Source organism: Ylistrum balloti, unplaced genomic scaffold (assembly GCF_031769215.1).
Source record: "Ylistrum balloti isolate Yb309-2 unplaced genomic scaffold, AGI_CSIRO_Ybal_v1 Utg369712, whole genome shotgun sequence".
Taxonomy (NCBI): domain Eukaryota; kingdom Metazoa; phylum Mollusca; class Bivalvia; order Pectinida; family Pectinidae; genus Ylistrum; species Ylistrum balloti.
This window is the reverse complement of record NW_026781937.1, coordinates 541,455-602,402: the sequence shown is the minus strand read 5'-3', so window position 1 is coordinate 602,402 and position 60,948 is coordinate 541,455. Positions and strand designations below refer to the sequence as shown.

The 60,948-nt window shown below is 36.1% G+C and overlaps 3 protein-coding genes across 3 annotated transcripts; all 3 read left to right on the top strand.

Moving 5' to 3' along the window:
• Nucleotides 1-4,068: 4,068 nt before the first annotated feature.
• Nucleotides 4,069-16,810, top strand: LOC132565308 (large ribosomal subunit protein uL10-like). The gene is made up of 8 exons (XM_060229946.1): nt 4,069-4,164; nt 6,010-6,109; nt 12,886-12,961; nt 13,503-13,590; nt 13,764-13,910; nt 14,630-14,815; nt 15,503-15,643; nt 16,453-16,810. The coding sequence occupies exons 1-8, from the start codon at nt 4,111-4,113 to the stop codon at nt 16,603-16,605; spliced, it is 945 nt and encodes a 314-aa protein (XP_060085929.1). The 5' UTR covers nt 4,069-4,110; the 3' UTR covers nt 16,606-16,810.
• A 5,638-nt stretch (nt 16,811-22,448) lies between these two features.
• On the top strand, nt 22,449-24,095 carry LOC132565302 (uncharacterized). Its single transcript, XM_060229941.1, has one exon. It carries the CDS (start codon nt 22,449-22,451, stop codon nt 24,093-24,095), a length of 1,647 nt encoding a protein of 548 aa, XP_060085924.1.
• Nucleotides 24,096-38,125: 14,030 nt separating this feature from the next.
• LOC132565301 (zinc finger MYM-type protein 1-like) lies at nt 38,126-39,376 on the top strand. The gene has a single exon (XM_060229940.1). It carries the CDS (start codon nt 38,126-38,128, stop codon nt 39,374-39,376), a length of 1,251 nt encoding a protein of 416 aa, XP_060085923.1.
• The last annotated feature ends 21,572 nt before the right edge of the window (nt 39,377-60,948 follow it).

The window sequence follows — 60,948 nt, the reverse complement described above, 5'->3', positions numbered from 1 at the left end:
TTTTCACAGTTGTATGGGGCACGGCTGTCCTGAATTCTATCCTGACAGACGGTTGAAAATATATAGAACTCATCAGTCTATGCGCGAACTTAACTAGACTACAGCAAAAAAAAAAAGATATATACGCTCACAAGGCATGAAATACATGGAGATATGGGAGCACCAATTTATTAATCTTCTTTGAGAGAAATCGGAAGCATACGCCTTTGTGACAACTCGTGACGTACTGGGAAGATTGGACCCTCGTGATGATTCTAGCTGTGTCAGGTACTCGTTAGTGATTGTAGCTGTGTCAGGTACTCGTTAGTGATTGTAACTGCCAGGTACTCGTTAGTGATTGTAGTTGTCAGGTACTCGTTAGTGATTGTAGCTGTGTCAGGTAATCGTTAGTGATTGTAGCTGTGGCAGGTACTCGTTAGTGATTGTAGCTGTCAGGTACTCGTTAGTGATTGTAGCTGTGTCAGGTACTCGTTAGTGATTGTAACTGTCAGGTACTCGTTAGTGATTGTAGCTGTGGCAGGTTCTTGTTAGTGATTGTTGCTGTCAGGTACTCGTTAGTGATTGTAGCTGTGTCAGGTACTCGTTAGTGATTGTAGCTGTGTCAGGTACTCGTTAGTGATTGTAGCTGTGTCAGGTACTCGTTAGTGATTGTAACTGTGTCAGGTACTCGTTAGTGATTGTAGCTGTGGCAGGTTCTTGTTAGTGATTGTTGCTGTCAGGTACTCGTTAGTGATTGTAGCTGTGTCAGGTACTCGTTAGTGATTGTAGCTGTCAGGTACTCGTTAGTGATTGTAGCTGTGTCAGGTACTCGTTAGTGATTGTAGCTGTCAGGTACTCGTTAGTGATTGTAGCTGTGTCAGATACTCGTTAGTGATTGTAGCTGTCAGATACTCGTTAGTGATTGTAGCTGTCAGGTACTCGTTAGTGATTGTAGCTGTGTCAGGTACTCGTTAGTGATTGTAGCTATCAGGTACTCGTTAGTAATTGTAGCTGTGTCAGGTACTCGTTAGTGATTGTTGCTGTCAGGTACTCGTTAGTGATTCTAGCTGTGTCAGGTTCTCGTTAGTGATTGTAGCTGTGTCAGGTACTCGTTAGTGATTGTAGCTGTCAGGTACTCGTTAGTGATTGTAGCTGTGTCAGGTACTCGTTAGTGATTGTAGCTGTGTCAGGTACTCGTTAGTGATTGTAGCTGTGTCAGGTACTCGTTAGTGATTGTAGCTGTCTGGTACTCGTTAGTGATTGTAGCTGTGGCAGGTACTCGTTAGTAATTGTAGCTGTCAGGTACTCGTTAATGATTGTAGCTGTGTCAGGTACTCGTTAGTGATTGTAGCTGTGTCAGGTACTCGTTAGTGATTGTAGCTGTGTCAGGTACTCGTTAGTGATTGTAGCTGTGTCAGGTACTCGTTAGTGATTGTAGCTGTGTCAGGTACTCGTTAGTGATTGTAACTATCAGGTACCTTTTAGTAATTGTAACTGTCAGGTACTCGTTAGTGATTGTAGCTGTGGCAGCTTCTCGTAACTCTGATACTGCATGAACATCCTTTACATTCGCCATATCTGGATGACCCCCATATCTGGCTAACGCCATAAATCGAAAATGACAAAATAGTCGCATTAATGTTGCTTCTGCCGCATGTCAGACCTTTGGTGATTTTGTGACCCTAGGTGATCTGGTGACCTTTAGGAACTGGTTCGAGGACGTCATAAGTTGTTGATAATGTGTCACAAACAACACATTAAATAAACCTTCTGGGGCCGAGATTTCCACGCAGCCACTCCTCGACTTATAGATATTTAAATTTGCAAATAAGAGAGTGGATGCTGTTAACGTCGGCAATATTTTACAACAGAATTATGTCAACTCTGACATCCACCCATAACTCCTATGCTTAAATACCCCTTTACATTTGATTGCTTTGTTAAACCTTAAATCATAATGTTTGCTCAAGAAATGGTATTAATAGTATATGTTTTTTAAAAGAAAACCAAAGAGCTTTTGGCAAATCTGAAGGATATTTCTTCTAAATAAAGCTATGTTTTCTCTACAGGTTCTGAAATCAAATTATATACCCGACTGTAACAATTACATTCCACACAAACTTGTATATGTTGACATTTTTTCACACAGCATCGGTTCTGACGCGTATCTTATATACCTACATAGGGTTGACATTTCTTCACTCGGCCTCGTTTCTGAGCCAAATATATACGAGTACCCTTTTACCTACATATGGTTGACAATTTTTTTACTCAGTACCGGTTCTGACCAAAGTATTCACGAATATCCCAAATACCTATTATGGTTGTCTTTAAATAAGAACGCTCTGACGTCATCAATTTGCTTTTCCTGTTTTTCCAAATGCCCGTACCCAAATCGGATCATAGCCGGAATATTTAATTATTTTAAGATTCGGTACCATCTTGTCTACATAGTATTCATCACAGTGCTAATACGTTTCACACTGTTCATTTGTCTGATGAAGGTGGCAGTGTTGTCGTCGAAACATTACACTCCAATATTCTACTATGTGTGTTATAAAAACCTTTATTATATTAACAATATCAGCCGAAATATGTAATGTTATGTTTTAAAGGAAAAAATTGAGCTGTAATACAATAACATACATTTTTGTATGAAAAGTGATTCGACTTACGTTTGCACGTGAAGGTGTCATCTACTTGAAACTGATTGGACATTCCGAAATTTGATAGCATGATGTGATATTCAAGACATGGCACGTCAGTGGCCATTTTGAATTTTGACAAGTTTTATAGCTTTAAAAAAACAATTTAAAACTCGGCAACATGGAGAATTTATAGCACCAGGAGGAAACTCGTTTTTTATTCCAGATAGTTTCAGAGAGAGAGAGAGAGAGAGAGAGAGAGAGAGAGAGAGAGAGAGAGAGAGAGAGAGAGAGAGAGAGAGAGAGTGAGTAATTTCGACGTTGGTGACGCTAAAGATCTTTTTGTAATCATGCCTGCAGTGTAATAGGAAGGAGAAATGACAAACACCCTGCCTGCCACTGCCGGGATGCGAACAAGCGACCCTTGAACGGTCTCTAGCCGGACACTCAACCGCTCGACCAAATATAACATTCTCCCTATACGAGACTAGTTAGGCGACCTGTACTCTCAACTTCTGCAACAGCATTCCTCCAAGCACACAATACTAATAAGTTTATTAGAAAATTACAGCATGAAGTTACCAAAATTGATACCGTATCACGTTACCAATAAGCGCCAGCAACACTTGCACCTAAAGCTGACTCATGTCGATTAAGACTAATGTAGAATGAATATCACAGATTCTCTCATATTTTGATTTTGAAGACTGAAACCAAACTGCCGCGGTCTCCGTTTTGCGTTTCGTTTGTATTATTGAATTCCGAAAATTGCAATATCTTAACAGACTCCACGTGACGAGCCTCTTTCTCGCATTGGTGAAATAGGTGAGCACGTTTTCCTAGAGCAGCGAGAAATTCTCGCAGTTTGATTATGTCCTCCAACTAAAATCATATTCGGACACATTTTATCTTTCGTTCACGTTATGACATTCATATTTATTTGAAGCGGGCATATATTAAGTCCTATTGATTCGGCTAAAGTGACATGATGGTCCCTCACATTGACCCACGTGGGCCAGTCATGTTCAATACTTACCCTGTCTCTCCTTACTGGGTTAGGTCTGGTATAACCTACCAGTCACCTAGTAATGATTTAGATAACCAGTGAATGACAACATAATTCGAAACTTAATCTAGTGCCAAAAATGACGAAAACTTTTGCGTGTTGGAGATAGGCCTAACATTACGCCGAACGACAGCACTGTTGCTAGCTCAGAAACCATGTAATTGTCTATATCCTCATCATACCAGACAAATGAAAAGTTCAAATCAATTGAACACGTGTCCTTGTGGGAAGATAAGTTTGCATAGTTGAATTTTTTTTTAAAAAAAAGTCATGCATCAGGTGGTGCATATATACACACCTTTTATAAAAAATGAATAAGATATAAGAACATAAATGATGGTTATTTGAATAACAAATGCATTTTTTTTTTACAGTCTTATCTTTAAACAGCAGACTAGCTATCCCTGAACCACAATCAAGATGGTCAAGGAAGATAAGGCAACATGGAAGTCCAACTACTTCCTGAAAATCGCGGTAAGTATTGTCAGAAAGTTGAGTCTCGGTGATCAAAAAATGAATAGCTGTTTTTAAATAGTTACATTATGGGAATCAATTATTTTTTATTGCAAGGCATGGACTTTCTTGTTGATGCAAAGTTTTTATAGAAATATTGTAAATGTATGCCTAGTTTACACAGTTGATGAGATGAAAGTTTGGCAAGTAATCTCATATTTTGGTGTACCAATTAGAAAAATGTCCGAGAGAAAAATCATCTGTTCTGAGACAATGGTTAAAATCTGTTGAGGTTAAATGTTTTTGATAGTGATTACAGTCCATGGAAGCATAATCATCAGTATGTTGTTGGTCACTTCTTCCTGAGGCATTTTGTTGAACAATGGTGGTACATCCTATATGTGGACGTGTTAAAAAAATTTTCTAAAAGATTTCTCTATTCCCTCGCAGCAACTGCGGAGAGTATATAGTGTTCTGTTCTTCTGTACATAGGTGCATTCAATTTTTGTCATCACTCTACGAATTTCATTTCTGAACAGATTTTGATCAAGCATCACATATTTACTAAATATCACAATACCTTGAATATGTTTCAGTTTGCCTAGGTCTATGATGAAGTCACCGTTATTTTGTATAGAAAATATTTGTCATGGCTCTGACAACTTATTTCTCAATCCATTTTGATGAAAATTCTCATATTGGTCAAGTATCATAATACCTTGAATCTAGTATTTATCGAAATTATTTTGACAGTTGAAATTTTGTTAAGTTTCATATTACAACTGCTATTTAAGCTTTTTGTATTTTTTTAAGAGATGTGTTCTTTTTAGGCAGTAAGGGCTGGTGATGTTCAGATTCAATTTCGTTTGCCATAGCTGTCAAATATTCTGGCTGCTGTGATGACAACTCTTAATATCTGAAGCCTTTCACTGACTAACATTTAAACAAAAAAAAAGAAGCAAATTATACCATATCTTGTGGGTCTGTATTTGTAAGAACACAATTTTTTTTATTATTATTTTCTCAGTGAAAATGTATTCATTAAATATATTTCATCAATAAAAGATTAATGTAGTTGAGAATTATTTTTAGATTAAGCATTAAGATTAAGATTAAACTAAGGCCAGTTTAAATAGAAAAACAATAAAGTTGAAAATTTCATGTTTGAGATAAATTTATAAAGCCTCACAATATTAAGACTTTTTTATACCAGATAATATACAAATAGATGCCAATGATGAAAATCGTCCGTTCTGAGACCACAGACAAAATCTGTTGAGCCAAGTTCTGGTTCCGGTGAGTCTGTAAACGCAGTGATCTCTAATGCTAGCCAGTACTGAGGCATAGTCACATTCAAATCATAAAAAAGGCAAAATGAGGAGAGTCAGGAATAAATTGGACGTTCTTTTGGTAATAGTATTGTATGTTCTTTCAAGAAGAAAATCTGATGTTCTTTCGGATATAACATTGGATGTTTCTTTGTAATGAAGTAAAAAAAAGTTGACATTTTGTAGTTTATAGGTAATTATTTAAGATTGAGTCACTTTCAGTATTAGAAAAAAACTGATAAAACACTAATTCAAAGCATACATTTAGACGTCTTGCACAGATAAAAGTTATTAACGGAACTGCTTTTGTGCAATACACCAGTTGGATGTGGAAATACTGCAAAATGCATATGGATTGCAAATAAAACCATGCCTTATGTACATTGCTCATCAGGGAGAGTGTTACCCTTCCCCCTCATACCCCATCTAAGAAGAAGATAATTTTAGTTTGTGTCTGCTTTGAATAAGTTGCAGGTGTAACCATTAAAATTTTACCAAGTTCTATAGTAATTTCATGCGTTTTCTTCTGTGATTCCAGCAATTGTTGGATGAATATCCAAAATGCTTCATCGTTAACGCAGACAATGTGGGATCCAAACAGATGCAGCAGATTCGCCAGGCCCTCCGTAACAAAGCAGGTAAAAAAATTCAAGATATAATGAGGAAAATTTCTCTTTGAAAGTTTTCGGTTATCAAAATTCTTATCATTTGAGGAAGAAATGATGCATGATATTCTTATATGAGGCTAAACATGATTGTTAACATTTCATGAAACTGTGAGGAGAGGCTATTGTCCTCTTCTACACATCTTAGTGGAGATACTCATCACAGAGGTCAAATGTGTTACAATCTTCAAACATCTTATTAACCAGAAGGCCCAAGTTATTGATATTGATTCTGTAACATACCTGGGTGAAAGGTGGCTACCTACAAAATTTCTTCTTTCAACAAGCAATACGTCCTGGGACATGGTATTTGTGTTGTATTGTAACAAAATACGCATTCAGATTTGCAGAAATTGACGTTATGAACGAACAAATTCTGATTTGTAAACCGTAGAGCAAGTGAGTAATTCAGGCATGATGGGCCTTTATCAAACGTAGGTCTTGATAGTTGGATGGCTGTTGGACTTGTGTCCTCTTGTGTACACCCTGTGTTCTTTGAGATAAACCAGTCTTGAAAATCCGAGAATCCTGCGCAATAAACCAGGGAGTTCTTGCAAGGAATAAAAGACAATTGTGTTATATTTTTGAATATTCTGATTGCTTAAGGAAGCGAATCAGATATATGGTACCTGTGATGATGAAAATCTCTATATTGCGAGTTCCCTGAGCCCAGTTTTGGAGCCAGAAATGGTCGAACCCACCAATACTGCAGGGACAGAGATCAAAAACATGCCGCAAGGCTGTCTGAACAGGGACCGGTTCATTCAATATATATAGCTGTATCGCTAAGTTTGCAGATTCTAACGCTATATTTAGACCTGTTAAAAACAACAATTTGGTTCTCTTCTCAGTTGAAGTTTATGGATTATCAATTTTAAAATTGATGAGTAAAACAATATAGTACACTTATATAGTGTCAGATGACAGTTGAAAATGATTAATTCAAATACAGTTATCTTAAACTAGTGTAACTCTTAAGACCCAGTTTTATTTCAAACTGCCTAACAAAACATTCAAACTTGCTTGAATTGAATACTCGAATATTTCAAAGTTTTCACAATATCTCACCATGTTTGAGATCATTAGGGTTGACTTATATACCGTAAAAACCCATGTAATGTCCGCACTTTTTTTCACCGAAAATCAGTCCAAAAAAGGGGGTGCGGACATTACAGAGATATAGAGGAAATGACACTTTTTTCCTTCCGACAATTCATATCATATCTCCTTGAATTGTGTTCTTAAAAGCCAAGCATACCTGATATTATCGTTCTATGGTTTTTTCTATGATGTTTCCTCAACCAAACATGATTATTTATGATTATTTATTATAGTTTCCATAGTTAATTCCTTCCAATTTCTCGTTACAGGTTCGTATTGTGTCGTCCTTCGTAATAGGAAGCCATTTTGTTTGACTTTGTCACATGAATAAAGTTAGAGTTATTCCCCTTTCCCCATTGAAAAAGCATACCCATGAGCATATACAAAATAACACAACATTTTCATTCTACATTTTATTTACAAAATAACAATAAATAACATGTACAAGAATATTACATAAAATAAATAATCAGACGTTTTATTGATTATGGATCGTTTATCAGAAAGTCTTAATACATAGCAGGCCGGTTTAATAGCGTTTCTCGAAACCCCAGAAGTCGTCGTCGTCACCGTGGAAGAACTCCTCGGCGTTGAAGTTGTCTTTCTCTGTCTGGTCGTTGTAATAAATGGCGTTCTCGTCGTCTGATGGTGTGTCAGTTGGGTCAGTGGCGCCGTGGGTCATGGGCGGGTCATGTTACTGTATAGTTATCGTTAATTGGCTAATCACACGCTGTCACTCACTCACACTCAAGGTGAGGAGACGACCCAAGCTGTTTATAACACTGCTGGGCTAACCCTTATCAAAACACCAATTATCGAAATGAGGACTTGTCGTACTGGTAAGCTTACTGTACCATTATGGAGAATAACTGTTGTTATAAACAATTAAGTGAATTCTTGAATGGTACCTGTAAGTTATACACAATGCGACATGCTCTCGGCCATTACGACATTAGCGTACGTGAAATGAAATCGGCAGCTTCAATTTGCATTTTTTACCCGCGGACATTACATGGAAGGTGGGTTTTTTCCCCAGATTTTTGTGTCAAAAAAGGGGTGCGGACATTACACAGATGCGGACATTACGTGGGTTTTTACGGTATTTCACATTAAAAAAAAGTTGCTTTTCGTCTCTTATGATAAAAGGGACAAAAGACAATATTATTTCTGTCTAAGATCAGCTTTTCATAATGTACTCGTGTGTTTGGGACCTAGTCTTGAGTGAAATTGAGCCCCATAAGGTAGAAATATGCTTGCTGTTTCTCTTTGTAAGAGGTGACTAAATGTTGGACACCCTATGTAGATCAGGGTAGTTACTCTGATCATGTTATATCAGACTCATCAAAAATGGGGCCTTCTGTATTCTGCTTCATGTCCATAGGAGACGACTCATTAAGAGTGTGTCCCTTGCAGAATCATGTATCTTCGTTTGGCCATGCCATTCAGCTTTGTTCCACATCACTTGTCTAAGGGAATATTTAAGAGACCAAAATAGATCTGCTGCCTCTGTTACAAGGCTTGATGTTTTACTTCTTTTCCTATCTTTTTTCATTCTCTCTGTTCTGTGCTATAAATCCACTTGGGTCTGCATGGGTGGAAGGGGAGGGTATAGTAATCACTTGGTGTGTCCATGATAACGTTTGGAGATATCTCATGAACCCATAGGTTGATTTAGACTATATTCATACCAAAGCATCGCTCAAATGAGGTCTACTTCATGGAAGATTTTGAAACTATTCAGATTTATAAAATTTTGAGTTATTGGAAAGATGTTGGTCTATATTTTAGAATATGACTTACAATTTTAATCTTTTGCGATACTATAACCATTTAAGATTTTTAGCATTTGTCTTTTACCTTTTTAACAAATAAGAACAAATACTGTTATCAAATTTAAGAAGTTAACTAAATAACAAGATGTATATATGGTAGTAATTTCAATCACTTAACGATACAATATATATTTATTAGAATTACAATAGACCAATATCTAGCACCCCTACTCAGTGTAAACAATACCTATAAATAATCTTTTCATAAGCTCTGTTACATGAACTTATCCTTTGCAATAAACCACTTGTACTAGAACAAGAACGGGTTCAAAAGTACAAATTTTAGATATCTTAGATATCCACAGGACACAATGGCAATGTAATACTTTAATCAAAATGTTTGTCAACAGCTCTCCTGCCAAGCAGTAAATCAATTACACATACAGTAGGTTACAGAAGTTACCTCCCCTTACATACTCTTTTCAATATTTCCTTAAATATTGCTATATCTATCAAGTGTGTTGGACAATTGATGTTGAATTATACACATGGTTTACAAATTACCACAACACTTTCACAGTCCAGTTCAGTGTCAATATATTCTCAGGAGATTTCATAACACTGCAACAGCACAATTTAAGTAATATCATGTAAGAATTGAAATTTGGTATGATTATTCAGTCATACTGATTTTGTCTAACATTTCATAGCACTAGTTTACAATTGACTTTAGCTACATATTTGGTCTTCCAAGTTCTCTGTAGGAAATTTTGCACAAGGTAAAGAATATATATAAAACATACCTTGATAACTGGTAACTTCCCTTGCTGTTTTGGATGAAGCAAAATGAATGATGAATTAAATATTAATTTAATCAACCATTTTTTCTGCACCGTAGCAAAGGTCTGAACAGTTTCATACATGGATTCAAATGATGCAATGTTATGTGGAATTTCTTTATTTTGTGTTTTACTTCAGAATTTAAGTACATTTAGATTGATTTTTTTTCTAGTGTTTCTCATGAGTAAAAATGATACTTTTGATATCAGCATCTGTTATAAGAATTTACATTGTGTATCTCATTCTGGTCATGAGTGTTGTGATTTAGACAAAGTCCCTTCAGATTTCAAAAGAGGGATTAAAGAAAGAGAAAATTTTATATATCCTTTATAATGTACTGTACATGCAGACATGTTTCTTGAAGATTTGATTCCTGTGATGATGAAGATCTGTATATTGTGAGTTCCCTGAGCCCAGTTTTGGAGCCAGAAATGGTCGAACCCACCAATACTGCAGGGACAGAGATCAAAAACATGCTGAAAGGCTGTCTGAACAGGCAATGGAAAAAAATTTCCATTGTGATTTTAGAACATAGCATAACTAGTTGTTTTTTTTTTAACAAGCGACTTGCAAAATATCTTCCATGAAATTACAGTGTGTTTACACTTAACTGTGACTAATTCCTAAATTGATGGACAAAATTCAAATCCCACATTTTCCCAAAATTTCCAGTCATCAGAAGCAATGCATTTGGACCCAATGCAATCCCTGATCCAATTTCAATGAAATTTTGTAGAAACCTTCTGTAGCCAATGGTGAACTGGGAATGAAAGTTATATGGTCCCCATCTTTCAGAGGACTCGGGTACAGGGCCAAAAACAGGTCAATTTTTTCTTTTAATTTCTGAAATTTGCTCAATACCCAAGTATGGTATATGAATACTTAACCAAAATTGTAAATTTCACAACTCAAAGGGTCTCCTATTTCTGCTTGGGTAATGGGTTAAAATTTTCTATGGTCCATTATAGGAAAAATTAATTTTGGAGCTTGATTGATTTATTTTCGTTTTGAAGTATTTCAAACATCATTGGAATCATCAGTAAAGGATGTCAATTTAGTGGAATGTACATATTGATTCAGGATGACCCCAGCGGCTGATGGATGGGGCCAAAAGAGGTCAAATTGACTCAAATATCAAAAATCATCTTCTCAATACCCAGATATGGTAGAGTCTATTAAATACTATTCATGGCTGGAAGAGGTTCCAAAGGATATAACTTTTTTGAGTGTAACCTCCTTCAATTCAAATACGACATGGGATGGTAGTTTCCATTTCTATTACATTTACGATGTAGATCAAGTTATTTTGCTTTTGAAGTTTACAAGATTATTTCTGTGACATGTTACAAGAACAACAGCAGCATTGTAACTTGGGTGACTGTTGGTCCTCATATATTATTACATCAATAATCACAGAATCTCTTGTCATACATTCAACAATTTGCATTTTAGCAAAAATCTTTTTAAGCAATTACCCATAAAACTGAACAATTTAGAATTTTCCTGTGTGCAAGATTTAAAATTTGGTATGATTATTCAGTCACACTGATTTTGTCTAGCATTTCATAGCTATAGTATACCTGTGATGATGAAAATCTCTATATTGCGAGTTCCCTGAGCCCAGTTTTGGAGCCAGAAATGGTCGAACCCACCAATACTGCAGGGACAGAGATCAAAAACATGCTGAAAGGCTGTCTGAACAGGCAATGGAAAAAAATTTCCATTGTGATTTTAGAACATAGCATAACTAGTTGTTTTTTAACAAGCAACTTTCAAAATATCTTCCATGAAATTACAGTGTGTTTACACTTAACTGTGACTAATTCCTAAATTGATTGACAAAATTCAAATCCCACATTTTCCCAAAATTTCCAGTTATCAGAAGCAAGGCATTTAGACCCAATGCAATCCCTGATCCAATTTCAATGAAATTTTGTAGAAACCTTCTGTAGCCAATGGTGAACTGGGAATGAAAGTTATATGGTCCCCACCTTTCAGAGGACTTGGGTACAGGGCCAAAAACAGGTCAATTTTTTCTTTTAATTTCTGAAATTTGCTCAATACCCAAGTATGGTATATGAATACTTAACCAAAATTGTAAATTTCACAACTCAAAGGGTCTCCTATTTCTGCTTGGGTAATGGGTTAAAATTTTCTATGGTCCATTATAGGAAAAATTAATTTTGGAGCTTGATTGATTTATTTTCGTTTTGAAGTATTTCAAACGTCATTGGAATCATCAGTAAAGGATGTCAATTTAGTGGAATGTACATATTGATTCAGGATGACCCCAGCGGCTGATGGATGGGGCCAAAAGAGGTCAAATTGACTCAAATATCAAAAATCATCTTCTCAATACCCAGATATGGTAGAGTCTATTAAATACTATTCATGGCTGGAAGAGGTTCCAAAGGATATAACTTTTTTGAGTGTAACCTCCTTCAATTCAAATACGACATGGGATGGTAGTTTCCATTTCTATTACATTTACGATGTAGTTCAAGTTGTTTCACTTTTGAGTTTACAAGATTATTTCTGTGACATGATACAAGAACAACAGCAGCATTGTAACTCAGGTGACTGTTGGTCCTCATATATTATTACATCAATAATCACAGAATCTCTTGTCATACATTCAACAATATGCATTTTAGCAAAAATCTTTTTAAGCAATTACCCATAAAACTGAACAATTTAGAATTTTCCTGTGTGCAAGATTTAAAATTTGGTATGATTATTCAGTCACACTGATTTTGTCTAGCATTTCATAGCTATAGTATACCTGTGATGATGAAAATCTCTATATTGCGAGTTCCCTGAGCCCAGTTTTGGAGCCAGAAATGGTCGAACCCACCAATACTGCAGGGACAGAGATCAAAAACATGCCACAAGGCTGTCTGAACAGGTGCATTGAAGTGAAAGTCATGTTAAATGAAGGATTGAGGTATCAATATATAGTTTTATCCCTAGCTGTGTGTTTAGGTTGGACAAGTGATTTGAAACTTAATATATTTCATTTTTTTGTTTATTTTACAGTTATTCTCATGGGCAAGAACACAATGATGAGGAAAGCAATTAGAGGGCAATTAGACAAAAACCCAGAATTAGAAAGGTAATACCAGTTGAGAATTTGTTTCATTTATGAAGCATTTTCATTGGATATCCTTCAAATCAAAGAGAAGTTCCATGAAATTAACTGTAGTTAAGAGAACATTTGTTCCGTTTGTTTGTCAGTGTAATGATGACTACCTAAGTTAATCAAGTAAAGTCACATTGATGTGTAATTTTAGTTTACTGACTATGCTCAGACTTTGGGATGATTCAGTTTAAATTCTTAGGTTGTAGATCTCCATGCTTCAGTTTAAATTCTTAGGTTGTAGATCTCCATGCTTCAGTTTACATTCTTAGGTTGTAGATCTCCATGCTTCAGTTTAAATTCTTAGGTTGTAGATCTCCATGCTTCAGTTTACATTCTTAGGTTGTAGATCTCCATGCTTCAGTTTACATTCTTAGATTGTAGATCTCCATGCTTCAGTTTACATTCTTAGATTGTAGATCTCCATGCTTCAGTTTAAATTCTTAGGTTGTAGATCTCCATGCTTCAGTTTACATTCTTAGATACTTTAATATCCATGCTTTGGTTTTATTTGCAGATTACTGAACTCCATTCGATTTAATGTTGGTATGGTCTTCCTCAAGGGAGATTTGGTTGAAGTTCGAGATATTCTTCTGGCTAACAAGGTATATACATTGATCATCCGGACGGGTTTTTGGTCTAAATGACATGGAGTTGAGTTTAAGTCTATGATGTGAATAACATCAAATTTGGAAGTGATTCCTTTAAATTTTGATATATATGTGTGTTTCATGGTGCTGTTATTGAGACGCTAAAGTGAAAACTTTATATATTCCAGAAACAAGCTCCTGCTCGTGCTGGGGCTTTAGCTCCAGTCGATGTCAATGTGCCAGCTCAAGCTACCACTCTTGGTCCAGAAAAGACATCTTTCTTCCAGGCTCTGCAAATTCCAACCAAGATTACCAAGGGGTGCATTGAAATCCTTGTATGTTATATGAAGTCTCTTACAGCTCTTTTATCATAAGTATATTTTCTGTATGTTTTCTTGGATTTATCATTTTAGTCTCTTGAGACAAAATGGGAGAAAGTGTACTGCATGTTTTTGGCAGTATAATCACAATATTTCGTTGTAAAATACAAAACTCGTGAGGACATCCTTCTTTTAATTCATGAAGATTTTAATGAGTAAAATCAGTGGAAAGTTGTTTTCAACTTTCCTGGTTCAAATGAGTTTTTACAATTCTGCAGTCACATTTTTTAGAAATGATTGGATGATATCAAAATTTAGTCTGAAGCATCCTTTGGTGAAATGTGAGTTGAGTTTGTATATATAATGTGTGTCTGTCCCTTGGGGGCCGGTGGCTCAAGGTCCAGAAGGGGAATTTAGCAAATTCTTGAAAATCCTTCTTTTGTAGTAGGAAAGTTTTTGAATTTTATCAACCAACTCAATTTATAAATTAAAATATTTTGATGTGAAAATTGAAATATCTAGGTAAATGACCCTTTAGACGTCTTGATATGCATACTTTCAACATTCTGAGTTTACATTATTGCTTATACATGATACCAGTAGAGTGCAAATATTGATTGATTGGTCTGGAGAAAATTTTGATCAATTGAAATTGATATCACACTATTGTTGACATTGAGAAATAATCCCCCTAACTTGCACATCAATTTATGGTATATTTTATTTCACTCCAGAATGAGGTGAATTTGATCAAAGAAGGTGGTCGAGTAGGGTCCTCCGAGTCAACACTCCTGAACATGTTGAACATCTCGCCCTTTTCATACGGTCTGATCATCGAACAGGTGTATGACTCTGGAACTCTCTTCAGTCCTAATATCCTTGACATCACTGATGAGGACATTCGTGCAAAATTCATGATGGTAATATACTCAATTTGTATGAACCTCTTATGTGGTCACCCAACACAGCTGACTTTGAGGGTGCAGTACTAAGATTTGGTGTTACACATGTAATTATGATTAAATGTCTAGAATGGCTTCAATAACCATTAAGGCCCTTCAGCTTCTTGTTTAAAGACTAATGCTCCAGAATGAATTCATGAATATTAACATAATTTGAGAACATTAGAGCGTTCCTTAACTGCAGATACTTTACAAGGGGCATATGAATGAAGTGTTTGACAACTTGTAAGAAGACAACATTAGTGTTATTTGTTAAGAAGAATGTTGCATGCTTTTTAAAAACTGTCCCTTCGAATAGGGCTGTGGAGTAGGGAAGGGAGACATTAAGCATTAGGAAGGCGTGTCATTAGGTCAGTAAGGAATATGGTGCCACAGAAGACAAACTTGTCATTCTTATTCAACATTTCAGGGTTAGTTATAGAAGTCAATTCAGATATAATAACAAAGCAGATTCTATTTTAAAATATGAGTTCCAAAGCTTTGTATTGTAGTGCCAATTTTTTTTTTTCTGTTATTCTAGAAACCAGTCATTTTTGGAGACAAAACAATACTACATTAAGTTTGATTGCACAATGTTTTAAATTTGGATCAAGTGCCAGATGCAGAATATTTTGTTAACTAATTTGGAAATTTTCTGTTTAATAGGGAGTGACGAATATTGCAGCATTGTCTCTGGTAATTGGCTACCCCACTGCAGCTTCTGCCCCGCACAGTCTTGTGAATGGATTCAAGCGTCTGCTGGCCGTTGCTGTGGAAACCGATTATACCTTCGCAGAAGCTGAGAGGGTAAGAATATACAGACCAGAATAAATATTAGTATTGATTTTGATGTTTATACAAGTAAGGGCACATAGAACTATCTGTTTATTCATTTACCAAAGATATATTCTTACTAACATCATGGTAATTTCCTATTGGTCAAACTGAAGAAGATTCAATTTCTAGTCCCTGTCGGTCAGTTTTTACCAGTTTTCCCATGAATGAGTTACATGACATTTTAATGAAATTATCATATATATGACACCATTGCTTTAAAATGGATCCTGCGTTTCTATCTTTTATCTTCTTGGGATCAATGGTTACTCTGAAAATAATACATGTCTCTAAATATCCACTAGTCTGACATCTGGGGCTTGTGTCTTCATATCCTTTGTAATTTAAGTAATTTTTCACAATTTCCATTTATGTTTATTTTTATTGAGCTAGTATAGATGCCTTTGCTTAGGACTGTAATATTTATTATTGTGTATAAGTGGTCAACAGTGTTTATTAAGTTATTACCATACATAGTGAATTGGATGCTTTATGTAGCTGGAGTATTATTGCAAGAAGCAAAATTGAGGTTTGGATTAGTAAAAAGAACATTAGGGCTAGTGAAAAAAAAATTGACTTCGAGCCCTTGGCTTGGGAAGCAATATTTACACCCCTACTTAATCATGAAAACAAAGGTTCTAGACACACTAAAGGGACAGTCTAATCATTTTTACCATCATTCATATTTCTGAGTCATTTAACATTTTAAGTTCATCATTGTGTCATCCCCATTCTCCACCAGAAAATCTAAGATTTTACAAGTTGTCTGTTTCTAACCACAGACCAAGGAATTCCTGGCTGACCCCTCCAAGTTCGCTGTTGCTGCCCCAGTTGCTGAAGCCGCACCTGCAGCTGCTGATACAAAGAAGGAAGCAGCTAAAGTGGAATCCGAGGAGGAATCTGATGACGACATGGGATTCGGGCTCTTTGACTAAAATTAGTAGTCAAACTCTCATGTAAATGCTAATCCAGATGCTGGCATTCAACAAACAAAAGATCCCTTTCAGATTTTAATATTTGTCTGGTGTTAAAAATCGGTGAACTTGAAATGAAAGATTGAAATATCCACGCCGGAGTGTCTTAGAGGCTTCAATATGGCGAAGGATTTCACCATAACATCTATTAAAAAGATCAACAAGATTTTCATTTGTTTGTTATTTATTAATGGCTATTGAAAAGTGTTAGATATCACTATTTTTATTAGCTCAACTGGCATGAAGGGGCCAAGTAAGCTTATGCCATGGTACAGGGTCTGTTCATCTGCCGTCGACTTTTTTAATTAGCATGTGTCTCCAAATAATTATAGTTGGCTTAAAGTTACCTTTGAAAAGGCCAAACAAGATTTGTAGCACACTTCTTGTAAACCAAAAGTCCAGACAGCAGGATATCTGGTTGAAACGTGTTTCTAGGTCAAAGCCGAACAAATTTTGATGAAAAGGGAAAAAGTGAAATTTACCTTTATTCCAGGTGGTAACTGCCACGGTTTAGAATCGAGTGTTAGAAGCTGTAGTTTCTTGTCGGAATTGTTTAAACTTGATTGGATGTGCCCACTTTAAATGACGATGATTCAATGTTGATGTTTTTGAAAAGCTTGAGTGAACAGAAAACGGGCTACAAAGAATTCATCTTTGTAGGAGAACTTGAACAATATTTAACATAAACCGCTGAAAATGACAGAAAGACTTCTAAAAAGAATAATAATATCAATGCAACTATTGATTTAAAGACCCAAGCGACCGCTGTCTGATCATTGCAGACCGTACCGAAGGAAGGGTCGAGTTCGACCAGCGCCAGTTAAACCATTAACAAAATGGAGACAATGTGATCGGTGCTTTCTCTGTCTGATGTCCCTAGGACTCGGGTCGAGTTCGACCAGCGCCAGTTAAACCAGTAAACAAAATGGAGACGAGGTGATCGGGGCTTCCTCTGTCTGATGTCCCTAGGACTCGAAATCAGTCTGATTTTGCATTACTGGGGCCTACTCTTGGACCGTCTACAAACATACAAACCACTTCCAACACGGCAGGCTCCGCCTTCAGTCCTGCTTGTTTACAGACTTATTTACAAACATACAGGACAGGAAAACTAGGATTTACAAAATTCGCTGAAAATCTTAAAGAAATGGTCTCTTAGCATAACATTGATGCGGTGACTTTGCATGTCTATTCGTGCGCTGACAATTGCTATCGCCTGTAATCTTTACAACAGAGTCTTAACTTTAGATAGGTCTATTTGTGTGCTGGTATACCCATTCCGGTTGTTGAGCAAACCAAAGTCTTAGGTGTAATATTCTATATGAAATTGCCGTTCCTTCCACATATAAAATACCTTGAAGCCAAATGCCTTAAGGCACTGAATATTCTAAAGGTGGTGTTCCACACTGATTGTGGAGCTGACAGAAAAGTTTTGCTAAGACTTTATAGGGCTCTCATTAGATCAAAATTAGATTTTACTGTTTGTCTTTTACCTTTTAGTTTGGTCAATGTTATGTCCTTTTGGATCGCTGTGTGTTGTTACCGGTTGATGGCCCTAATGACTTTTTATGTGTTGACGTGCCGTTAAGAATGTCATAATAGCAATAATGTTTATTGTGTGTATTAATCAATTTTCTTAATGCATCGGACTTGCATGTAATAGATATGTGTTCACACTTGTATGTGTAACTTGTGTTACCATAAAGGACAGTAGTTACAAACTTTAGTTGGACAGCCATTTAGTATTTTTTTTTTTTTTATAAATGTGTATGAAGTGTAATTCAATACGACAGTATTGATGTAGATACAGGATTGATAAGGTTTGTTTTCATGTATCCAGACTTGTAGAAATTCAGGTGAGGTTTAGCTACATACTGTTTGTTGTTCCTTGTATCTTAACTCACTGGTGATCGAGTTTACACTCCGCGAGAGTTTGTCAACATGACTAACGAAGCAGTTACTGTTTAATATTACCACAATGGCAGTAAATGTTTGAAATGCATTTTCTAGTTTCCATTCAAAGTTTCACGTGTATACATATACATAGTGTATATTCTTTGAGGTATGATACAACAGTAAATATTTTTCATGTCTTGTTTAGTTTGTTCGTAAACACTTTCTTTGACATCTTTATTTCAAGAAAGTGTATTTTTAAGTATGTTATATCTATTATAAAATCTGATGACTACACTCTTTTTCTTTTTTTCCCTCAAAAAAGACTTTGTGCTTCACAAGTACCTAACGTATAGTACATACGAGTGTAAATCCTCTGCATATATGTATCTGGATTAACAATCCACATCGGAAAGATAAGCCTATTCGTCCCTTGAATGTTTTCAATGTTATTTATCAGCTATTCGTAAAATTAAAAATTAAGATACAGCGACACCTTAACTATCATGTATCGTGCATCCTCGCCACCTCGCCAGGTGTTCTTTTTTCCATAAGTTGTAATGTGATGACTTGTATGTATCTTTATGTCTGGTTGATATTTGGCCGGATGAATGATAAAGATTTATTTTGATGTTATCGATAGCCCAAGTTTTACGCTCGATATAGCTCCCTGTACCCCTGGAATATTTCCTGTCGACACAAGCAAAGTAGTTTGATTTGTCTAGAGCAGGTTTCAAAAGGGAAAAAAAAGATGACTGCGATTATGTCTAAATAGGAAAAAGTATTAATTTATTTTTTTAAGTGAACATTTCTACATTTTGCGGGCGTGAAAAGCGATTATTTCATGAGGCAAAACAATATCTCTGGGAGAATTCAGAACGCCCAAAGTTAGACGAGCAAACTAATCCGGCATACCGTTTTTACTGAACCAGGGTCACAGTAATATACATAACCCGGGGCACAGTAATATACATAACAGGGTCACAGTAATATACATAACCCGGGGCACGGTTATATACATAACCCGTGTCACAGTAATATACATAACCCGGGTCACAGTAATATACATAATCCGGGTCACCGTACTATACATAACCCTGGTCACGGTAATATACATAACCCTGGTCACGGTAATATACATAACCCGTGTCACAGTAATATACATAACTCGGGTCACAGTAATATACATAACCCGGGTCACAGTAATATACATAACCCTGGTCACAGTAATATACATAAACAGGGTCACAGTAATATACATAACCCGGGGCACGGTTATATACATAACCTGGGTCATAGTAATATACATAACCCGGGTCACCGTAATAAACATAACCCGCGTTACAGTAATATACATAACCCGGGTCACCGTAATATACATAACCCGCGTCACAGTAATATACATAACCCGGGTCACGGTAATATACATATCCCGGATCACAGTAATATACATAACACTGGTCACAGTAATATACATAACCCGGGTCACAGTAATATACATAATCCGGGTCACCGTACTATACATAACCCTGGTCACGGTAATATACATAACCCTGGTCACGGTAATATACATAACCCGTGTCACAGTAATATACATAACTCGGGTCACAGTAATATACATAACCCGGGTCACAGTAATATACATAACCCTGGTCACAGTAATATACATAAACAGGGTCACAGTAATATACATAACCCGGGGCACGGTTATATACATAACCTGGGTCATAGTAATATACATAACCCGGGTCACCGTAATAAACATAACCCGCGTTACAGTAATATACATAACCCGGGTCACCGTAATATACATAACCCGCGTCACAGTAATATACATAACCCAGGTCACGGTAATATACATATCCCGGATCACAGTAATATACATAACACTGGTCACAGTAATATACCTAACCCGGGTCACAGTAATATACATATCCCGTGTCACCGTAATATGCGTAACTCGGGTCACAGTAATATCGTTGAAGTTGCCAAACATTCTAGCGATATATTACATAAAAGCAAAAAGATACGTATGTCTTTCCTATTTTCGAATTATATATTCAGGGATAAATTCTGACATGTATATCGACCATCTGAAATACATTTTAAACTCTTTGTCTTTTACGAGAGTAAGTAAGAGTATGATCCTTAAGATTTCTTTAGAGCTCCCACAACAATGCTGGTAGATGAAACCCATCATTATAACGGACCATTTAAAGCCAACGTACGGATTTTATTTTCTAATTATCTACGCTTAGCCATGGAATTTTAAACTATCCTTAGTTTATAATCTTCTTTTCTAAATTCTTCAAAGGTTATATCGATAGGAAAAGACGTAAACAGAAAAAAGTTTACAATCAACGTAAACAAACGTATACTTATCATTATATATTTCGTTTTGTTAGTAGTCTAGTTATTAAAGATTTTATATTCATACTGAATTAGCGCATGCGCGGAGTGTTTTAAATGCAGGAAGAATTGGAGAAAAAACATGTATAGAATGTAAGTACATAATTATCATTTGTACATTTATAGGAGAGACAAAAAGCGTAATCATACGTTTTTTTTCAAATGCGGGATTTTAATTTCAAAAGAACTTTAATTTGATTATATATTTAGAGTAAGTGTTTCATGATAATTAGGTAGTATCGTTGTGGCTATATCTTTAGATATATCTAGCGACACCATTGCGATGCCAACATTCACTCCGATACATGAGAAGATGTCGTGCTAATTCTAGTTACCAATGGAATTTGTCTGCTTCGACAAAAACTCTTCTAGTCTTGATCAATTTGTTATCAATTCTCATCTTGTTTAAATATCTACCTGGCTTTTAATATTAACTTTATTTTTAAATGTTGAAGTGATGCAAAATACTAAATATATTGAATTATTCATCAATCATTTATGTATAAGTGAAAGATTGGCGTGATTCCCTTGTGTAATATTGTGTCCAAGTGTCGAGAGATCCTTAAACAGAAATTATTTCCCTTGTATTATATGAGATTGTAACAAGTCATAGATTTTAATGGAGTCAGTTGGTTTATCAATTTCAATGCATTTCATTTTTGTCATTTATCTTTCTAGATACATCCCTAAATCTTGATAAAAAGATAATGAATAGATCCTCGTAACGGATAAGTTTGTAATCAGAGAGCGAGGTGTCAACAAGTTATTGTTATTTCATGTAAAAAACACGTGTGCTACACTTGACATTTGTATCATCCTAAACTCTACAAAGTGTAATAAAAATCCCGCACAACCTATTGCCCTTATGTACTGAAATACACGTGTGTTACACGTGACATTTGTATCATCCTAAACTCTACAAAGTGTAATAAAAATCCCGCACAACCTATTGTCCTTATGTACTGAAATACACGTGTGTTACACGTGACATTTGTATCATCCTAAATTCTATAGTAGTATAAAATCCCGCACAACCTATTGTCCTAATGTACTGAAATACACGTGTGTTACACGTGACATTTGTATCATCCTAAAATCTTTAAAGTATAAAAATCCCGCAGAACCTATTGTCCTAATGTACTGAAATACACGTGTGCTGCCAGTGACATCTGTACAATCCTAAATTCTTTAAAGTATAAAAATCCCGCAGAACCTATTGTCCTAATGTACTGAAATACACGTGTGCTACCAGTGACATCTGTACAATCCTAAATTCTACAAAGAGTTATTAAATCCTGCGAAACCTAATGTCCTAATGTATTGCTTTCAGATTAGCTCACGCCACCATTAATCTAAACTTAGCAACGACTGTACTGGGGACAAACAAAAGTGATGACATCATGACCTCTATGATGTATGATGGTACGAACTAAGAAGAGACATCTCAACGAGTATTTGAAGTTTACAGAAATGCAACGTCACTAAACAAAAATGATGACGTCATGAGCTCACAGGACAAGTTAGAAGATATAAATGCCGACACTGTCAATATTTTACTTCCTGCTATTGTGATTATTTTTATGCTGATGTTTACTGGAATAATTGGCAATCTGCTGGTGATCTATTTTTACTCCATGACATTGAAACCCACAGCTTCATACATATTCATCACAACGTTAGCGACCTTTGACCTCATCTCCTGTCTTATTTCTATGCCATTGGAAATTGTGGACCTTTTACATTTTTTTACGTTTGAAAGTTCCGGAGCATGTCGCGTTCTTCGTTTCATTAATTACTTTGCACATATAGCTTCGGGAGCAACCCTAATTGCTATAGCTGTTGATAGATTTCAAAAACTTTGCAAGCCATTTGAAAGACAAATTTCAAATCGAATGTCAAAGACCATATTGATCCTAGTGATTATGTTTGCCATTTTGTCTGCTTGGCCCAGTGTTGTGTTTAATAGAGTCGAAGCCGTAAACATTACTCTTTCCGGTGAGAATTTCGTCGGCTACGATTGTTCAACAATACGAGACGAGGCTTATTTAGATTATATCAAAGCCTATAATGCTTATTTGTTTTTCCTGTTTTGTTCTGCTATCGTCGTCCTCCTCGTTTTGTATGTGATGGTAGGTCGGCAACTTTATGCTCTGAGGAGCTTCCGGTTCTATTCAACTGGAAATAGAATTCCGCCGTCCCGACCGATGAGTACTATGACTATTTCTAGTGATGTTCATTCCATTTCCGGTGCTACAGTGCCTGAAATGTCCGTAGCAGAAACGATTCTTGAAGAAGACGATGACGAAGAAGATGCTGCGATCGTTGAAGCATTTGAAGCTGAATTACGGCGAGGAAATCTCACACCTATAGAAGAAGACGAGGATGATGAGGAGGAATTAGACGAATTCGAAGAGGATATGGATGACTTCGATGAGTACATAGAAAGTAGATGTCGGCCAACATCTACAAGTTCGATGAAAGTATCCTCGAAAGTGATGAAAATGCTATCTAACAAAGTTGCACCAGAGCCGGAGAGAACCGAACTCAAGGAAATTCCGATCTTGAAACCAATACGACAGTGTCGCAGTTTTACTGAGAACAGCCGTCGTGTCCGAGTGCACCATGGACCAAGGAGAACAAAATCCGAAATTTCGATTTCTAGTCGATTTCGACAAAAACAGAACATGCCAGGATCGATTTCGCGCATGACACTCACTTCCGGTCTCAATAACAATCATGGTCATGAGAACTTTTTACCGGACGTGGAAACAAGATTGTCTCGTTGTGCGTCAGTTGATATTGATGAATCTAAGATGCGCGCGCAGAACATTAACACTAAAAAGTTCACGGCTATAACTGCATGTATCAGTGTAGCGTTTATACTGAGTTTTCTCCCTTACCTGGTGTTAGCAACCATGTCGACATTCAACACGGACCATGAAGCTAATTATTTATCCAGATCCGAACTCGTGGCCTACCAGATATTTGTCCGATCATTTCTGTTTAATAGCGTTTGTAACCCGTTGATATATGGTTTACTGAATACAGAATTCAAGAAGATGTTTATCTCGGGATTAAGAAGAACGTGTTGCTACTTTTGTGATAAATGGCGGATAAACACAAAAATTGCTCCCGACACCGCACGTTGACAATCTCAAAAAAGACGGAGAGAAATGCGGCATGTCTTTTTCTTTTTCTTTTATTATAAAAAGAAAACAAAATACTGCTTTATATCGATTTAAGAATATATAGATCAGCAGTTCTTGTAAACTGTGACGTAGTTAGTCACAAAATCAAAAATTAAGAACAACGAGAAAAGATCCACCCGGAAATCTCTATTCAAAAGTTTTACCCTGATGTTACACATGTTTGCAATCGCTTTGTTGTGTAGTTTGAAACGTGTGTTATTGAACAGATTACATATATATTATTATTTAGACAAGATCTTATTACTTTCGATCCTTTTCATCTAGTTCAGGAAATGGATAATCGGATTTTAGAAACCATAATATCAGGCTTATTAAAAACAAACAATTACCATTGGTCAATATCGAGGCCAGTAGATCTTCATTGTCTAGCAAGGACATAAAACAGGATATATGTTGTTACATGTTTTTGGTTCTAGCCAATCATCGCGTTGTTCAAAGATACCACAATACGGCTCTCACATTATCAGATCATGGTGCCTTGAGACTGATTTCGTGCAAAATCAAGTTGAAACAGTATTGATAAAGTGTTGAAAATTGATTAAATTATTTTGCGTGAAAAAGCTGAAATATAAGTTCAACAGTGTGAATATTTGTGAAATACTTCAGTTTTTTTGTTTTGTTTGTAAATCAGTCGTGATATTTTAGCCTTTTATATATGAATAAATTGACATGGAAACCTATTTTACCATATAACATATCCCATAGCAGAATAAGTTTATTGGTTACCACTCAGAAGGGAACACGTAACGGATGTAATGAATGCTGTCATTGGTTTAAATCCAACCTGAAACGCAAAAAAATATGTAAGGGAAGATTTCATTGGTTACAACTCAGAAGGGAACATACGATGGATGTAAATAATGATTTCATTGGTTTAAATCCAGCCGGGAACGTAAGAAACATGTAAGGGAAAAATCATCGGTTTAAGTCCAACCTGGAAACAACTATGTGTGTAATGAATGATTTACTTGCATTAATCTTATTGGTTAAATTCCAATAAGAAACCAATGAAGAAATTGTAAATATTCTTTGAAATGACAAAGTATTACCTTCTATCTAATGTTTTGTTTCCTCGGTAATTGTTGGTGATAGAAAGGACATCGACGGTAAATAAGAGATTGCGAAATTTTTTATTGTATAGTAAATATCTTGAAGTTGCTGTTTTATTGCAACGTATGTATATATATAAGTATTCTAAATTTGAATTTAATAAAACATTTGTACAGGTATTCTTATATTTTGATTCAGTTAATATGTCATTGTACACAGCTTCATAACTGAATCAATTTTTATTTTCTTAGAGGCTGCCGTGGGCAGGCGTCTGAACGTCTTTATCACTAGCCCTCAAACTCTGGGTCGCGGTTCGAGACCTGGTCGTGGGTCAATGGTCCTGGAACTTTTGATTTCCTCCACCACCCAAACCTTAAACGACTCTTTTAATAAGACGTACGGCAATAATTAATTAAACTGAACTAAACTAAGCTAATCTTTTATTTGTCAGTAAGGGTGAGATAAGGTTTTCTTAACTACACGTCATCATAAATGATCATGGATTGTCTGTTCGGTTCATTGGCATAGTGCAAGTTGCACGAGTTTTTAGCTTCATGTTTTGGAGAAAATTGTTTTCGACGTTTTTTTTTTTTCCATTTTAGTGTTAGACTGAATATTGCTAATACGTGGCTCTTGTTTTCAGCATGAATATTTGTAATGAAGATACATGTATAATTCCGTTTGAACTCCATCAATCCGAACGCTGAGTCTCCGCACCTTTTTTCATGAAAAGAGAAGAAGTCCGGTAAAAAATAAAAAAAAATAGTTAATTAACACTAAATCCTACCTTATTGCTTTATATGGGAGGATAACAAGGCGATGGCATCAACCAAGTCTGTAGGGGGAAAACTGAATTACATATATATATATATCAAAATTTAAACAACACGCCACCATCTAATTCTAGAAAAAGTATTACTAGAGAGAGAGTACTGACTCTTTCAAAGTGATAACGTCACATACTACCAATATGGCGATGGAAGGAATCATACAGTTAATTAAATATTGGATCACATCTGTTTTGACCAGTAATCTAATTTAATCACGATATATTCAAATCAGTTGCTGTTCAATCTCTACGGTGGTCTTTCATTAAGTTTTTTGATCGAACAACAAACATGGCCGTCACAAATGTTTAAATTTTGAAACTTTGGTATTGTTATTGGTGTATGTGAAGGCTCTTCCAACCCTTGCCTATGTTGATAATCACTGTATAAGCTGCTTATTGTCCAGTGTCGTTTGGTAGAGTCTGCTGACAAGCCATAGTTTACCTTAATTATGACGGCCTCCCTGGTTTAGAAGACGTAAACCAGAGGTCAACAGGTTGTTCTAGTGTAGCTTAGGGTTGGTTTGGGGGGACTTACAGGAAATTTACATTTACAAGGTATTGACGTTGTTTTCCATTTCATTCCGTCAACGCACATTATTGTTTCGTAGCTGTTTGTTACATGTTTTTGTTTACATTTCGTAGTTAATTCGATGTCGTATGCGGGTCCTTCCTAGATTCGCAGTTTTCATGAACGCTGCTGACGGCAGACAAAGTACTTAGCCACACACGGTTTTGACAAGGTGCAGGTTTATATAAGACTATGAGTAAGTTAAAAGTCGTTAACGTGACCTCTTGTTTTCCGTTTATTTGTGTGACATGAATTGGAAATGTTTGATGTTTTTTAGCATGTCTGTGGTCCACTTGTAGCCGTGTCTGTCCTTAAAACCACTGCATTTTACATTCAATTTAAAAAAGGAAATTTGCTCTCTGTCTGTCTGTGTCTCAGTCTGTCTGTGTCTTTGTCTCTCAATCTGTCTCTTTCCTTGTCTCTGTTTGTGTCTCTCTCTCTGTCTCTATTTTCTCTCTCTTTCTTTCTCTCTCTCCCTCTCTGTCTCTCTCTTTGGTGACGTTACAATGCCTATTGACACCATAAATTTATAACGTCACTACGGAATCACTGAAAGTGTATTATAACAAGTATCTATGCGATGACAGTTATTATGCTGAAAACAAGAGACTTATGTCTCAGATTGTTAATAAACATTGAAGAATATCACACAAGTTAGGAAATTGACGTTTCGATGACTGTGCTTTCATCTTTATCAAACAAATGTTTTATCTGATGAAGGTGACATGTAACTTTCTAACTAGTTGTGATATGCGATGACATTCACGTTTCTACTACTACGTTGTCAGACTAAGAATGATTAGCCACTTTATACCGATGCAGACGTGGATTATCCCTCATGAGATCACTCACTTTGAATATTCTAGACACTAGGGGGCGATAACACTAACAAGTTGAGGACCGGATATCATATACCACACAGGGACCTGGCTGAAGTCGAGAAATACATCATGTGACCCTGTATTCAGATGGAAACACTTCATAGTAATTTTTCAGACCATTCGGGCATAAGCTGAGAATTTCAGTGTTTGACTTCTAAAGCTATTACACGGAAACAATGTAGAAATAATTGATAACAAATTCTTGCTGAGTTTTTTTTATAACATTATGTATCATGTGTAAAAACAATGGTATCCACACACGTATAAAGGAATTTGACTATTTTCGAGAATAGAATTGCGATAGATAGAAATAAGACTTAACAAAAGGAGTAATAAGGAATAAGTGACAGAGAAAAAACATTATCTTTACTTAAGATATTGATACTGTGAAAAAAACTGCGATTGGAATTTCAAACTATCAATACAGTAGTGCCTACTGGTCATCATGTGTATTATAATAGAAATGTAGATAAGTACTTAAATTACATGTCCTAAAAGGACGAAACAGCTGTATGATGTAGCATCACTGACGAGTCCTAGAAGGACGAAACAGCTGTATGATGTATCATCACTGACGAGTCCTAGAAGGACGAAACAGCTGTATGATATAGCATCACTGACAAGTCCTAGAAGGACGAACCAGTTGTATGATGTATGATCACTGACGAGTCGTAGAAGGACGAAACAGTTTCATTCATTATTTGACTCTACTGTATCTAATTCTTAAGCTTTATTGAAAAATGTTACCAAATCATGCGTCTTTTATTTTATTCTTAAAAACTGTCATTCAAAGTTTTTTCTGTTTTTTTTTTTTTTTTTTTTTAAAATAATCACCTAATGTTATTTTTGCATGCGGGTTGTCACTAATTGGTCGAAGAAATGAATGTTATTTATGCTTATTACTCCTAAAATGTTCCAAACTTAAACATCAGTGTTTAGATGATATATAGTAGTTCTGATCCACGTGGGAATCATATCACAATAGAACGGGATTAATACCGTGATTCTATCCAGTTACTAATACGGATTAGTAGGGACAGGTTATATAAGTATCTGTTGTAGTCTACCTACACATCTATTAGTCCGTACTTCTTCGAATTTGAATCCGTGAGTGTGAAATATCGATGTTCAACATCACACACAAACAATAAGTACCTTCAATAATGCCTATAGATCCAGATCTCGTAGTCACCACCATCACTCACTTTTGTAGCCCGCTGTCAATGATATTAAGCATGTGCCACAGGATGTTGTCCGAAAGTATTCCATGTCTTATAATTCAGTTAAACAATATCTGTTGAACAAAAACGTCATATCTTATTTATATGAGTTACATATGGTCAGTTATTTTGAAGGACGCTCCAGTAAACCCTCAACTGAGAACCCCTTTGGTTTACCCTGACAGGCGTGAACTGTAGCCATCTCTTTCATTGGCTAATCTCTCGTCCTCTGACTATGTCCTATATATGATTTATACATTACTACAGTCAATACACGAGGAAATCATTTGTTCAGGAAGTTATGATAAGGATACCTAATGATTTGCTGTAAACCAAATAAAACTGCGAGAAGATATAGAATTTGAAAATACATTTGAACAATACAACTGATTATTATCGTAACAATTAAGATGTGTTATTGGTAGCCTCTGTTGTCGTACGTTTACAAAAAGGCATTTAAGTCCAAACATCAACATACGCATGAATATTGCTTGTTATGCCAAAAATAATAAAAATGTATGTTTTTTTTCGAAAATGCGTCATCATTTCTTCTTGCAAAGCAGTAAGTCACGATTTTGAATATATTGGGATCAAGAGATAAAAATGTGATGCGATTTGAGAAGGAACATGTTCTTTTTACACTAAGCGTTATTCAAAATACAACTCCTTTTGCAGTCCATTCGCAATTATGTGCTAAAAAGCATCTTCAAGCAGTATTAGATAAATTGCCCTAAAATAATAATGAGGACTTTAGTGCAAAGTTATTGAAATTGATTAACAATACTGCTATGTATTTTTTGAGAGAGAAAAATGAGCAAAGGGGAAACTCTGTTTTGGATTGAAATATTGTAATGTGAACTGAAATAAAATGTTTACACTTGGTTTTATTAGTACAAAGGGACTGTCACCTACACAAATTACCCGCTAGAGCTTCAGTGAAATTTCATCTTTCAAAATGGCCGTCATGTTCCCTCATCATCACAAAAATTTAATGCTCTTACAACTGCTGAATCAATGATTTAAGTTGGTTTACACATTAAACCACCTAATCTGGAATCCAACAAGGCTTCTTCGTCCTAGAATCTGATTGGCTATGTCAGTGTTGGTATACATCGTACGGTAACGTAGTTCTAATTGTCCAAGTCGACCATACCTAATGCCTTGACATAGCGGTTGATAGCGAAATCTTCATTACTTAAGGTTTGTCTCATAAACCTTTTGACTTTTGGATGTAATTGTTTACCAGTTTCCAAATGCATGTAGTATTCTATATAGTACAGGATACTGGCTACGTGGGCACAAACCCCAATGGTTCTCTGTCCAGTAGGGCACTGGCAATGATAATCCTTTATGGGGTTAATGACGTCAGAGCTGTCAAGTTGGATCCAAACATAGTGCTTTACACTGCTCTTACTCCCCAAGTGGATCTGACATCATACAATGTCTGGTGAGTGCTGATAGATCCAGATCTCGCTATCATCATCACTGAGGTCTCCACTTATGTAGCCAGCAGTCAGTGATATTTGGGATGTGCCAAAGGATAATGTCCGAAGGTATTCAATGTCTAACTTTGGAAAGTCACAATTATCCGCATTTTTCATATGCGGAGTTAAGTTGTTGTGAATACTAAGGTGGGCTTTCATTTTAGCGGCAAACGCCAAATCCTCTAGTGCTTGTGTTCTATTATAAATGGGTCCTCGAATTCCAATGAGACAGTTGCAATAGTTGGAGGCAAGTTGTATTTTGAAAAAAAAGCCGTTGCTTGAACCGTCCATAACTCCACCACCTGTCTGTATTTAGTTATGTACCTATGAAGGTTAGCTTGTATGTCGTCACGTTAAGTCTGCCCAGGTTTTAGTTAAGAAGGCATATTTGTTGTCAAACTACGTGATTCAAAATCTGCCAAAACAACCCTAAACCCTTGATGAATATCGTAGTCATTTTTCTCCAGTCAGAATAGTCTACCCATGATAGCTTTTGTAGTCTTCGCATTATCATCGCTTCCAGGAAAAGGTCCTTCTGTGTCCAGGATGTAACCACCAGGCAGGGATAAGCCTCTGAACTTCAAATAGTTCCACTTCTTCTGGGCACAGTAGATTCACTGAAGCATGTGATCAGAACTCTTAGGAATAAAGACATATGTACCGTCAGGTATAACAGTAGCCCGCTGGCAAGGAAATGCTTCGGAGAACATCGTGTCGTGCTTCATTTTCTCTTGTAAGATGTTCATGTCCAAGAACAGAGGAACAATGGTTACTTCTAATGCTTATACAATGAAAAGAAATGTTTCTTTTTTACTGGAAATTGACATGTTAAAAAAAGTTGAGCACTGTTTCCATTATATGTCAGTCTTTATTTTTACCAAGAACAACAGTAGTGCATCTTCGTGGTTTGGTATGTAAATACCAGTGCCAATCAATAAGAAAGATTTTTTTAGAAACTATGTTCTTGTCCAACCAATCCAGACTTTACCATCTACATCAGCCAGAGCGGAGAGTAAAAGAAGACTCCTGCTTTGATAGCATATTTGATATCTCTGAAAGATCATTGGTTATTTTCTTTGGATTGTAAGGTAGCTGGAAAGTCAACATTGCTCTTTCATCAGTACGAATTTCAACGTTATGGTAAGATCGTTCCCTATGAGATTATGTGAACAATTACGTGAAGACAAAGGGCACCATAGATGATGAAAGATGAGTTGGTGTTATGCGCGCTTGGGCAATATAGTCGAGTTTTAATTGAATCTCTTCATACATAGTGTGCATTTTGCGTGGGAAGACTGACACCTAACATACATACCAATATATTGATCATCAGTAAAGGTATTCCCATCTGGTTTTAAAACATCAAACAACCAATTGTGCTGGAGAAGGATATATCGCTAGCAGATTTCGTGGTTTTAATGTCTCTCCTAAAGACAACTTCACAACCCGCACCTACACATCTACCTCTCATTGTGATAACGATACTGTATTAGGTGTTAAAAGCTGATGATATTGGGGTATATGTGAGTTTATAATATATTGTTGGAAGATTTGTATCGTAACTATCTGTCGTATAATATTTAACGTCGTATAGTATTTAACGTCCTAATCATAATTGACATTTATAGTCATTCAAGGACATGTCGACATTACTTGTATACGTGCTTAGGGTTGTTATATTTAAGGAAAGGCACATGTTTACATGAAGGTTTGGACTGTAACGGGATGGTCTCCTGTGTCCACTATCGTTCAACAACTCATTGGGGTGATACACATCAAAGCCAAAAATCAACACTTTGCACAAACGGTGAGGATTCGATCTTTGTGCAGGGTTAGGATAAGAGATAAAGCTATCTATATGCTAAATAATTTTGAATGGACTGAATATAGAAGACATCCAAAATGTCGTTTGTTCACAAAAATCTGATTTTTTTTCAGAAAATGTTTAAAAATCTATAACATCGGTAGTATACTCATTGCTTTAGTATTTTGATATTTAGTTTATGTTTCGAACTTTCCTATTTCATTAAATAATTAATTGTTATTTAACTGGTTTGTGACAATCGGCGTTCATAGTTTAGTAATTTAGTTACGTAATTAGTTCATTAGGCAAGTGCATCATCGATTAATTTGGATTAAATGTAAAGCCAAGGAAACCACCTTTGATTGCACAAAGCAATGTATCAGTGAGGGATTTCGAAGGCCGACCTCTATGGGAAGTTAGCATTGCTGGAAAAGATTGAGAACTCAACACTCTTGATCAAGGATTCGAATCGGACGGGATCTATATCGCTTACATTCAACTATGTCTTAAAGTAACCCATTACTCTAAAGAAATGAAGAACAATTATTAGAAATTGATTAACCACAGAATTATCAAAAGGACATTTTTCTCTCCTGTGGCAATGCTTCTATCCAATAGAAACACTTTGTATCTTATAGAGCAATTCTCGAATTCATTGAACTCGTACATGGTTTTTTTCATTAAGATTTATGACTGACATTTATAAATAGCACTCAATAAGTCAATTCTGTTATGTAATTCATTTTTTTTTCAACATAAACCCATGTTCTTCATTTTCAAGCAACAAGTCCGTGATTCTTTTACAGATCCGATGCAATCGTATACAATGTATTGGATGCGATACTAGCATGCCAACATAATGAAAACTTTTATTCAAGTCTTGCAAGTCAAATTTGTTAGGAAAAAAATCAAGAATGTATATTAGAGGGATTTGAGACTGTGTTTTTCTACCTTTCTTGCTTATTTCAAATGCCAGACAATGCATGTTTGTATTGATTTTTATATTTGATTATTATGATTGTCTCGAAACCATTATGTATCAATTTATAGCGTACAAGTTGATAATATCTGTACGATGGTTGTATTATAGAATATCTGGTATTGAAATACTGTATCAATTAGAGCTAATTAGCCTTGCTGTGTTTATATACCATTTTCCCCCAAAAGTTACTAAGTAATATTTTCAAAACAAATAGTTTAGAAGAAATCTCGACTTTCAAATTGAGTACGATAACTTTCATGACAAATACTTTCTGTTTACTTGGAGTTTGTTCTTAAACAAAACACGTGTTTGAGGTATTCACAACTGAAATATCACCCAATATTGACGAAAGTAATCTATGGAACCGCGGCACTAAAAAATTCAATAACTTTCCGTTTGACCAATGTAATTTTTATGATTCGTCATTTTAATTTATGAGTATTATTTTTGAACGCTCACAAATATTTGAAACCTAAGTAAAACATTCCACAGATGATGACACTACTGTTACTTTACCATCAATTATAGTATAAATTAGTCGAATAACATTCAAGTAGGCCAAAAAAACGAAACGATATAACCTGGCTTCTGCTGGAAAACTAATGGCTGCCGGAGTGGGACAGAACGCGCGCTTCCACTTGTGACGTCACTACTGAAGAGCTATGTTACAGTGCCGTTCGATGATCTCGTTCAGGTGTGTTTTTAGCGTTTTCGACAATAACTTTGGAACGCGTGGATCGTTTTCGGCGATTTTTGCGGTAAATGAACGAGCAAAGGCTATTTGATTTAATGACACATATATGACAAAGCATTCAGGTTCCTCTTTAAATAAGATTCCCTTTTCACTGGTCGATAAATTGGCTCTGGTCAAGCCTGTCAGTGCAATGACAGTTACATTTTGCAGTGAATGGGACAAGCTAAATCAGGTAAATAACAAATGGAAGGTCTTCACGGCTTAATGAACAAACACAAAAGCTAACAGCAGAAAAATATCCAATATCCCTCTGTGATATGTCCCCGGGCAAAATATCTGTTTAAAATTTGAAGCTGAGACCTATATGTCTCTGTTTGATCATGTTGGCCAGATTGGTAAGGAAAGGGTACCGCTTTATAATTCTTGGTTTACTTGAATAATTGAAATAATGAAACATGGATGAAATTTAGAAGTTACCTCATGTTACACCCCTTGATAGTAAATTTATAATTGGCCATTCATGTTCATGTCATTTCTGATAGGACGGATGGGGAGTGGGCGAAAAAAGCCTAATGTTGAGGTGTGAAAGTCAACTGTCCTGGGGCGTATAGCAATTAATATCTATATTCAGGACACGAGTAAACCTAATGATGACGAGTCAAGTGCAACATAGGCCATTTTGGGATGACGTAGGCAAATGAGCTGTGCATAGATGTGAGAAAAAATTACTATGCGTTCATGTGAGGGGATATAGAATGTAAATAGCCATGTTACATAATGAATTGTCAATTTAGATCTTTCGTGAGTTACTCGGTATCCTCCCTAAACATTTATATTTGTATACGAACAAATATGTGTGCACTTGACTGTATTTTCATTAAAGTGGGATATTGATTGAGAAACATTAGCCGTGACTTGCACGTAATCACTATCGTACACCATTTTTTTTGAAAATCTTATCGAATAGCTCTAATAACTATTATTGTACGATATGGACGTCTCACCTTACCTTTTTAAAATTCTCGAAAATATCTGAAAGTGTTCTGAACCCAGATCAAACGAAATAAAAAATGAAGGTCTTTGTTGTGACCATGACTACATCCTACACCTCTCGTTAAAAATGATTGTACATGCAAGTATCAACGTTAACATAGTATATACATTGTACACTTCGTCAACAATACTTACATGATTCGTCATTATTGTTTTATTTACGGTCAGTGAACCGGTCAGTAGGTATTCTCACCAATGGTTACAAATGTCAGTCTTAAACTGTGATTCAAGTGATTGTTTATAATCGCATACGGTGAACTATGTTTTTTTGGTTATTACTTTGCTGCAATGTTGAAATGTCATTTATATTCTATTATTCATTTCGTAGATTACAGATGAAATCCTTTATTTCGAAGTAATCAAATTTACTTTGATCAGAAAACAATGCTACTATCTAATATATGTAAACAGATGCCCGTCTTAATGACTCCTCGATACACATACATTGACGCCATGTTTACCTGTACAGCGATGGGAAAATTTCCGTGTGCCAGATACACCTAAAGCATGACACTACTGGTTTGTCTAAGTTATATCAATGTGTTGGGAAGTTACTATGCTTGATAGTCCGTGGCATACCTTAGGTGATTTATACATGATAATGCCTTTACTTTAACACTGAAGTTGTAATAATTATCGCTGACTGTTAAAAATTTGGTAAGATTATGAAGGAGTTTCATGTGTAAGTTTCAACCAAAAAATGACTACTAATTTTCAGCTAATACAATTCATAATTGTATGTTTGTAACGAAGAAATGTGTTTACAAAATGATATATTACTATTTTTCTGTAATGCTGCTATATAATCTATAGTAAAAAATCAAATTAACACCACCGCCGCCCCATTCCCCTCCTCCCCTCTTCACCCCCGTCCGCCTCACCATCGCCCATCTGTCCTCTCTTCACCCCCGTCCGCCTCACTATCGCCCATCTTTCCTCTCTTCACCCCCGTCAGCCGCGTTCGCCAGATCTGATAATTACCACACTGAATACTTTATAAATCATATAGTCTAAATCGTACACCATACCGTAGTATTTTTTTGAAAAGTTGTCGGCCTTTGCAGCTCTTCAAAGTTGGAAGTTTGCACGCGCCGTATTTTCGAAATGTAAACAAATGTTTACATCGAGTTCTTAAAGAAGTCATCAGCAGAATCAGCGATAGAAAAGAGGTAATTATAACTAAAATGTTACTATTTATGCCTAGTGTTTATTTGTTTCGGTCTGTTTGTTGAGTAATGACATGTTTGGCCATGTCTGTGAACCGATTCTAGCGAGACTGACAACATTTTGAACTCACCAACCTGAATCAGTGAATTCATGATGCAAATGTGAAAAATTCTGGTGCATTTGTCGTATTACTCTGCATTTTTGAAATAGTTCCTTTTTTGGTAGATTAGTTATATTGATACATGGAATTTTTATGAAAAAACATTTCTGGTAAACACAACGCTCGTCATTTTTTTCATCTACGGAAGCGCATAAAGGTAAAAGTATTCCGATCTCATACATGTACGGAGCCACAATTTATTCTTCCAGGTTCTAATTACGCAAGAAATATGGCACAGAAGAGAATTGACAGCTTCTTCAGCGTAGGTCCAAAAACTGGGCTGTCTGAAAAAGGCACCGATGCAACCGAGCCTAGTACATGTATGTTTACTTTAACATGCTTTTAACATAAAAAGCTACAAACAATAGTCAGTACATGTTAAGTTATACATGTATAGTTAATAATGACAACAATTGTAACTTTTAATTTTGTTTAAACTTTTCAAGATTCAAGGACAGTATGATTTCAAACTTTTACATTACATTCATTGCAATCCATGCTTTAAATATTCGAAATCAAATTGATTCTATAGTCAATTTTATGCACCAAAAATTCTAACACTTGTCCAAGTATCGTCATATGTATTCCATATGTATATTTATAGCGCCCGGTACGTCTGGTGTGAAGGAGGGTCCTGAACCTATGACTTTAGATAAAGATGAGCTCGTGGGGATTGCGTACAGTCCCGATGACTTGTATCCTGATCCAGCAAGGTTAACAAAGGCTTCAGATGACTCGATAAATGTGAAAGTGCTGCAAAACAACCAAGAATGGGCCAAAACTTTTAAGTTTCCGTCAAGGTAAACTGATTCTGATTCATTTGATTTAAAGATGTGAAGTTATAACGGTTGCAGATCAATAGAAAATTGTAGTTTAGTCAACCAGTATTGTATAGAAAAATACCGTTAAAATCTCTAAACACAGTCCCGAGGTCTCAAAATCGATGGTTGAGGTCTTTTGAGAGTGGTACATGTGGGAAAATAGACGCAAGCCCGTCTCTTACCACTCGATTGTAAACGGTCTGCTTCTTCCACTTGTTCGATGTTTGGTTCCATTATAATTATATTAGCGCGCTATGACATGTTTACTATATAATTAAGACGAATAAAGTATAGTGAATATACTCATATACCTGATAACGTTATTGAAGTACCAGTATCATAAGTATACTAGTAAGATACTAGATAGATACTATTAAAATGGAATCATTTGCTTCCCTGCTTTCCGGATTTCTATGTATTTGGTTGCAAAATTGTTCCATTTCAAGTTCGTACACTATTTCTTTATTTTATTATTTCAGTATTGAGTATGGAACGAAGCGTCAGTTCTCGGTAGATTGGCTAGAGAAGTATGACTGGCTTCGATATTCAGTTTCCGAGAATTCAGTGTATTGTGCTCCCTGTATTTTGTTTGGTGTTTCATCTCCAAAGGAGAAAACATTCATCAATACCCCAGTATCAAAATGGTCTAACCTTGGAAAGTACATCAAGAGACATACCGAGCCTGGTTCGAGTCATCATAGCTGCTGCGCTAGTGCTAGTGGTTTTATGAAAATCATCGAAGGGAAACAAGCAAGCATTACAGCACAACTGTCGTGAAACAAAGTCGAAACTGTTGCTAAAAATAGACAGGTGCTTAGATCTGTTATAGAGGTCATCATTCTGTGAGGTCGACAAAATATTCCACTTTGAGGTCATGATGACAACAATAGTAACTTTACTGTCCTGTTGAAAGACAAGGCCAACAGGGATGAAATCCTGAAAACACACCTGTCCTCTAAATCTAAGGTTACTTACACTTCGCCTATGAATGAATTAATCACTTTGTTGGGAAATAACATAAAAGGCAAGATAGTTCAGCAGTGCAACGATGCTATTTGTTATTCATTTCTTGCAGATGAAGCTACTGACGCGAGCACTATGGAACAAATTGCTATGTGTGTAAGATATTATTCTGAAACTGAACAGGACGTGCGTGAAGACTTTGTGGGCTTTGTGCAAGCATAATCTACAACAGGAGAGGCTCTTTTTAACAAGTTTATTGAGGGGCAGCGGGACGCAGGATTAGACATCTCCAAGATGAGGGGACAAGGGTATGATGGGGCCAGTAATATGTCTGGTTGTCATCGAGGTGTGCAAGCTCGGGTCCAGCAAGTAGTTCCCCAAGCAATGTATGTGCACTGCAAAGCCCATAGCCTTAATTTGTCAATTGTGCATGCCTGTAAAGAGGCACTCGTCAGAAACTTGTTGGACACAGTACAACAAATCGGATTTGCTTTCAAGTACTCTGCCAAACGTCCTTTAGCTTTCAAAAAGGAGCTTGGCAACGATCCCGTGGCACAGGAAGAGATGCAGAAGAGAACACGTCTTCAAAGTCTGTGTGAGACGCGATGGGCTAGTCGGGCTGACGCACTTTACACTTTCAAAGCTGCATACACATCAATTGTAAGTGCACTGGAGGTGCTAGAACGAGAGGGAGACTCAAAAGCACGGAGCTACAGATGCAGTATCCTTGGGTTCGACTTCATCATCTCTCTAGTTGTGGTTGAATTCGTCCTCCAGGGTGTTATGCCTCTAAACAAGCTGCTACAGAAGCAGAATATCGACTTGATCGAAGCAGCCAAGGAGAGTCGAGTTCTTATAGCCACATTTCGTGCAGAGAGAGCCGATGATGCTGTGTGGGATGGGCTTTACGACAAAGCAGTTGCCATGGCAGAAGACCAAGGAGTCGAGCCTTCAAAGCCTAGAACAGCTCGACGCCAACAGCACCGTGTCAACGTGCCTGCCGACTCTGTTTCGGAATACTGGAAAAGAGCATTGTTCTATCCATTTCTTGATCATCTAGTTGTGGAACTAGAAGACCGTCTTGTATCCAGCAATGAGAGGTTTAAGGCTCAATATCTCATCCCAAGCCTTCTTCCTGAGCTCAGCCGAGATCACGAGGATTCCATCTTCCAGGAGTATGAGAGTGACCTCAGTGGGGATCGGGAAGCCTTCCGAAATGAGGTTTCTCGATGGAAAGTAAGATGGGAGCTGGAGGGGACAAAACCCTCAAATCTTACTGATACATTGAAGGCTACGAACAAGACTCTGTATCCAGACATCTTCACCTGTCTAGTTGTACTAATTACGATGCCAGTGTCTACCGCTACCGCCGAGAGGCAGTTTAGTATCATGAGACGCCTGAAAAACTACATGAGATCAACGATGCTCACAGAACGGATGTCTGGACTAGCCCTGTTGCACGCCTACAGACACATGGAAATAGATATTGATATTATCATTAACGAGTTTGCGGCCAGCAAAGGCCGCAAGTTAGACTTGCTGTGAAATGTAGACTAGTTGAAATAAACGAAAGTAAAGCTATTATCTCCATTTTTATGCTAAAATAAATGGATTTTCGTTGGTCAAGAAGGCTCTCCGGAGGCCCCAAAACGCACCAAATTGCACCATTTATTTCAAAATTTTCAGGGGGGGGGGGAGGGGCAGGCATGCCCCCTGACCCCCCCTAGATTATTTTGAATCCACATTCTTTATAGGCTAGCTACGCGCCTGTGATCTATTTACATTTGATCCTGATTGCGCTGCAGTGCATACGTAATGTACTAATTAGATAAAGTCTTTATAATAAACAAGACATCTTATCTATATAAAATCCTGTTCAGCAATACAACTAAATAGGTAATTCCCTCAATATGTATCGCTTATTAAAATACGTTTCGACTTATTTAAGAACATGACAATAAAAACTTAGTTGAATTGATCAAAATGTACATGGCGATTGCCGTTAATGAAGCAGGATACTTGGGGTCAGGTTTATGAAACAGAGAGTAGAAAAATGTCTTACGTTTAGAATTAGCCAATCACAAGTAACATCACACAAATGACTTCATGCATGATTGGGGATTTTTCGTGATCCTGGAACCTGATCTTATTTTCGATAGGTTCCATGTAAACCTACCTGTTGCTAATATTGATCCCTTATGAGTTTGAATTTAGAATATATTGACTTAATTCTTTTTTTTCACGACCTATTGATAAATAAGAAGACAAAAGAAAATCAATACTTATCTATATATTTATCATTATTTTATAGATATAAAAAACACCCGAATAAGTAATGATATATAAATCTTTTATTTTAACATTTTAAGGTTTTCCCCTCTACAATCAGATAGGGCAATAACATGTCAAAAACAACATGGTTATTTACATTACACGATTTTTCATGTAGTTCAGGTCTACCATTGTTCGATTAGGTAATAATACGCATTAGTCTGTTATGAACGGATATATAACTGAAAACAGGTGCCCCGGGGAATTATCACATACCAAAGTGCTAATATCAAAATATCAAGAACAGTATGCGTTGCCATGGAGATTTCCTCAGAAACATATACAATACGAAACATAAGCAATCGTGTGTTAGTACAAGGATTAGGTTTGGGTTAGGGGTTTATCGATTGTAGACGTTTAAACCAAACTGTGAATGCCATTCTGATGGTCATTTTTGTGTTCTGATACCAAACTCACATATACTAAAGGGATCTAGAAACGTATGGTAACATTATTTGGAATATTTTGCGAACGCGTTGTTCAAAAACAATGAAATTCAGTCAAGCAACTCTCTAGGTTACAGTTCACGGGGTCCTGTATCGAATGTTGCATTATAGTGTTTTGTGATTATGTCTTCGGGGGAAAGCACGAAACGGGAAAATCTCGTGCACAGCAGTGTAGTGACATTGAGTTACATTGCTGGTCATACCATTAGGTAGTCTTTATAGAAACACATAATTTTCCGATATTTTGATTAATTTATGATAACATTAAACAATGGCACGGCTGACTGAAGTTCAGAGGGGTCAGGCCAATGCTATGACTTCGCAAAGTCAAAGGCAAATACAGGTTGCCAGACATTTCGTCGTCCATATTTGCGCTATAGAACGTCTTGTTAGACGTCTAAGGAAAGAAATGGGCATGTTGCTGATAGACCTAGGTCTGGGCGTCCACAGGTTTATTCGTCTCACACATTTTCACAATCGACACCTTATTGCCACTGAATCTGCCCTTCATAACATATGTACTCATAACCGTCATATCTATGCAATACTTGTAAGGAAAAGATTACGGGAAGTTGGTCTGCAGACACGTCGCCCATTTGTAGGTCTGCCCCCTACCGCTGTTCGTCGCCAGCGTCGTATGGCTTGGGTGTCGACATATGTCCCCAGAATATTCCCATTGAGGCAGTGTATTCGAGTCATATTTACTGATGAGTCCTGGTTCAAGCAGACATTCAACGTCGTGTATACCGACGTCGTGGAGAACATTTTGCCGACCACTGCGCAGTAAAGACGGATCGGTTATTGAAGTAGGGAAGAATCTCACAAGGAGTTTAATCAACACTGGTTGTGGTAGCGGATAACTTAAGGTATTGAGATGAGATACTCCGACTCCATGTTGTCCCATTGTTTCAGCAAAACAGCCTCACATACCAGCAGGATAATGCTAGACCACATGTAGCGAGGATCTTTTGCAACTCTATCACTAACAACAATATCCACCAACTGGACTAGCCGCCATAATGCCCCGACCTATCCCCTATGTAGCACTTGTTGGACCAGCTAGAAAGACAGGTTCAACGACGCCAGCCTAACTTGTTGCTCTGGACCAACCGAGAGCAGCCCTCTTGGGAAAATGGCCCAACATCCCAATGAGGAGGATAAAGTCGCTCATGAACTCTATGCCTAGGAAAATTAGGGATGTGGAGAGAACGAATGGAGGACATACCCGGTATTGACTAGCAAGCTCCTACAATCAGTTCATATCGATTTCAGATTACATAGTTTTTCTTCAATTCCCTTCAATTACTCCTTAATCACTTACCAGATACAAATAGTTGATTTAGCAGTTTGTTCTGTATGCATTAATCTTCATTCTTACTTTATATATCGACGTCTTGCTTAGAATCATCTTCAAATTTTACCCTGCGTTTCTTTATCCCCTGAGTAGAGTATATGTCTGTTACCGGTAGTCATATCGATTATAATTCAAAGACTGTTTTACAAATGTATATTCTGTAACTCTATCAAAGTACTTACATTTGTACATCAATGAAATCAAATTATACCATTTTTTAATGATGGAATTCCATTATATGAATTTTGGTATAGATACAGAATTATCATTCCTTGCACGTCATTCATATTGTTATACCAATGGTAATGTTGTATACTATTAATAGTTAACACAGTTTGTGGTCTACGTTATGTAAACATGTGGTGCATTGGCAACGCACTCCTTTTAATCTAGCCGTCTGGGATTCTATTTCCGGAACGGACGTGTAGAGGTATGGGCTCGTCTGCTCGACCACGTGGGGTTTCCTCCGGATTGTCCGTTTCCTGCCTCAGTTAGACTCTTCGAAAGCTCGTGTACAAATACAAAAATACAATGAAAGTTAGGCAGGTCTCCGAGTTATACGAGTTCGAGATAACGAACAGAATATTAAAGACTGGACACAGACTCAAAATTATACCTCTATTAACTGAATTGTATATGATGTATATTGGTATGTATTCATTTACCATAAACCTATAGACAGATTATGCGTGCATTTTGATACACAATATTCAAAATAGATATTGAGAATTATAAGGAACACTGTGTATGGTGTATATTGACTGCTGAGTCTATGTTTGGCATGAAAATACAAGAAAAAACTGTCCAATACATATGAATGCCCTCTAACTTGCAGTTATGAACTGGAGGTAATAATGCCATAAAGAGATCTTGTATAGCTCATACAGTCATATTGTGACCAGATTTGGAATATATGTTGAAGGAGTTTGCAAGGATAAAATTGGAATCTTCAGCCTCTCATTCAGGTAACTAGAGGTGATTCCTTCTACTGTTACTACTGTTAACATTGCCATCTGAGTAATGGCTTCCAGGTCTAACCTCAAATAAAAAGAATAGTAGATAATTCTTAAATTGGTCTAATTGAGCACTATATACAATAACACTGGTTTATATATATACTAACACGAAAAAGAAACGCCGGGTACATTAAATATACTACAAATGATTTATTGCTTGGCCTAGAATAATGACACTCGGTCAGGTTGATGTGTTGTTCGTGGTCACTAGGTACACGTGTTTAAAATCACACAATACCTGACATCCGCGCTCCGTGCGAGGCACGTGCTAAAATACAAGAATCCCGTGCAGGGGAAGGTCTTTGAGTTCGCCAATGGAAATTTTCAGTCTATTTGATACTGTTCAAGTATTCGGATTGATTTTTCAAAGTTTGATTCGAATTAAGCAATTTACATCCATGCCACGATTGACGGAAGTCCAGCGGGGACAGGCTATAGGAATGCTTTTGCAGGGTCAGGGCCAACTTCAGGTTGCTGCACGTTTTGGTGTGCATATTCGGACAATTCAACGTCTTGTTCAACATGTGCGAGTGACGGGGAGGGTCATCGACCGACCGCGAAGTGGACGTCCGCGCGTCACGACGCCACATCAGGATCGGTTTGTAAGACTTTCTCACTTACGTAATCGCCATCTCACAGCTAACGAAACGGTTCGAAACCGATTACGCGTCAATGGCCTAAGAGCCCGACGTCCCTATGTTGGTCTGCCCCTAACTCCTGCGCGTGGCCAACGCCAATTGGCTTGGTTACAAGCACACTCGCCCAGAAATTTTCCTATGAGGCAATGGAGACGGGTATTCTTCACTGACGAATCCCGGTTTACTCTCTACCGTTCGGACGGGCGACGTCGTGTATATTGACGTCGAGGGGAATGTTACACCGACGCGTGCTTCGCTGAGCGGGATAGGTTTGGCGGTGGTTCAGTATGTGTTTGGGGCGGTATCTCCTATGGGTTTAAATCACCCCTGATCGTAATTGACGGTAATTTAACCGGCGTAAGGTATAGAGACGAAATCCTTCGCCCAGTTGCCGTGCCATGTGTGCAATACAAGTAGGGTCATGGCCAAAAGGGGGATATTTTTGGCATAATTAGCATTGATAATCGATAGAACCTTCAACAAATGGTTCCAAACAGATGAAATTGTATACAAAAATGAATGAAATAATGTAACATTAAATTATATCATTTAAAAGAATCTTTTTAGGTTACACGGCGTTTCTTTTTCGTTTTAGTATATAAACATGTACTTTCACTTTCGAATCACTTTGTAAGGTCTGTCATATACGGATATACTCACCGGGTGAATGAAATTAGAAACAACAATAATGATTTTGCTCGTTAGTTTGCCTGTTGGTTCCGTTGTTGTATACATTGTTCTCATTTGAGAACGTGACATTACTCACTTCGATCTACCAATGTTTACACAGTGGGTGCATTCTGGGAAGAGGTCTTATTCTTACTCCGGTCATGAGACTCCGTGTAAAGTTTTCTTTTGTTAATATTTTCGCCCTTTTTTGGAATTTGAGTTTGAATTATGATATTGTTGACAAGTTGGTGTGTTCTTGAAGTTTCTTGTCATGCATGACCATTTCACCTTTCTACATGTACATGAAAGGACTGAACCGTCATATATGTATGCAAAACAAGGTGCATCCTCGACAGGTAAAGTTGTAAAAATTACAACATCCTCGAATTTTGTCTAGATTTTTCCAATAAACGTCCATGCATATAAAACCAGAAAGTTTCCTCAGAACCCTTCGATTGATTCATTAACTAAAACAAATGTTCTATAGTTCGACGTTTTTGTATAAATCTCCTACAATTAAGGAGAGGGAGATTGACAGATATAATACTGCCTAGAGATGATTCACATAAAAGATAGAGAAAACGAATGACATCAGCCAATCCAGTACCTTATCTTTTTTGGTGTCGTGCTTGTCATCCTGTCGAGCGAAACTAAGCATATGCTGGACAAAAATGTCTAGACCTCTCAATGCAGGTGAAGGAGGTGTTACTGCATTATCTTGATGCTTCAAACATAACACCGTACTGACTGAGATTGTCAGAAGCAATGGAGAGAAATCTGTGTTACACAGTGTTTTGGATCCATACATGGTTGGTGGAGCTGACCATAGAGAGTTATGTTTGTATCATGTACCGGATTTCGCACGGTTTTCGAGCACCTTAACCAAATATACGGCATATTAGCAGAGACAAGAAGATGGGGTTAGTCACCGGGAGTTCAATGAACGTGACACTGTTTGCAGTAGTCTTTAACCAGTTGTTGAGAGCTGTAGAGACAGGTGAGGAGATGTTCTAATATGTATATAGTAATGCCGTTCTTCATGTAAATGACCGTAGCAACAAAACAACAATTTGTCTGAATATATCATGGCTTAATTAGATTATCTGACCACATGGGGCCCGTCATTGTGTTAACAAAAAGTTTAAATGATTATTTATAGGTTACCCGCTTACAGTACTGTAGAGCAAATAGTATAAAACCAATTGTACCGTAGCGTATAGTGTTCAGCAAGGGACCACAGCACCCTCTCTAAATTATGCCTAGAGGGTTCAGTGTTCAACAGGGACATTTATTTATCTATTTTTCAGTTTTATTTATCGATTTTTACGAGTCTATTTTTAACACCATGAAACTGAGGAATAACAAATCCTTTAACGAAATTGTTTCCCATGACACAGGTTCTTGATGATGTGCCACAGGGCCCAGTATTGGGACATAGTGGTATGTTAGATATAGTAATATGTAAAAACGGTTAAAATACCACTATCATCCATTAGCTTGTTATAATAATAATAATAATAAATAAACAAATATAATTTATATAATATTACTAGTTTTTATGTTAATGACGTTAGCCTATAGACAGCAATTGATTTATTTTGAATAACAGTTTGGTTTTTTGTTCCAAATCATCATTCTTGCACATAAGGCAGTTTTAGGCGTTGAAAATACTAATATTTACGACATTTGCTATTTTGACCGTCAAACGTAGGACGTAAGTTGAACAAAATCGCAATAGCGATATCACAAAACAGCCTGAACAGGGCAACGGAACAAAATCAAGGCATGCTCAAAAGAACTGGTCTGCACAAACTATATCTAGGCTTGAATAACTATCAGCTTCAACACCTTAAACTTGCAAAAACAAATTAAGTGAAAATGCTATACGGAGCTGACAACAATCCTGGCCTCTTTACTCAGTTTGAGACTCGTGATAAACGGTCGAATATGGTTACGTTATTCCCATGATCAGTGTCAATATATTGTTTATTAAGACCATTTGTACAACAATTAAACATCAGCGACTTCACAGAAGAATCAGTACGAAATGGACCGGAAACGGAGAGAAGACAGAATGTGAGGAATGTGTTGCCTGCTTGTCCTGTTGATCCGAAAGACATCCTAACTAACGTCCTGTCTAGGTCAAGGTATGTGTCAGGTAGACTTTTATGATATGTGAATTGTATGACATGACTGCATTTAATCCCTCAACCTCATTAATAGTTCAAATTGAATCCCTCAAACTGAGGTGCTTTATCAAAGTTTCCAACTACTAAAAATCACATGACACATTTGTACATTTAATAAAAAAGAAATATAAAATGATATCAAATACTACATGTAAGATGTAGGAATATATTGTCACGTGTAGTCAAATCCATACGTTTTGATTCTAAAATGTAAAAAAAATACTTGCAATATAATCTATGGGTACAATTTTGTTTTTTAAATGTGTTGTACATTGCATACATTACTGATTAAACCTGTATTTTGTTTTGATCTACATAGTACTGTTGTATTAGTGGTATTTTTGTTTTATTTTGTGGAAGTCCTTTAAAACTGCCGATTCTAGTCTTCAATGTATAATTTTGATAACATTTATTTAATATGATTACTCTCTTTTCGTTATGTGGATCAACTAGTACTTGTAATGCCTCCAAGCCTCATTAATCTTTATGTTCATGTGGTTCTTCATTGACTTGTTTTAGTTTAGTTTTTAGCAATAAAAGTGTCCAAATTATTTTCATATATAACAACAATAGCACACTTAATTTATGTTAATGATCACAGCGACTGTGTAACAACTGATCCGATTACATATTGACTAATTTAGATAATCTGATCATACGAGAACATTGTACAAGGTTTCTTGCTGAAACATTTGCTATTAAATTGCAATGTCCAAAATGTCTGTAAAGATCGCCATTTTGTTTAAAATGCTACATCATGCACTAGATTATTTACGCGTTTGAAAAAGTCAGTATTGCAAAGCCTCTAAACGACTCGGAAGTTATTCCCGAAAGTTATCGGCTACTTTTTCTTTAAGTAGCACGCCACTACTGAAATATTTATAGGTTAGTTGCTATGTACTGAGGAGCAAAGAGTCAATAATTTATGGTACAGTATAGAGTTAAGCAATGACTCGGGAAAGAGAGGTTCAAATCTCAGCTTTGACACTTTACCGCTTGGCCAGTATTAAGATACATATAATGTAATATATATATATATATATTGTAATACTGCATGTATATACTGTTTCGAATTAGAAACGTTAAGAAATGTTGAGTATTAGAAATTGAAAAATAGGGACATATTACGTCATCGCAAATGATATAAGGCATATTTTCGAATGTTGAAACCTTTAACTTTCCTATTAAAAGTATCTGTAAAAACTTGTGTGCATCAAAGATGTAGAGTGTTGTCCGTGTTTTTCAACTTGTCTTGTCACAGCAAATTAATGATGTTTTATCATTTCAAAAAGTGACGCCTTTCGCCTCTTCAGATTATATCGGAGGGTAACGAACTCGTCTTTCTATTCAGTGACTTATCTAGCGTGAAAAAGTATACTAAATATTACAAACATAAAGCTAATATCTTACCTGATATATCCCGTTATCGTTTGACAAAAATTCTCTTATCTTTGATTGTCAAGAGGTCTCCAATAAATTTCGACAAAATGCAATTTTAATCTGAAACTGGCGAATTCATCCACGAAAGGTTATCAATGCACAACTTGATAACTTAATCCAAATAAATGACAGAGAATTTCAATGACGCGAGTTTTTCCTTATAGTCTACTATAGAGGGCGATCTCTAACTCCAAAAATATTTTAGGAAAAGAGCACTTGCTTAAGTCGGAATTTAAACGCATAACCATAGACAATTTTACGTTTTTATTAATTTAGATAAACATCTTCAATTCATCTACTATTCTGTAACGTCATTAAGGATTCTGCATAAAATAAGCTTTAAAAATACAACACTTCTATTATCAGTTAGGATGGTCGGGTTGTAAGTGGAAACGCACTCCTCTTTCACCTAGATGTCTGGGATGTCGACTCATGGACCAAACGTGAAAAGTTACCTACTCGTCCACGTGCACGTGGACTTATGAGAATTCCTCGATGTGCTCAAACAGGCGAATACACCTTAAGTTGGATAAGCACACACCTCGAGAAGGCTAAGACTCGCGTCCGACTAGGACTCCTGCTATGACCGCGGATTCCTGGGTTATGGTATTTACCTGAGTGACGTTAATGAACGGGAAGTGTTTATTGATTTAATAGTCGTTTCACATGCCTTCTACAGTATGAAAACAGCAAAGGTGATCACCATATCGGTAAAAGTAATAATGTATGTATGAAAACTCGTTTTCGTAGTTTCTCACAAAAATATCATAACCAGATAGTTTGTTTAAAACATATTTTGGGATTAGTAAATTTTACCACATGACATCTCCAAATGACACACCTAACGTATTTCCAATTGAGGTCACGTGATGGCATGAAAAAAACCCCAAAAAAACAAAAACAATTTAACAAACAACTACAAAATGAGGATGGAACATACCACAGTAAAATCAACGATTCGGGGAGGGAGATAAAGCAGAGAGAAAATTAAAGATTATAAGAGTCTCCACAGAGATTCCCAATTCGACATTCTGCTCTATGCATTAGGTTGACTGTGGACAGATTATATTTAAATTCCGGCGTTTGCTCGGTTTCAGTGCAGAATAATTTATTTTCTAGATTCGTATTTAATACATTTCTCGTGTAGTTTCATGTTTACCGATATAGACTTTGTTACATTTAGCTTAAATGAATATAATCAGGGTGAATTTCTAATACCGTTTCTCAGAGCGTACATAGAGACAGAGATGAATTACAAACAGTGTCAGACATCAACGTCAGAGCACAGACAGGATTTACCCTTCCATGTTGTTGCTAGCAACGCGGTTGCTAAACACATCCAGCCAATCACAACTCGAGTTTGATTGTCGGCCATTACCTCTGAGAGCTTGTCTGACTTATACCTTTAGCAGCGATAACTGACAATGATGAAAACATGGTCGTGGGGAATTTACAACAGCGATAGCCGATATCCAGAGAGATTGCAGAACGCTGTTTTCCTGACTTTCTCAAAGCCTAAGAGGAAAAATGTATGAGATGGGTGAAAGCTTGTGGTTGACCCCACTCATAACTTAACTACAGCAACATCCATCGTCATAAATTTGTTCCAAGTTATGTTTATAATATTAAGCCATTTTCGGTTATCAAGGTATAGAACTGATGTATTGCAAACCTGTAAGTGTCTAGTATTTGTATTTATATATAATGTATGAATTAGTGCAACCCAGCGCCTAGCCTACCCGGAAGCCAACATAACGTTGTTATGATTTGGTATTTAAGTCATTACTTGAGACAGAGACACACATAACATTATATACATGTATTATGTTCTATACGTCTCTGCTTGAGACTTATACATTATGATAAAAACACAGAAATATAGCGATAGCTGTACAGCCGATTTACAAACCCCCGGGTAAAAAAATGAAAGTAAAATGTGTCACTCCTGTGTATTAGGAAATTCTGGGACCTTGTATTTATAAGTTTCATGTACCAGTACAAAATCATTTAAGATCATCTACACCCAACTCAAGTATATACTAATTTTACGTAAATCATCGTCTGGCAATATTCTTATATATACAATTCTGCACAACTGCACAACAAGAAATTTGTAAAACAGCAAATACAATGTATATCTTGTAAATGAATTATAATCATATTATATGCATAATGGCACTGCAACAGCCTTGAAATAAACATCTGTACCTTGTGGGATGAAATGTGACTTTTTTATGATTGCCTTTGGTTTTACATCCACTACTTGATTCTCTGATACTGGTTTGATTTTATTTTCCCCAGCTCTGAGGAACACTGGTGCATGATAGCCCAGCTGGTACTTCAGTAAGCCCAAGAGGTTTCAGTAGTTTAATGGTCTCACCAGACCTAAAATTGTTACATTTTACCGATAAGTTTTGATATGGATGTCAACCATTAATGAGTTCATCCTTAAGCTATATTATAGTTGAATGATTTTGATATTCAATTGTTCTTCATATAATTACATCTTTAAAGGCATATTCTTACTCTGTAAAAACAGATTTACCAGGTAAATAATCTGGATTGATGTTGTAATTTATATAATGTAATGTGATGAGATTACATTGTACATTTGTTTTGGTTGTCCATCAAGTATACATAAATATATTCCTCATTCAAATTATCAAACAAAAGGTCTAGAGTAATAAACACGAGCATTAAAGGCGAAATGAACAGTAACATTTGAGGAACATTAGAATTAATGACGAGAATAACTAAGATCTACAGAATGTTCATATCACTACATCACTACGACTTTTGGACCCTGACCCACAGCCGCCATGAAGCCAATCAAGCTAATCAAGAAACACTACCACATGAACCAACTTTGGTTAAAATCCTTCTAATAATTATTGGGAACGGGAGTTACGTCGGGCATCAGTTCATTTCACCATCAGAATCAAGTACAAAACTTGTTGAGAGTTGTACGAACCAGATTTGTTCCCATGAAAAATGGAATTTCACACGTCTTTTATCTGCAAAAATGTATTCGGGTTATTGATAGTGATAGAGTAAGTACACCTTATCAGACAGGATACGTTTCTAATTAGCAAACAAGGAGATGTTGCGTTGGATTCACTGAGTTATCAGTGTAATGTTGTTGAAATAAAACATAAATTATAAAAGAATATCGGTGTAAATGATTATCTGTATTCATACTTTTATTTCGGTTTAACTACAGGTAAGTTATGTACAAAGTTCTGTTAATCAGGTGAGGAAAACCAGAAAACTAAATCGGCGACTAAAATCAGTCACAAATCGGAAAAATGTGTCACAAGCTGGCAGTACACAAATATGTATACTTTTTCTTCATGATTACACATACCTAATACAGCGTGTACTTGTAATGTATATTTTGTATATGGAAATCAATCTATACATCTACTAACATCCTACCCGACATACTAATACGCCTGTATTGACAATTGAATTGTATAACAAGAGTTGTAGATTTAACTAAATTTTAAGCATGTATTTCAAAATTTGTTTTATAACGGTAAAATTGTTAAATTTAGTCTTGCTAAAGCTACATAATTCGGAAAACGGTTTTGATTGTGAATTTATCAATGACGAAGATTCATGCCTGGTTATTTACCTATAAATTTTATGTCCCATGATAGAATTTCGTTTTTGTGTAGTAAATTTTGATGGGAATCTTTTTATATACAATGTAATTTAGTGGTTGATTGTCTAAAAACATGATCTCAAAGGTTATTTCAACACACAATCAATATACCTGCATTGGAGTTTATATGACTTATGAAAATGTTCATTTGATCTATGATCTGTTTTACTTAAATAGCTTGATACATTTGCGGAAATTGATTGATATATGTGTCCATTTTTTTGTGTTGTACAAGCTTTTGTTATATCAAAAGACAAACTAATAAAAAAAGTCAAACGCATTCTGCAAGATTTTAGACACGTAATCCCCAAGGTACCGCCTACACCCGGGGACAAGTATCTGGTGGCTATCAAGAGATTAATGGCCTCCTCAGCGAAGGCTCAGTATCATACCGTGAACAATCATCTATTTCAATAATGACATATATCTTTGTCAAACCATGGAAATTAATGCTAAACTTGATAAACAGATTGAAATTAACACTTAGACCACAAACTTTATTGAAGATCATCAATAAACTTTGCCGACCTTTATTCAATTCGCTGGAGAGGAGTAGCTGTTTGTGCCTTGATTAATACAACCACCCAAGTCTAACAAGTTTTTGTAATGTTCTGACATTAAAAGGAAAACAATTTAAATACATAATTAATTTTTAAACCACGCACTTCATATATCAATTTCCTTGTACGTTTTACTGACCTTAAATTGATGTGGATTTCCGCTCTTTTACAAAACACAAATTTTGATATTGACAGAATCCAGTCATTTGGAACGATAGAAATTCCACCCTGGCTCTTGAATTCACCTGAAGTTGGCATTTCACTTCATGAAATGGTAAAATCAGACACCGACAGTTGCACCTTCTGTTCATCCTTCTCGAAATAGTTTGAATATAAAACATTTCTACATTTATATACTGATGGTTCAAAAGATAATGATAAGGTTGCCCCGACCATGGTTGCACAAGATGCAGCCTATGGATGCCGGCTGTTATCTATTCAGACTCTTTTACTGTACAACAAAGTCTTAACAATAGAATTATCGAAAATATTTTTTTTCGTAATACACGAATACTTGATCATGAATTTGCCTTTAACTCCTTTAAAAAGGAGATCGTGCCGCTAAAGTGGCTTTATCGCTTCCACCTGTCGTTTTTAAACCTAAATTTACTGATTTTAAACCATTTATCAAACGATTTTGTACTGTTCAGTGCAAGGAGGAATGGAATCAATATAACGATAAGGAATTCATTCCGTAAAACTTATCATCGGTGAATGATCTCCATGCCATAGATACAACCATTGAGAAGTTGTCCTTGCCCGTCTTTGGATGGGCCATACATACCTTACACACTGTTGTTGAAACCTTTTGTGATAATCCTCGGTGCATAGGATGTGATGAGCCATTCACCGTTAAACATTTTAGTGAACTGCCTTGACCTTCTGTCTACTCGAGATCTTTTTCATCGTAACGTTTTAAGTCTTAAGACCCTTTTTGAAACTGTTGGGATTAATGAAATTCAAGGTTATCTGAAGTTAGTCTTTATTACACACTATGACTTACCATTCTAATATTTTGTGATAATATAACAATTTAAGATTTTTAGTATTTGCCTTTTCCTTTTAGTTTGCTTGATGTTATTTCCTTTTTGCTGTGTGTTTCACTGGTTAATGACCCTAATGCCCATTTATGTATTGACGGGCCGGTAAGACTGTAATAATAATATTCATGATTTAATCAATGTGCTTATTAAAACTAGCGACCAATATCCAGATGAGACAAACAGACATTCTGTATTTGTTACATGCAGTTGACCCTGCAACTGAAGGTAATAGTTACTACTTGATTTCATGGTGAAGCTTCCGTCTTCCTTGTAGCATAAACATTGTATTTACATGACTTAATTCCTGGCTTTGAATGGACATTTCACTTCTATCGCACAAAAAAAAAACGAAATTACATTATACTGCTGTTCAAAGCTTTTTACAGGTTTGCTTTACAGTGTAATAACCTCTGTCTCCCTACTTGTTCTATCAATAACATACTTGCGCAGGTTTGTGATATTTCTTCTATTTGTCACGCGACACATTTCCTCAAACCTACAGTTACATGCAACAGTATCTCTCTAAACCTTATTTTGGATGCGGATTAATCTCTTGTTTCCTCCTTAATCGCTGAAACAATGTGTTCTGTCACCTGCAATGTGTTACATGCATGTGTTATTTACATCTTTTAATAGTAGATATGATTGATATAAAATTCTATTTATGTATTTAAATTTCATATTTATATATATTCACGATTTTTAAAATGATATGGCACGGAAGGAATCTTTGTTGAAAATGAAATACATATTACTTGTGATTATCGACTTGTAGTTCTGACCATCTGAGGCTTCACCAATATTGTGATTTTAAGAATTATTTTTATTGCATTTCTTTTTCACTTGAAGAATTTTAACAATTTGTCATCAATATTGATATCGTTCATATTTAACATAAAAATCGGCATTACTTCAATTTCTCCGGTGTTAACGAAACGTATCATCAACAGAACAGCAGCTAAATGTTTTCAACACATACCATTTGTCTAGCGAGTAATCAGTTTCTTTTTTCACACTTTACTTTGAAGTTTTTTGATAGTTTTTGGGAATCATATCTTCAAATTTCAGCATACATGTACAAGCATGTGAACAGTAAAAACAAAATTAATTGAGAAATCAAACAAATTGAGGACTAAAGCTTTCCGTTAGTTACCTTCCCATTATTGGTAAAAGTAATAACTTTCTGCTTTACAAAATACCATCCATAGGCTGTAAAGTTATATTTCTGGTAATTCTGACAGAAAACACAATCTACCTTTTTTTAATTGCAGCACCAGCTATTCTTGCTAAAAATAGATGCTCCTGAACAAGTGTACAACAGACCTGGACATATTTCCCATAAAACAAATCATATGCTGTTTCAATGGCCTTGATGTTACTGTCACATTGTCCGTCATCTGTGATGTAGAGTTATTTTATTTGGAATATAACAAACAGTGAAAAAGCTTTATCTGCATTTTTTAAAATTTGATATGACTTTTACATTAGTAACGCATATCTATAGCAGTAACTTCACATAGGATACAAGGGGAGATAATCCACTTATCAAATGATATAATTATAAGCCAATACACTATATAGTGGATATGATCCAAATCTATTAGAAACATACAAATTACATTTGATGACATGATGAGATAGCATTAAATAATTATTATTGTCCATTTCAACACTATTAAAATAGAAATGATGCTTGCTCCGACTATGGGTTAAGGGTCAATATTGATCTCTGTGATCAGTCTTAAAAATAACATAGCGGTTGTTATCTTAATTACTGCAGGAAGAAAATCATCTGTTAATAATTAAACATCGACCTCATTGAAAAGTTTCTTTTTAAAGTATGAACTTTAAATTGATCAATGTTTTCAGAACAAATCTACAAATTTACTTATTTTGCATTACTATGAGAGTTACCTTGTATATCTCGGGTTCCAAATGAATCATATAATAACAAAACACTAGATCTGATAATAGATCAAATCCGCCATCCTTACGTTTTAGAATTATGCCATTACCAACAAATAGACAAATAAATGATATCGAAGAAAGTTTCCATTATCATGTATCTGGCATTTCTAGATTTTGTCCCACATAACTTTAACTAGTTTCAAGCAAAATATAATAACCGAAAATCAATGGTCATCTCAAAGGTCATGTCAAGGTCAAGTTAGAACTGAACATTACATCATACATCGTGTGCAATGAGCAATGCATGTACAGATGGACAATACAGAGGCAGATTAGCTATGTAAATGTTCATGAATATGCAGAACATGTAAAATTTTATATATCCTCCAGGTAGAGTTGGTAAGCACAATACAGTACCTATATAGTGTATATATTCAACTCTGAATAATATGAATGTACATGTAACATTACCAATGTCACATGTATAAAAAGAACATAATTAAATCAACATATCCAATATGCATAAAATCTCAATTTCAACATTATACCATATTCGGTTGAATAGTACACCTGGCCACACATCTTTTGCCATCAAATTACTCAGGAAATCAGACGCATTTGTTTACCACACCTCGTTGATTTGGTCTTTTCAAAACGACCAACCAAGCCGCTTTTTTTTTTGCTTGTGTGTCTTTACCAGCATCCGGCCCAGGAAGCCTCGCCATCGTGATACACTCCTACGCCTCGAACAGGTAGCAGTAGCGCAACCAAAGGTCACTTCCTTGTATAACAAAAACTCACCAGGAGGCTAGAATACATCCGCCTGAATTCTGTCTGTTAAGGGTAAACTTAGACATTTAAAATTTTTGACCAACGCAGTTAATTACTATATCCTCCCTTACTTAGTGAGGATATATATACATTCATCTATATAAATAACCAAGTAACAGCAACAGTACGGACAAGCTAATTATCAAATGTTTTAGGCAACCTGCCCCTCTATCAAGACACAAATATTGCATAAATTACAACACATACATAGAACATAAAACAAATACAAAGTTATAAATCTAAATCAAGAGCGGCGGTGTAAATTTAGGTGTCTCGATAATCCCTTCGGCCGAAGGAAATCGAAGGTCCTTTGTAGCGGACAAAAATTCATCCCAAGTTGTTGTATGTAAGAATATCAAAACTGTTTTTATATAAATCTACGTTTGATTTGCACTCTAGACACTGAGCGTATATGTGATCGAAATGAAAACAATTGCACGTCACACTCCGTAGAAAGTTGTCTGCCGGTACATCTCGGCCACGTTCTTAATGAGGAATTGTTCAAATTAAACCTAAGAATATATTTTGTTAAAAAATTAAATGTATGTGTACTTACAATAAAGAGTAATTTGATAAAAAAAAACACCAGTTAAATGCACTTTCAATATTTTTAATTTAGAATATGGTCAAATAGTCTCCAGAATCGTCAACTCGCCCAACGAAAAGTCGCCCCATCAATATGAAAATTTCTACTTCCGGACTAGAGTTAATAAAAGGCGCCAATCTCAAATAGGGATAAAAGCAGATGTAGTTACTAAATAAAAAGTGCAATAAATAGAGCAAGTAAGTTTATTTCGAAAGAAAAAAAAAATAAAATTGAAAAATATTTATATTTTTCTTAAAGCCCCAATATACGTAAAAATCACTATAAAAAACAAACTTTATCTTATTTTCCCCGTAATATATGTAACAAAACAAATACTTTCCTTTAATTAAAGAAAATAAAACTGACTGTTTGCAATTTAAATAAAAATTGAAAAAATCGAAAATAAATAATTTGGGACCCACAATAATTCATATATTACCGCTCGTAGCGATGACATTGCGCATGCGCATATTCCGCGTGCAAACATGGGGCAGACACAGTACAGACGTTCACCAGTCGCTTCCTTTCTTTTTTTCCAATCATACATCAGGCCAGTTCTGAATTCTTACGTTATAATTGTGCGTCGTATCGTTTCTAAACTAATTATTCCTTCTGATAATTTCCTTAAAAAACTGAATATTTATAACAGGAATACCTCAAGTCTACGACAAGACTTCACAAACAGTGTTTGTAAACAAAAACTTACCGTAGACATATCTGCATGTGCTTCCTCTATATGTAGAAACCTCAACTCTCGCGAGATCAGGTCATGAACTTTCCGACGTGTTCGACAACAATCGTAATTTCGATGGCGGCGTGTTTAAAATGGAGGTGTGTTTACAAATAGCGAGTTTCAACTGCTCATATATCAATACTTTATGCACAAAGTCATGGTAACTATTGTTTGAATAACTTAATTTTAACTACATCTTAGAGAATATCTCAATAATTATGTGTAATTCTACACTAAATTTTTGGTGAATGTTACGTATATTCGGGCTTTAAGGGGTGGATAAGTGGGTAGTATTTATACTAGCTGCCTCAGTGGTAGCTTGTCATGTACCGGCTGCAAGGTATGTATGAACGGACCTGTATGTAGTGGCAAGATCATCTCTCATTCATACAGAGTGGGTAGCAGGTTTGGAGTTGGTTGATCCAGTGTCGTTCCTTCCTGAGGGGTTGCTGGTAACCCCAACTCCTGCAGTGGTCAATGGATACCACCTGCATGTCATGCCATGAATGACTTGTCGTGTTGAAATGTCTTGTTACAGGCAGATCCGGGCGTTTCTGTTTGATAGGACATCGGCGATTGTTGATCCTGAGATTAAGTGATGTTTTCGGTCTCCCTCACATACTGCAAATGGCATTTCGCATTAAGTATAATACATTGGCCAATGTGCAGGATACCAACTGGAGGATGTAGTTGTTCTAGCCGTTGATCCTATATTTGAATGAATTGGTGCTGCGAATATAGGGACAAAGCTTGCACCTCTTACTGTTATATGTTTCGACATAGTCAGTTGCAGGAATTCGGGAAGTTGTTGGTAACAGAAATGCGTCTTATATAAATATATATATATCTAGCTACAACAGGCTTGTGCTGAACATATCGTATTGCTGGAATTGTAGGCCGTCTAGAATAGACAGGATGGGTTTGGTACCTAGAATGGGAGACATTTTAAAATATTATATGGAAAACTTTCAAACTTCAACTGTCAAAACTTCGACATTGCAATTCTGTTGTTGCATCTTGAACATTGTAGGTTTTATTGTAACTCTATATTAATATTATAATTCTGTTAATGCAGTGATGAAAATGTGACTCGTTATATTGAAGATGAATAATTGAGAAGGTGCTACCTGTGCATTTAAATTTCCAACATTTTCATTCTTTTGTTACAACAACTGGAAATTGTTATGCTTACATTTTAGTTCTATATTTGACAAAAACAGCGCGACTTATATTACAATCTTACATTACAATAATGCATTGTAAACTTGAAAGATGAAACTGCATTTGTGTGTATACGTGGAGGATTTCAATGCAAACGCGTCTTTTGTGGCTTGGAACTTGTAAAATTGCTTTATGCTGTAAGTCAGGGCAGTTTATTAGTTACTAGAAAGTATGCTTTATACGAGGTTTGTTTCGACATCGTGAGATACCCCTACCGCCGTAATAGTTATTTGTGCTTTGTTTTGATAGCGTTAGGTTCTACGCCTAAACACTCTCCATGGCCCCAAAAAGGACAAATTTAATACCACCTTTATCTTATGATGGATTTCTTATAGAAAACAGAATTTCTATGTCAACCCTGCAATCTCTGCCACTCTATATCTCTCGTCTCCAAAGTCACAATGTCATATGTTAATTTGTGACGTCTCTTGACTAATGTGACATTACAATAAGCTATAGAACACATGTCAAACAGGCAAAAATATGAATATCATTTTATGAATAACAGGACAATCATACAATTGATTCCTTATTTGTGCCTGAAAAGGTTTCTTTCCATTATTTCTTTTAAAATGGATAGATCATTTTCGAAATTTTCGTGTCATGTATTTGTAGGTTTTCTGTAATACTTAGTGTTGGACATTTCGTTTTGTATCCAACGGGACAGATATTGTTGATTCTTTCTTTCCATGTAAAGTTTGATCGGAAACGTAAATTTCTTTCCGTGTAGCCAAATAATCACAATTTATTATTCATATCCCAGTAGTGAATGTAAAATATATAGTATGCTTTTATTAAGGTAAAATTTATCGATAAATCAGAGGGAAAATCTAGAGAGAAAGTGCTGCGGTATAGATGACACCTCACCCCGTCTACCTCGGTTCCTAGCTAATAATCACAGCGTATACAATTCAACCACAAAAAAAGAAGCCGGCAATACAAATGTACAACGTGGGTGTGTCTAACAGCATCCGTTTCAGTTAGCCTCGCTTTCGATAAATCCCCAACCTTGATAAGATAGCAGCATCCACGTAAGGTCGTTTGCTCCAATGAGCACATATTTCCCCTCCGAAGCATTTCTTCTACTTATCTCTTTAAACCTATGGCCAATTTGGCGTTCGACCTTTAACCTTAACTTATGATCACTAATGCTTACACAGATGTAGACCTTGGTGGTCATGCTATGCTATTAAAATGAAAATATCCTTTTGGTTCCCGAGATATCTTGTACACAACGTTTTCACAGATGCACCTAAGTACATACACGTAACTATATACTCTCTTACCTGAGTGTGTGAAAAAAGAAAATGTTGATTTATTTATATGTACATACAGGTAGACTGCGCTATATGGCAAGAATTACAGCTTATGCCCACACATATTGTAGAATCCTCAGTTACTAAAGTGGGCTCCCTAGAATCGGCGACAAACTGTACTATAAACATCCTTTTAAAAATACATGACAGGGCTGTATCCAGTTTAAATAAAATATAAAGCGTGGGTTAAATTGTGAAGTATTTTGACAAAGTTATTATGTGTTCTAATTCGTCTGTTGAGTTATAAAGTGGGACAATAGTAGCAGCGGTCGGCGATCTAACCTCCCTTGTTCTTTTTATCTGATACTTTCGAAATGACGACCAAAATGGAAGTGGATGCATTTTTATGAACATGCTATGGTTTCCAGATGGAGGTATGTGATGATGTTGGGAAGATCCTCAACGTACAATGTTAGTACTCAACACACACATACACCGTCACTCACCCACCTTCTCACACACTCACCCACCCACACATTCACACATCACCACCACAACACTCACTCAACCCCCCATTCCCCCTCTCCTCCCCGACACACTCTTCGTCAGTTATGGGACTGTTATTTGTTAGATTATCGGTAGGGCCTATAGTCGAGGCGATGTCGAACCCCATCAGGGCCAAACCCATTGCATGACATTATTTGTTGTAATATCTGTGATTACCGTTGTAATACCTGTGAATACCGTTGTAATATCTGTGAAGAAGGCTGGAATATCTGTGAAGAACGTTGTAATATTTGTGAAGAACGTTGTAATATTTGTGAAGAACGTTGTAATATCTGTGAAGAACGTCGTAATATCTGTAAAGGACGTTGTAATATCTGTGAAAAATGTTGTAATATCTGAGCGTTGTAATATCTGTGAATACCATTGTAATATCTGTGTAGAATGTTGTAATACCTGTGAAGAACGTTGTAATATCTGTGAAGAATGTTGTAATATCTGAGCGTTGTAATATCTGTGAATACCATTGTAATAACTGTGTAGAATGTTGTAATATCTGTGAAGAACGTTGTAATATCTGTGAAGAATGTTGTAATATCTGAGCGTTGTAATATCTGTGAATACCATTGTAATATCTGTGAAGAACGTTGTAATATCTGTGAATACCATTGTAATAACTGTGTAGAATGTTGTAATATCTGTGAAGAACGTTGTAATATCTGTGAAGA

Excerpts from the sequence above, each read along its gene's own strand:
- LOC132565301 (XM_060229940.1), top strand. The coding sequence starts at position 38,126 with ATGAGGGGACAAGGGTATGATGGGGCCAGTAATATGTCTGGTTGTCAT.
- LOC132565308 (XM_060229946.1), top strand. The coding sequence starts at position 4,111 with ATGGTCAAGGAAGATAAGGCAACATGGAAGTCCAACTACTTCCTGAAA. Across the intron at positions 13,911-14,629 it reads AGGGGTGCATTGAAATCCTT|AATGAGGTGAATTTGATCAA; the intron begins GTATGTTATATG and ends ATTTCACTCCAG. Across the intron at positions 14,816-15,502 it reads TTCGTGCAAAATTCATGATG|GGAGTGACGAATATTGCAGC; the intron begins GTAATATACTCA and ends TCTGTTTAATAG.
- LOC132565302 (XM_060229941.1), top strand. The coding sequence starts at position 22,449 with ATGAGCTCACAGGACAAGTTAGAAGATATAAATGCCGACACTGTCAAT.